Consider the following 70,687-nt stretch of genomic DNA (forward strand, 5'->3'; position numbering starts at 1 on the left):
GAAGGTATAACAGGCAAAAAGGATAACATTCGCAGTGTCAACAAAAATGATAAAGCCTCTAGGAAAAAGTTTTGTAATAATGTACTAGAGCTTTGTAGAGGATGATATGCAATATTTTTAAAGATATAAAGAGTATGAAAGAATAAATGGATCACAGGTAAAGTTTAAATTTAAGTGACTGCCAAACTCTTCAAAGTGTTTATACCATTTTACATTCCCATCAGCAAGCTGAGGCCTGCACAACTTCATCAACATTTGATATCTTTTTTTAGTTGACATTCCAGTGAATGTATAGTGATATCTTATTTTGATTTTAATTTGCATGTCCTTTGTATCTTCTTTGGTGATATATATTCAAACTTTTGCCCATTGCTAAATTAAATCTTTTTTATTATTGAGTTCTAGGAGTATTTTATATATTTTGGATAAACATCCTATATCAGTTATTGAGAATGAGCTATTAAAATACCCAATTATAATTCTTTAGTTATTTCTCCTTTCACATCTGTCAGTTTTTGTTTTGTATATTTCAGGATGTTGTTGTTAGGTGCATCTGTATTTATAGTTGCTACATCTTCCTGATGTCTTAACATTTTATCATTCTGAAATGTTCCTCTTATCTCAAGTAATATTTCTATTCTGAAAACCTATTTTGTCTGATAATACAGCTAGTTCAATTCTCTTAGAGTTACTGTTTTCATCGTTTATTTTTTTCCATCCTTTCCAACCTACTTGTGTCTTTGAAGCTGATGTGTTTCTCTGATTGACAGCATATTAAATGAATCTTGCTTTTTAAAAATCCAGCCTGACATTCCCTGCTTTTTAAATGTAATTATTCTTATAGCTGGATTTACGTCTGCCATTTTACTATTTGTTTTCTATATTTCTCATGTCTTCTTTTTGTTTCTCTGTCCCTCCTTTTTATATTTTGCTTTTACTTTGAGACAGGGTCTCACTAAGTTGCTTAGGGCCTCACTAAATTGCTGAGGTTAGCTTTGAACTTGCAATCCTTCTTCCTTAGGCTCCCCAGCCACTGGGATTATAGGCATGCACCACCACACCTGGCACAATCTTATATCTTTTAAAGAAATTAACAGATACAAAGAGAAAATGCATATTTGCGTGTTTATTTTTTTAAATTGTACCCATATATAACTTTCATTGTCTTTATTTTCCCCTGTGAGTCAAATTACCAGATTTTATTTCCTTTCAGCCTGCAGGACTTCCATTTATATTTCATACAGATCAGGTCTGTTAGTGATGAAATTTCTCAGGTGTTATTTATCTAGAAATGTTTTTATTTCACCTTTATTTTTTTTTTTAATTTATTTATTTATTTTTTTTTTGCGGTGCTAGGGATTGAACTCAGGGCCTTCGTGCTTGCGAGGGGAAAGCACTCTACCAACTGAGCTATCTCCCCAGCCTCACCTTTATTTTTGACAAATACTTTTTCTGGATGTTAAAACCTTGGTTGCAGCATCGCTTGTTTTCCTTCAGCATCTTTAATGTTACCTGTGGCCTTTTTTTAAAAAATTTATTTAATTTTTTGGCAGTGGGAACTGGACACAGAAGTGCTTTGCCACTGAACTACATCTCTGGTCCTTTTTATTTTGTATTTTGAGACAGGGCCTTGCTAAGTTGCCAAGGCTGGCCTTGAACTGGTCACCCTCTTGCCTCAGCCTCCCAAGTCTCTGGGATTACAGGTGTTTGCCACTGCACCTGGCAGCGGCCATTATTTCTGATGAGAACTGTCCTTTGTGATTTGCCGAAAGTTATTCTTCTTTTTGCCACTTTCAAGATTTTCTGTGTGTCTTTGGCTTTCAGCAGTTTGATGATAATGTAATGATAATGTGGGTTCCTTTACATTGATCTTACTTGAAATACTTTGAGTTTGTTGGATTGGTAGATAAATGTGCTTTTGCAAATTTGGGAAGATGTGGCCCGTTGTTTCTTCCAATACTGTTTCTTTTTTTCTTTTTTCTTTTTTTTTCTTTTGTTATTTCTTTATTTATTTGGGTTTTTTTTACAGACTGCATTTTGATTCATTGTACACAAATGGGGTAAAAATTTTTCATTTCTATAGTTCTGCATTCATACCATTTGTGTAATCATCCATGTACATAGGGTAATGATGTCTGTCTCATTTCACCATTTTTAAAACCCCTGTCCCCTTCTCCCTCTCATTTTCCTCTGTGTAATCTAAAGTTCCTAAAATTTGAGACAGGGTCTTGCTAAGTTTCACAGGCTGACCTTGAACTTATGATCTTTCTGCCTCATTTTCCTGAGATAAGATCCTTTTTAAAACACTGTGATCCATTTCTTAGTATCACTTCTCCTCACTCCTGATATCTTGTTCCTGCAAAAATGATGTTAAGCAGACCCTGGAGAAGGCTGATCCATGCGAAACTATCCTCTGCACCAGCTCTCAACAAGTTTTTTAATCTCAGACTTGGCCACATTGCCACAGCCTCTATTTGCAATCAGGATAGGTAACAAAGTCCCTGCTTCTTGTGGATGTTCACACTGTAGAGGGTGAGCTGCACCTACAGAATCAGCCTGAATGCTGCCAGCATCCCAGGTGTCTGTGCTTCAGGGATGATGTTCTCACCTCAACCCAAATGGTCTGCTCAAACACTCCTGCCAATCCAATTACCTTTATATGACTAGGCATTCCTGGAGATGGGACAACTCTCAGGAACTGACATCTAATTGAATTCTCATAAAAGTGCTGCTGTGGGATGTTAATCAGTCAACTCTTGAAGAAAAAGCATGCTCAGAAGAAATTAAGAGCTCCAGGAGAAGATCAGCACAGGATTAGTAGTTTTAGAAGAATAGTGAGAATAATAACACCCAGTTTTTCCCAATGGGAATTGGCAATGCCAAAGAGAACCATACATACTCTCTTCAGTGAAGAAATTTTCCATGGATCTCAGATGAATTCATTTCATTAAGTTCATCTTTGCTATGTTCTTCTCGATCCTGTCCAGGAAGAGCTCGTTGGTGCAAGTTCAGCTGCCCTACAGCAGACCTCTCACCCTGAAGCTGAACAAAATCGCTCTCCCAATACTGTTTCTTTACTTTCTTATCTTTCCGAGGCTCCTGGTACATGTATGTTGGCATGCTTGATGTTATGCCACAGATCTCTGAGGCTTTACATCTTTCACTTTTTTTCTTTCTGTTCTTCAAATTAGATATTTCTCTTCACCTATCCTCAAGTTCACTGACTTTTTTCTTTTGCTTTCTCAGATCTGTTGTTGAGTCCACTTAGTGAATTTTTCATTTGTTATTGTACTTTTTTACTCTAAAATTTGAATTTTATTATTTTTATAGTTTCTTGTACTTTCTTGAGATTTCCTATTTGTTGAGCCATTGTTATTTTCTTTTGATTCACTAAACAGTTATTTTTAATTGTTTGAACTTATTTATAATAGCTGATTTGATGTTTTTGTTTGCTAACTGCATCTGGACCTATTCAATGATAATTCCATTGACAGCTTCCTTTTTTTGTTATTTTCCTTATTCTGAGTCATATCTGTGACATATATACATGTGTCATATATTTTCCTTGAACATTGGACATTTAAAAGAATACATTGTAGCAACTCTGGAATCTGATCCCCCCACCACGCCAGGGTTACTTCTGTTGCTTCTTGGTTTTTGTTCTTTTTTTTTTTTTTTTTTTTTTTTAGTAATTGCCTGGATTAAATCTATAGACTCTTGTCTCTGTAGCAGTTATTCTAGTATGCTTCTCAGTTTTCTCAGTTTGTTGTTATTGCTATTGAGTATTGGGGATTGAACCCAGGGGCTCTCTACTATTGAGTTAAATCTCCAGTCCATTTTAATTCATTTTGAGACAGTTTCAATAAATTGCCCAGTTTGGCCTTGAACTTGCTATCATCCCAGTCTGCCTCCCAAATCCCTGCGATTTCAGACAGCGCCACAGCACCAAGCTCAATTGTTATTTTCTAAATTCTTATTTTTATTATTTACCTTGGCTTCCTGGGGGCTATCCTTGTGTCTGAATATTTTGGTGGTAAACCAATGATTAGTGAGAAGGTTTTGTCCACGTTCTTAGTGCCAGTAAAGTTCCCACTCTTTGCCTGTGAATCTGTGTGGGGGTTGAGGAGTGCATTCAAAGTTCAGGCACTTTTCGTCTTCCCCAGCTTCTCCCTTTCCAGTGGTCCTTCCTGGTACTCCTCCAGCATGTGCACAGTCCTTGTCTGCCAGGAATGTGTTCAGAGCTTGAGCCCTCTTTAGTCTTGCCTGCACATGTGTGAGGCAGACTTCCAGCCAGACCTGGGGAGAGCCCATCCACTCCCCCACGCCTTTCCTATTTCCAGGATCTCTCTGTTAATTTTCTGGCTTGACTGCCAAGTTGGACTGCAACCTCAGGTTAACAGAGCTATGGGCTTTCCCAGTTCAATTCCCACTGAGCTTGATGCTTTTACTGACAATACCTTTAGCATATATTTTTTTGTTCTCCTCTCTAAATCAAGTCAACCTTTTCCAGCAGCAGCAGCAAAAATGCTGGTTTTCACACACACACTACCCTGCTGTGCCATTGATGCTGGAGGAGGAGAGGAGAGATGAGAGCAGCCCCAGGCAAGAATGCCACAGATTCCCACTCCATTAACCTGAGTTCAGCAGTTTTTCATGAACAAATTCTTCTCAATTTGTCATGTGCATTTAATCACTTTCCAGAACCCTGAAATTGTTTTTTTGACAATTCTTCCCAGTTTTATAGTTTATTTTGTGAGAGAGTTTGTAAACTCTTCATTCCATCACTGCCAGAGGTCCTGATGCTCAATAGACAGGTTGTGTGTGTGTGTGTGTATGTAGTGTTGAGAATGGAACCCAGGAAAAACCCACAGTGGTCTAAGTTTTACCTTAAGTTTGGTGTTTTTTTTTTTTTTTTTTTTTTTCTTCTTCTTCATGAGGAATATTATGTAGCTAATGTTATTTGGAGTTGCCTAAGCATAATGATAATAGCAAATGACTGACTTTTTCAAATTTTTTTTACAGACACCCCCTTACTGTTCGCATCCAGAATGGAAGGTCCTGCTCTGCATCCATTCTGCATCCAGCAGAATGTCCTGCTCTTCATATGGTTCTCAAGATGTGGTCCCCAGGCCAGCAGCTTCCACATCACCTGGGAACTTGTTAGATATGAACATTTGGCTCTGCCTAAGACTTACTAAATCAGTCACTCTGGGAATGTAGCCAGCAATCTTTGAATAAGTCCTCTGGATGATTCTGCTGCAGGCTCAGGTTTTAGGACTGCTGTCTTAAGATATGGATCCTGACATACCCTAAGGGAGTAGAGCCTAGGACAGCAGTGAATCCAGTGTTTTGAGATGACAGCAGGAAAAGTAGCCACCAACTCTAGGTTCTGGCAGGTTTGGACATCTCTCCCTCCTGCTGCCAGGGGAAAAAAAACTGTCTCTAGCTGGCTGGTAGAATGTTTTAGCTTCTAGTCCCTCAAACAATCTCTGGTACAAACACTGTCTCAGTTAAGAATCAAAGAAAGATTCCTGGAGACTATGGCTGCCAAGAATAATGGACTTTAATTTGGTTTGTTCTTTCCTTGTGGATCCTGCTGATATGGCTCTTGGCACCTGGGCCACCACACTTATGCTTGCTGCTCCTCCTTGAGCTGTTGCTCCATGTAAATACACCTCCAATCTTGGCAGCCCACAGCCTGTGATTCAGCCTCTGCAGTGGAGGCCCAGACACCCAATGTGCTAAGAATAGAATTTTCCATTTCAACTTTATTTGAAAGAAGTACTGCTTAATTCACCAGTTATTAAAACTCTACTACATGACAAGGAATTGTGCAGTAGAATTGGATTACAATGATAAACAAACTGACATGGTCCCTGCTCTCAAAATGTTCTTTCTCTGGTAGGAGACAAAGGGATGTAGAAAATAAATACATATGCAAATTGTACTGTGTGATTGTGATGTCTAATCTTCCCTTTAGAAATACAGAAGAGAAAATGATGCTTCCCATTCTCCCACTCATTTCACCTACCTGAAGCTCTCTGAAGATGGAAATTTGCAAAATTCAACACCATGTGAAAAGATGAATCCTTTCTATTGTCTTCTGGGACCTGCTTCTAGGCTTGAGCTCATGACTGACATGTACTAATGTCTTCAGAGTAGTTAATGAGAGGGGTAGTATGTATGGTGTATAATAATTTTTACTCTTCTGATTTATATCCTCTGGCCCTGTCACTTCTGGAAATCCTTCTAAATGGGGATAATATGGTCTTTTGCAAAAACAAAACAAAACAAAAAACCTGTCTTGTTAAAGAAAGTTATTGTAGTTTTCCTCCTTCCATAAACAGACTGAATTGTTATTTTGTTCATGTAAGTAAATTGCTTGACCTTGCTAGGTGTTGTAAATTAAAAGTGGTGATAATCTCCACCTCAAAAAGCTTGTGAGGTGCTGGGCATGGTGGTGTGTGCCTATAGTTCCAACTGCTTTGGAGGTTGAGGCAGAAGGATCACCTGAGCCTAGGAGTCTAGGGCCAGCTGGGGGCGGGGGGGGGGGGGGGAGGGATGTGTGTGTGTGTGTGTGTGTACATATACATTTTTTAACATCACTACCACTTTCCCACATGGATTGAATTTAGTTAATAACTATTGTCTTTTCTCCCCTCCTGCTGCATTCTGAATGGTACCATTCACCTGTCAAATGATTGGACAACCCTAACCTTGACCACTGTTGAGCATCCTTTCCTTTGTGCTAATCTGCTATCTCCCCCTGGTTCCCAGGCACCCTATCCTGGAGTCTACATGCAACAGAAGTCCCTGACCACTTCCCCGTTGACTTCAGGATAATCCCCCTCAAGAAACAGAAGCAGATGCTGGGTGAGTTTCTCATATGCTTGCAGAAGAGGGGCCAGATTTTGGTGAATGCCAGTGTCCCCTCTTCACTGGAATTTGATTTGTTTTTTTTAATAACTGTACTTCTCACAGGGGAATATGTGTTTCCACTTGTCCAAATAAAGTATTCAAACCTGACCGAAAAGATCAGGGAAATGCTGCTGGAGACTAGACGACTTTCAAGCTGCTGCACACATACTGGAGTCCCCTGCGTCCCTCCACTACAAGGTGAGCTGCGTCTCAGACATTGTTGCTTCAGGTCTTAGTTCAGAAGGTGGGGAAGGAGACCTTGGACATTTAGGTGCAGCAGAGGAAAAGGTTACTTTTGTGCCTTACCTGTCATATGGAGTTAGTGAGAAGAAAGAAAGGGATATATTATTAATTATAATGGACAAACAATAGTTTCCCATTGTGTAGTATTTTCTGATGCCAACCATTTCTACAATTCTCTGACACTGGGTGTCCAACAATTCAGTTCAACTCAATTCTGAGCTAAAGCAGACCCCAGAGATTTAGGGCTCAGTCTCACAAGAGTGCTCTCACATCAGACACCAGCCACCAATGGGGACCCCATGCTACCTACCCTTCTGCCCAATTACAAATTTGGGGGTTCCCATATCCCCACCCTCCTCAGGTTTGATAATTCTCTGGAACAACTCACAGAACTCAGTAATGAGCTATATTATGATAACAGTTTATTACAAAGAATATGAGGAATAGGCAAATGGGAAAGATGCATAGGTCAAGATAGGGGTGGATCAGGGATGTAGAGCTCCAGTGACCTCCAAGCATGGCCAGCATGCCATCCTCTAAGTACACTGATGTATTCACCAATCTGGAAACTCCCCAGACCCCACTGGGTTTTTATATGGGGTTTCATGATTAATTAAGTCACTGGCCATTGGTGATAGAACTTAATTTCCAAACCATCTCCCCTCCCTGGGTGTCAGGGGATAGAACTGAAGCTTCCAACCCTCTAATCATGACACTGATTCCTCTGGTGACCGGCCTCCATCTTGAAGCTATCTAGAGACCCCACCATGTGTTATCTTAGCATAAACTCAGGTATGGTCAAAATGGGCTCACTGGGCTGGGGATATAGCTTGGTTGGTAGAGTGCTTGCCTTGCAAGCACAAGGCCCTGGGTTCAATCCCCAGTACCGAAAAAAAGGGGGGGGGGGGCTCACTATGAACAAAAAATCCACTCATATCACTCAGGAAATTCCAAGGGTTTTAGGAACTCTGTGCCAGAAACAGGACAAAACCAAATATATACATATTTTAAAATTATACCACACCCACATAAAGAATACATGATCAGATTCTCCTTGAGAGAGTAACTTGTTGGGTCTGGAATAGTGTTAGGCACACAAAGAGTTATCCTGATCAGATCCCCAAACCTCATTCCCTGATTTGAGGTTGGGTTAGAAGACTCTGCGCAGTTACTGCTTAACTCTGGGAATACAATAGGTACAGACCTTGGTATCAAAGTCTTGCATCTAGTGGGAGAGAGACACAAACTTGACTATAGTTACAGGGGGTGTTCCAATTGACTTCTGGGGATCATGAAGCCAGTCTATAGGGCTAAACAGAACTTCTGACAAAGACAGATGGATACATTCAGATAGAAAAAGGAGGGAGAACTGAATGATCAAAGGAGGGTGAGCACATGGTAAGTAGGTGAAGAGGTAGTGTGGAGGTTGGGGTTGACTTGGTGTGGGCACAGTTCCCTTGTTAAGGGCCTAGTTATCAGCAGCAATGATTTAATTAGGGAGTTCTAGAGAGCTCAACTTTATTTTTAAGCAAGATCACCCTGTAAATAAGCAAGAGGGCTATTGGAGAAAGAGAGCCACAACCAGCTCTTTCCGACTCCACTCCTGGTCTTCAGGATTCAACTTTATCCATTCTAGACATCTGGTCAGAGCGCTAGCTATTCTAAAACATAAATGTGACCATGTAATTTCCAGTTATAACTTCAGTAGCTTCTCAGCCCAAAACCTTCCATAAAGCTTGCAGAGCCCTACATAGTGTGGCCCCTGCTCACCTTTGCAGCCTGATTTATCGTGCTCCACTCGACCTTCACCCCTGTCCCCCCCACCCCAACTCGGCCATGCTCTGGCCTTTCCGTTCCTTGAGAATATAAAAGTTGTCCACTCTCCTGTATATCTTTCACCTGATTCTTTCTCTTTGACTCCTTTTCCTTCAGGTTTCAGCTTAAATGTCATTTCAGGGAGGTCTTGAGTCCCATCTAAACCATCTAAAATAAAGGGTCCCACTTTTTTAAAAAAATAATTATGTAAATCTGATTTATGTATTAGGTTTAGTTGAAGAGTCAACAAAGTTTTTTTCCTAACGGGTCAGATAATAAACATTGTATGCTTTACTAACCATATCTCTACTACCTTGTAGCATGAAAGCAGTCACAGACAATAATATTTAAAGGAATGAGGGCGACTGTGTTCCAAAAAAAAAAAACTTTATTTATGGACACTTAGATTTTAATTGAAATTAAAATATATATGTGAATAAAGTATATGAATTTAATTTTCACGTGTCACAAAACATTCTTGTTTTGACTTTCCCCTCAACTATTTAAAAATGTAGAAAACATTATTAGCTTCTGAGTTTTCAAAATGGGCGGCCAGATGGCCCGCGGACCGCAGCTTATTTGCAGTGCTTTGTGGCTAATACCCCGACCGATTATGACAAGATTTGTTTCCCATAACACCGCCGGCACTTGGAGCACTAGTTCCCGGTCAGCTTATCCATCACTGTGCGCCTAACACAATGCCGGAGGGAACTAGAAGCTGGAAGCCCCAACACCAGAGCGCGTGTGGGTACAAGGTCTGGCTAGCCGTGAAGCGCAGCGGGGCGGGGCAGAGCGGGGCGGGGCGGGGCAGAGCGGGGCGGGGCGGGGCGGAGCGGAGCGGGGTGGGGCGGGGCTAGAGGGCGGGCCGAGCGCCGACTTCCGGCGGAAAAGAGCAGGAGCAAGATGGCCACTACCAAACGCGTGCTGTACGTGGGTGAGCAGGCGCGGGTGCTAGGCAGAGCTTGGGCTAACCAGCCTGGAGTGGGTGCCGGAGTCGGGGTGGGCACGTTTCCATTTGGGGGAAGCGGGGAGTAGCTGTCAAGCCAGAACTGTGGCCGTATTGCTTTGCCTCAGGCTGTGAGCTCAAGACGTAATGATCATTCCAGCTTCCTTACCTAGTCCGCTAAGCTCCTCTAGGGTCCGGAATAGCAGTAGAGAAATAAGGTCCTTTCAAATCCTCGCGCCCATTAATTTTACATTCACTGCAGAAATGGCTCAACCCCAAACCCAAAGAAAGAAGTTCCCGCTAGCCAGAAAAAAAAAAAATAAGTGGGAATAAACCTCAATACCATAGATAAGCGCTGTGGGGGGATAATCAGTGATGACAGGGGCTCGGCTGTGTGAAGCAGTGACCCATTCTTCTGGGGGAAGGGAAGCCAAACTTTCCGGATGCGGTGACTCCGGAGCTGATGAGCAGTCAGTCGTTAGCCGAGTAGCCAAAGTAGAGGCAAAGTTGTTTATTACAAGAGAGCTGCAAAAAATTGAAGCCAAAAGAAGTTAGATAGCCTGACGCTTGGTGGCAAGAGGGTCATTTTTCGGGATCCAGGGAATTGGGGAAGCAGTTACCCGGCAAACTTCTGCTTATCATTTCCGGACTTACCGCATCCGCAAAGTTTGCCCTCACTTCTCCAGAAACAAGCTGGAGAAGTGGGCAAAGCTCAGGTTGTGAAGAACCTTGTGTAAACCGCTAAGGAGTTTGCACTTTAACTCGAGGACGGTGGGGAAACTTTGAAGGATTTTAAGCAGAGAAATGATGAGTTCAGATGTACACTTTCCCAAGATCTTTCAAGTTGGCATTGTGGAGTTGACGGGGAATAGAGGCAGGGAAGTCAGTTTATGAGGCTATTACAGGAATCCTGGAGTTAGATGAGGGTCTGAAAGGAGAATAGAAGAGAAGAATGTACTTCGTTAGTGTGAGTGGGCAGTAGATGAGAGAGGGCTGTTTGTCTAACCAGAGGTCTGGATGGAAAGACCCCTGCCTTTGACTTCTGCAAGAGTATTGAGAACAGCAGCTCACAAAGCTCTTGGTTTATTTGCAGGTGGGCTGGCAGAGGAGGTGGACGACAAAGTTCTTCACGCTGCTTTTATTCCTTTTGGAGACATCACAGATATTCAAATTCCTCTGGATTATGAAACAGGTGATTTCTTTTGATTTCACATGTTCAGAATCCTGTTGAAAAAAGAACTTTAAAAACATGAAAAGTCATGTCATGGGCTGGGGCTGTAACTCAGTGGTAGAGCACTTGCCTTGCACATGCAAGGGTTCGATCCTCAGTACCACATAGAACTAAATACATTAAAAAAGATGTTGGGCTAACTCAGTGGTAGAGCACTTGGCCTCACATGTTTGAGGTATTGGATTCAATCCTCAGCACCACATAAAAAAATAAAGGTAGTGTGTCCATCTACAACTAAAAGAATAAAAGGATGTGTCTATTTACAACTGAAAAAATATGTTAAAAAAAAAAAAAGTCACGTCACAATTCTAAATATGCATTTTCGGGCCAGAAGTGTAGCTCAGTGGTAGAGTACTTGTAGGCTGTCAATATGTTGCAGTCTTCATCTGTTGGGTTTGAGATACAACAAATTTTTCAGTAGACCAATAGGAGTAAGCTAAATTGAGGTCTGACTGTTGTTTCAAACTACCCGCCAAGTATGTCATCACACCTGCTCCTTTCTTGGCAGCAGCGCTATTAAATGAAGCAGCAGAAAACCCAGGCCCAACAATGGGAACCTTGACTTCTGCACACCTGGGTGGGTTTTCCTTTAATTGGTATACAGTTATAGTTCAGTTTTCTATTGTATCCTTTGTTGTAATTGTTTTTTTTTCCTCTTTGTGTTATTGAGAATCAAGCCCTGGGCCTCATTCAAGTTAGGAAAGCACCCTACCACAGAGCTATATCCCTACCCCGCTCCTTTGTTTCCGACCCTGTGGGGATCAAATGTAGGGTCTTGTGCATGTTCAGCAAGGGTTCTACTGCTAAGTTACTATCTCAGCCCTGCTGTAATTTTCAGGCCAGAGTTTTAGGCCTACCTCTATCATTAGCCTTGCATATGATTGTTAGCAAGGACTTTACACTCTCTGAGCCTTCATTTGCAAAAACTATAAGGTTATACTGATTTTCTAAAGTCCCTCTGATCTCTGAATTCTATAATTAACACTGTTATGGTTGGCCTCTCTAGTTAGATCAGCATTCACCTGAGGATACAGACTCAACATCTTTATCAGATTTTAAGATTCATGCTTTAGGAACAGTTGATTCTCAAATTGTATCTTGGGATGAACAGTTAATAGGTTAAATGACCATGTTTTTTAGTTGCCTTGCACACAAAGGTTAAAAGTTAAGTTTGGCTTTGGTAGAAGAATTGAATGCTCATTTGAAAGAGTAAAAATAAAGTTAATTTTTTAGCTTGTCCACTAAAAAGTTTATTATTGTTTAAAATGTTGTTTTAGAGGAATTTAAGAATGAGATTTCTTTTTTCTAAATAATCATTGGGTAGAATTTCCAGTGTCTGGATGTGGCATATAACTGACTTCATTTTCATTATGACCATTCTGTTTCTTCCCTTTGCACATGGTACTTGCTTTTTCCCCACCTTTTACAGAAAAGCATAGAGGATTTGCTTTTGTTGAATTTGAATTGGCAGAGGTGAGAACATTCTTTGTTATCTGTGTTTTGTCTTTGATTTGTTTTTGTAATAATAACAAAGAAAGCTGTTCCCTGTACGATTAGGTTTCTGGGCTTTACACTGATGCTTCCAGAGGACCACAGTACTGTTTAAAGGGAAACTTCTCTCACTTAACCCATTTTGTCACATTGTCCCAGATGTGGAACTCCTATGAAAGCTTCAATATATAATGTAATTATATAATTATAATGTAATTATATTATGCTGATTATAAAAGAACATAATAATTTATAAGCCCTAGAGTATAATTTCCAGAGTATTTTAATGCATATGTTGATTTCATTGAAATATTCACATAATTAAAAATGTGGAACTTGGCGGGTTAATCAGACTGTGAACTATGAATAACATCTCAGAGCTTCTGCCAGGCCCAGCCCCTCTTGCTCTGCAGATATCTCCTGCAGCCCTGTTCACTGAGCATTCTTACCTGGGAGTGCTAGTGATTATTTCTTATGCTTTCAGCTAGATTTCGTATTGTGGCTCCACTAGCTCAAAAGTCAGCCAAGAAATGCTCTCTATTAGACACACGCACAGTTTAGATAGGAAGTGTAGAGATGGCTTTTTCTTGTTTTGTTTTTGTTTTTTTGCTACTGAGCATGTGTTTATACTCAAAAGAAGCATTCAGGTGTGAGCTTAAACTTACACTCTGTCTCTCCTTGGCAGGATGCTGCAGCAGCTATCGACAACATGGTAAGACTGGGAATCCCTGTTCTAATTGACATTGTTCTTTGGTGGTACAAAGGGTCCTTGTTCATATAGTGGTTTTCTAAATCTCAGGGTTGTGTGGGGAGGTAAAAATGATCATCATGAAAATATTCACTGAGAATTGATCACTTGTAAAAACTATTCCTTACTCAGACATCTTTAACTATTTAACAGTAATATAAGTCCTAATCATCCTTGTGGATCTATCTCTCACCAACTACCCCATGTCTGGGATAATAAATCGCAAATAAATACAAATTGATTGCACAGTAAAACTGAATATTTTGCAAAAGAAGATTTCTTTAAGTGTTAGGCCAGTTAACAATTGAGAAGAGAAATTCAGTTAGGATAATGACAGGATATGCTATTGTTTTAAATTATTTGAGTATCCTGGAAAAGTCCTTGGAAATGATGATGCTTTTCAGTTTTTGTGCCCTTCTTGAGATTTTTATATATAATTTTCATGTCAACTATGAAGTAAAAAGGTATCATATACTGTTGTAGAATTTTGTTGGAAAAAAATACTTCATACTAATCAGTTCCTCTTAACATGTTTGGATGACAAGTCAATGCCTGCATATTAACTGTTAGAAACTTATTTTCATTTTTTCTACTTTCATCACAAAAGAATTTTTTTTCACTTTTTACCATAAAATTTTCATCACTGCCTTAAGTAAATTCACAGAAAATGATCTTCCCAGTGCCAGATATTTTTGAATAATGAAGTTCTTTATTTCCTGTTCTCACTTACCCATTAACTAAACATGTTTCTTAGCTGCAGAGAGAGATCATTCTTCACCATTTCAAAGCTGATGTTGGCTTTTGAAGGTGAACTCAGGTTCCAGGAAACTACATTTATTCTTGTAATTTCAGAGTCCCTTGAACTCAGAGTTACTTTTGGCAATATAGGTCTTTCTTTGCTGGTGTTCAAAGAAGTGTGTGACAGCTCAGGACAAAATTCCCTGCAGTTTCCTTCCTTGATGACTGCTTTGTGATGAGGACACAGCTTACTACTAGAATCATGAGCATGTATCAGAAACAAAATGGATATCTGGATCTTCTTTAATCTGACGAGTTTAAATAGTCAGATTTTCAATCTTTTCAGAATGAATCTGAGCTCTTTGGACGGACAATTCGTGTCAATTTGGCAAAACCAATGAGAATTAAGGAGGGCTCTTCCAGACCAGGTGAGTGAGATTAACTCACAGGTTCCTTGTGATCTCCAGTTTGGCCTTTCCATTTTTATCCTATTTACTTGGAAATAGTGCTAAATACTGCTTCTTGACAGACAGGAGTAAAGAATGGTTCATGTTGGCAGGGAACAGGCACCACCCTTGTGGGGAAACAGTTCAAGCTTCACAGCAAAGCCAAAGTAATTGCTTCTTTTATGAGAGAAACCCTGCCTGGTCTCTTATCTTCTCAGTTTTCTCTGCACGTCATTCCTAGGATGCTCCATCAAGGACTGGAACCAACAAAAGCATATCTTTACCTGCAGCATAGCTTTTTTTACTTAGTCTCACTGAGTCCTAGACCTCAGAGCATTCCTAGTGGTTATTTTCCTTACCCTTAGGAGTTTTCAAAGGAGACTCCTCTGATTAAGAGAGCCACTTAGAATATTCCACCTTATGACCAAAATAGCTGCTTAGCAGTTGACTGATAGTTTGAATTTCTTAACATTGGTTTGCTTCTTTCCTTTCAGTTTGGTCAGATGATGACTGGTTGAAGAAGTTTTCTGGGAAGACTCTTGAAGAGAATAAAGAGGAAGAAGGGTCAGAGCCTCCCAAAGCAGAAGTCCAGGAGGTAAGAACAAAGGCTCATCCCTCTGAAAACAGGGTTGGTGCTTTCCACAGGAGTCTCTTGTATTTTTTAAGGTTTTATGGAAATTTTCAGATATATATGTACAAAAAGCAGAGAGGATGGATATTGAACTTAGAACTTTGGCAAAGACAGTGTTTATTTTGCTGTTGAATTTTGTGGTCTCTTTCTAGTGCTGAGCTTCAGCTGTTTCTTCCTGCAAGTCTGCTTCCATGTAGCCAGCCTTAAAGTTGCCTTTATTTCCCCTTCTCTAACCCTATCTTCCTATGTTCAGTCTTGGTTAATTTGCCACCATCCATCTACACATTGACCCAAACCAGAAATTTGGATGCAAAGCAGAAGCCTAAAGTGGCCCTCACAGTCAGTGGAGTCCTGCTAGGTCATCTAACCCTTTTTTAAGATACAGCTTATACATCATCTTAATTGGCTAATTCTGTGAAGTCTTGAAGTCCTATCTGAGTTTAGCTTCTTGTCTCATTTGGATAATTACAGTAACTTCTTACCTTGTCTTCTGGCTGTAGGCTTGCCCTCCTCCAGTCTTCATAAGGAAAGCTGGAATGATCTTTCTGAAACACTGGTCCAATCATTAACTCTGTTGCTCAGAACTTTTCTTTTCTCCCATCACCTGTTTCATGGGACAAGGTGCAAGAGGGGCCTTCCAGGTTCTTGATCCTGCCTATCTTGCCAGTCTCATTTCCCACCTCTCCCCAGTGCGGTTCCCTCAAGATGGTCTTAATAAAGTTATTCTCTATGTGTCCACATATACCTTTGCTTTTGCACAGGCTACTTTAGTACCAATTGCCCTTCCTTTTCTAGGCATTGATTTCTGTGAGACTAGGGGCTTGTATTATGCATCTTATTAATAAAAATATGAGGTGGAGTAATATAATTAATAGTGTGGGGCTGGGGAGATAGCTCAGCTGGTAGAGTGCTTGCCTCGCAAGCACAAGGCCCTGAGTTCGATCCCCAGGACCGCAAAAAAAAAAAAAAAAAAAAAAAATAGTGTGGATTTGAGGGGAAGGGAAAGCTAGTTTAGTTTTGCCTTTTAGCTCCCCACTAACCACTTTTGTGAACTGGGGCAAGTTTCTCAGTAAGTGCTGTGGGTACTTGGCTGCTGCTGCTGGGCCACTGCTATTATAGTGGCAGATAACAGTGGTGGTATTCTCAGTGCCCACATGATGCCATAATATGTGTTTGTTCAACTGAATCAAAGCAAGGTAATAACATTTGATCTTTCCCTTTGGAACAAATGTGATTGTATTAAATGCCTGCTGATCTTCTGCTTACTCTTTACTACTTGGAGCACAAAACAAGGCCCCAGCCGAGCACTTAGGCTGAGACCTGAGTGAGAGGGCTCCCTGCTCGCTTCCATGTGGCTAACTGTGACAGTGTGGGCAAGGCATAGAGGGGATCTGGTGGTTCATGAGTGGGTCTACTAACTGGATTAAGCTGTATGTGCTTGAGCTGGAGATAGAAGATGATGAGAGCTGTGTGTTGTAAGACCAGCTACAGGGAAGGGGGAAGCGAACTGGTGTGTCTAAGGTAGAGCAGGAGTGTGGATGGGGCCCCAATTAGATGGAAGGAAGTCTCCTGTCACTGAATGTCCAGCTGAGTGCTGCAGGCATGGCTACTGCCTCCTGCAGCCCTATCCCCCAATGGCCTTACCTGTCAGCACCTGCTCACAGAGTGGCTTGCAGAGTATATGTGCAGAAAAATACTTGTGCTCCTGTTTGGGGAGTCGGGGAATTCTCTCTAACTAGCAGTTTCTCCTGCCCGTAGGGGGAGCCCACTGCAAAAAAGGCCCGGTCAAATCCTCAAGTGTACATGGACATCAAGATTGGAAACAAACCAGCTGGCCGCATCCAGATGCTCCTACGTTCTGATGTTGTGCCCATGACAGCAGGTGAGCAGGATCCTGCTGTGGTCAGGATGACAGATAGTTGGTGGCTGAGCACAGAATTTTCCCAGGGTCTCATTGCCTCAGTTCTTATGCTTTGATGTTGTTTCTGACCTAAGTTGATTTGAGACATGTCAGATTCTGGGAAATGAGTTGGAGCAGGCATTTTTGAAGCTTTGTAAGTGCTGGTTTACTGTTTTTTAATAATTGTTTTTTTAAAAAACAAGTCTTGTGTTCATGGTAAAAAACAAAACAAAACAAAAAAAGAAAAACAAATGCACACACATATATTTCAACAATAATACATCCAGTCCTGTGTTTTAGTAATAACTAGTGCTGTTTTTGAATAACCTTCATTTATTAATACTGACTTTTATGTATTCTTTTAAATGTAAATGTTATTTAAACAGGTAGTTTAAAAATCAGTTTCAGAAACTTGCGGCAGTGCCCTGGTGCTGTCTCCGTGCTCTGCCCTGACAACATTTTTTGCTACTCCAAAGCAGCCAATTTCAACTCTCATCCAACTTTTTTAGTTTTTACTTCTATCTTGGTAGATAACAGTTTTCTCTTTCTACTTTCTGATTTTTTTTTCATTTTAGACATTATCTTTTGATTTTCTACTTCAGAAATTAAGGAATTAGCTTTTAAAATCTCCTTCTGGTCATGCATGGTGGCACATGCCCATAATCCCAGCTATTTGGGAGACTGAGGCAGGAGTATTACAAATTTAAGTTTAGCATTGGCAACTTAAATCTTTCTTAAACTAAAATTTATAAAAAGGCTGAAGATGTAATTCAGTGAGAGAGCTCTTGCCTAGCATGCAGAAAGCCCTGGGTTCCATCCCCAGTATTGCAAAATAAGAAAAAATAAATAATTTAAAGTCCCTTTCCATTTTCCCTCATCTACCCTGTAACTTTACCATAATTTGGGTTATATCATAGATTATTTAACAATGTAAGCATCATATGATAACTTCCTTTCATACATATTGGACTTGTTTTACCTGGAATTGATAATTGCCTGTGTATTTATACCTGATTCTCCCAGCCCATAGGCTCTGTATCCAGCTGTTTACCATCTTGGTGAGAGGAGAGAGAGACAGGGCTGAATGCCTAAGCCTTCACTATATAAGCCTTCACTGAATCTTCATTTGTCATTGTGACCTCAGCAGCCCTCGTAGGATGTCCTAGTCCAGAGACCCTTTGCTTTAATTCACTAGATCGTGGAACTTAAACTGACTGCAGAGTAGTGGAAGGACAGCCCCCAGGCACAGAGTTAAGGAGAGGGTCTTGGGGGATAACTACTTTCTTAATCAGTATTCAGCCAGACTTGCTGTTTTTAGAATTATCATCACACTTTCATCTGGGCTTTTGGAGTGTTAATTGAGTTGGTTTTTGGCTTTTACCAGCTTGAGAGTCAGCTTCAGCTACAGACTGCTGTGTCAGTTATGACTCATTTGTTTCCTAGCCTTCAAAATTTTCTGTTCTTATTATCTTTCCCTTTTAAAACTTACTTTTTGGCCTTTTTAACTAATTTTAAATGTGCCATTATCTTCATTCCCACCAGCAATGTGGGAGGCTTCCAATTTCTCCACTTCTCTAACAATTGTGAAGTGGTATCTTGTTGTGGTTTTGATTTCTATTTCCCTAATGACTAATAATATTGAGCATCTTTTCTTAAGTTTATTGGCCATTCATGTATCTTCTTTAGAGAAATGTCTATTCAACCCTTTGGTCCATTTATTAACTGGATTTTTTTGTTGTCGCATTATAGAAGATATATATCTGGATATTAAACTATTTTTATCAAACAATTTACACGTATTTTCTTCTATGGGTTGCCTTTCACGCTGTTGGTAGTATTCTTTGATACACAAACATTTTTTTATAAAATGGGATTACAGAGGTATACTACCTCACCCAGAGAGCTTCTCTTACTTTAAAGGAAAAGTACAGGCAGCCCTTCTGATCCACGGGTTCCATATCTATAGATTCAAACAACTACAGATCAGAATTATTTAGGGGGAAAGATTACATCTTTACTGAACATATTTGGATTTTATCTTGTCATTAGTCTCTAGACAATAGAATATAACAACTATTTACACAGCATTTACATTGTATTAAATGTTGTAAGTAATATAGAAATGATTTAAAGTATAAAGGAGGATATGCATAGTTATGAGGGACTTGAGCATCCCCAGGTTTTGGTATCTGCTAAGAGCCTGGAAGCAGTCCCATGTGTACCGAGAGACAACTGTGTAAACATTAAACAAATTAAACACTATTTTTCAGAGGCCTTATTTGTTTTGTTCTGTTTCAATCTCAGCACTTACTCTTTTCTCTCAGAGAATTTCCGTTGCCTGTGCACCCATGAAAAGGGCTTTGGCTTCAAGGGAAGCAGCTTCCACCGCATCATCCCCCAGTTTATGTGCCAGGGTGGTGATTTCACAAACCACAATGGCACTGGGGGGAAGTCCATCTACGGGAAGAAGTTTGATGATGAAAACTTTATCCTCAAACACACAGGACCAGGTAGGAGCTGATTGGGGTGTGGTGATGTCTGAGGCTGGGCCAGTGGAGAATGGCTTTGCGGGCTGGAAGGACAGGCCGTGGTTCTGGCCAAGGGGCATGGGTTCTGAGAGACCCTGCTGCTGGGCAGAAAGGAAACTTGCAGCCCTGCTGGGGTGACTTTGTTAGCTTACATTCATGTGGTGTCCATCCTACTGTGCCATACTCCTATTAGCCTACCTTAGATTCTATGATCTGCCATTGTAAGCTCTTTTTTGTTGTTGTTTTAATTAGTTATACATGACAGTAGAATGCACTTTGGCACATCACACATAAATGGAGTATAATTTCTCATTCTTCTGATGTATATGATGTAGAATCACACTGGTCACATAGTCATATGTGTACATAGGGTAATGTCTGGTTTACTCTACTATCATTCCTACCCTCATGCCCCCTTCCCTCCCTTCACTCCCCTCTGCCTAATCCAAACCATCATAAGCTCTTTATGCCCCCAATCTCTACCTACTTCTCCAACCCCTTGCAGACTTACCTAGTAAAATCTCAGTGGTTGGTCCCCTGCAACTAGAGGAAACAGAATTATACTGAATGATCCCACTTGAAAGTTATGACTATAGTTCTGACTAGTTCTCCCTAACTGGTGTTTGGTTCTAGTCAGAGATGACAGTTCCACTTCACTCCTGTCTTCACTCCTAAGGCCTCCATATCACCCTCCCACCTCATCTGCTGTGGTGCATGTCCTGACTGCCCTCCTATTACAGGGGCCAGCCCCACCACTTCATGGGTTGGAGCCTATCTCTCTTCCGTACTTAGGAAGTGAGCTTCTTCCAGTGTCCACCTCTGCCTTGTGTAATACATTTCCTCCGCTTTGCCAGATCAGTCCATTAGCCGAAGCATGTGGTATCGACTTAAAAAAAAAAAAAAAATGATCCTTGGGCTCTTTTTCCCTGCTAGCCATCGTCCATGTCTCTAGTATAGGTTAGTATAATTTCTTGAAAAAATGGCGTAGACTTGCAGGCTTCATTCTTGCCCTTCTAGCCAGAATTCTAGCCCCACCTTGCCATTGAAACCACTCTTACCAAAGATGCTAACCACTTCCATCTTGCCACTAACCAGTTTTCAGCTCTCAACTGATTCCACCTCCCAGCAGCATATCACACCATTAACTCTGTGCTCCTTGAATCTTCCTTCCTTCACTTGGCTGACAGAATTCCTCTCCTGGTTTCCTCTTATCTAATTGATTTTTTTCTGCCTTTGCCATCTCCTTTCCTGACCCCTAAATATTGAAGTGGCTCAGAGCTTGGTCTTTGCTTCTCCATGGGAGCCTATTCTCCCAGTCCTCCTTTTTCTAACTGATAGTTTATAGTATCCCTCTTCACTTCTAGAATGAATTGCATAGATGATATATGCCACCTTCCTACAGAGTTATTTTAAAAATCAATACTATTTTTTAACAGGAAAGAATATGAAAAGAAAGTGAGTTGTAAAAAAGAATACATGTTTCTTGATGGAAATGTGCAAATACCACTATGCCAGAAGACAGTGTGAGTTATTTAGATGTGTGCACCTGTACTCAAGTGCAGCAATTAGAAATGCAGACAAGTGTGTCTACTGGCAACTTGGGTACCACAAACAGTATTACTGTTGGTAACCTGATTTTGTGAACTGATAGAGAAAGTTGGCTAGATACCAAATTGAAGAGCAATATTTTTACACAGTAGTTGTGTTCCTGAAAGATTCCATGAAAAAAACAAAATGCCTCCAAAACTTTGGGCTTATATGTATAATTGAATTAGATTTTAGGTTCAGGTTTTTTCACCTATACTGATATCTGTCAGGACATTTGAAAGACCAAGAGGATATGGGACAATTCTTCATTTTGGGACTGTTGAAGAATTCCAGGCCTCCACCTACTAAATGTTGGTAGTACCTCATGATATTTCTGACATTCAAAAATATACTCAAGTGTTCAAATAGCCCCTGGGAATAGGGCCAACCCCCTCGAGAGCCACTGCCCCAGGCAATCTCATTCAGTGCCAGGGCTTGCACAGAATCTGAGTTGAGTTTGTCCACATTTGCATCTTGGGACTGATTGCTCCCTGCCATCCAGTCTCCTGTCCCACTGCCTGCCTGTCTCCACTGGATATCCCACAGGCCCTCAACTTCACAGGTCCAAAACGACCTCTGCTCTTCTCCCTCCACTTTTCTTCTTCATTGTCCTTGTTTCAGTATATGATTCCACTGTCCATTTGGCTACCTGATCAGAAACTTAGGACTCATCCTGACTCCTTTCCTGTGTCACCCATACACCACAACCATCTGTCTTCAAGTCATCTGTGTGTGCATGCACACCTTCTCCTGTGTAGCTGCGTTAAGCTGCCATTTTCTGCACAAATGTCCATTACTGGTCTTCACGGTATCATAGTTGTCATAAGACATTGTCTTTTAAATGACCCTTTTCCATTGGCTATGAGCCTCTACCAGGGCTATAAGTTTTGCACATTAGTGTTCCCATGACTTAATAGAGATTGCTTATAAAGTAAACCTTAATAAGTAATTGTTAAAAACAAAACAAAGAATGACAGACCATATGAAATACTTAAAACAACTCCCCCATCCTGTTTCACTAGTTAAGTGAAAGATAAGAGGACCACATGTGTAGGGTCTGTGTTCCAGAGCCTGCAGAGGGCTGTCCACAGTGTGCACAGACAGCTTTAGGGATTGGGGCAGGGAAGAGGCAGTTGACATCCTTCTCTACCCCAGGCCTGCTCTCCATGGCCAACTCTGGCCCAAACACCAATGGCTCCCAGTTCTTTCTGACCTGTGACAAGACAGATTGGCTGGATGGCAAGCATGTAGTATTTGGGGAGATTACTGAAGGTCTAGATGTCTTGCGGCAAATTGAGGTAGGTGTCCGGGAAGGGCCTCTACCACCCCCTGGCCCTTGGGGCACAGCCTGTGGAGGCCCAGGAAGAGGTGGGCCAGGGGCTGCTTCCACTCAGGTTTCATCTGGAGTGGCATCCTAAGTCCCTCTTCAGTCTCCTCCCTCCTCCCTGACCAGACCTCTCCTGTTCTGTCCACAAAGGCCCAGGGCAGCAAGGACGGGAAGCCAAAGCAGAAGGTGATCATTGCCGACTGTGGGGAGTACATGTGAGGTGGCGCTCTCTCCCCCCAGCTCGGCTCTTGCCTGTGTCCAGGAAGGAGCTGCTGGCCTCAGGGACGCCAGCACTAAAGGTGTGCTGCGTGAAGCAAGAGGTGTTTGTGGCCCCAGCCCTTCCTCAGCTTGGAGCAGTGGCCCCAGCCCTTCCTCAGCTTGGTGGCCTGGCTGGGTGTCCTCTGGACTGGTTCCCGGCATGGCTGTGGTCCTGGGATCGGGTGCAGGTGCAGCCCTCCCTACCACCCACAGCTGCGTGGCCACTGGCTCCAGGCTTGTGCTCCAGGCTCCAGGGCCTGCCCTGGGCCCACCTGTGGCTGCTGGATGGTTCCTTTGCTAAAATAAACTGGTTCTTGTACTGCTGCCTCCAGTGAGTTCCTGGGAGTTATCAGAGATTGTGTCTGTGGCTAAGCTGTCTCCCTGAGGCAGGCAAGTGGATAGGGCATAGCGCCTTCCCCATAGCTTTTGTTTTTGGCCTTGAGCCAATTCCCTTAGATGCTGGTTTGATGTATCTTCATATCAGATTCCCTGTCAGACCATGTCAGGACAATGGAAGTCAAAGGTAACACAGAAGTTCCTGTCTTCTGCCGTTTGTGCTTCTAAACTCATGCTGCCAGCCTGATAACCTATAAGGGTACTTCTCAGCTTCTGTGGCTTGTTTATTTATCACTTATCATTTTCATTCTATACATTTTTTAAATGGTGTTTTTTAACTCAAAGTGCCTTCTCTGTGCTGGGTATTATGCTTCTTTGTTAGAAGATAGGAAATCAGCAAACAACATGGGCCTAATCCAGCCCACTGCTTGTTTTTGTGAATAAAGTTTTATTGAAACAGCCACATCCATTTGTATATTGTCTGTGACTGCTTTCTCACTATAGCAACAGAGTTGAATACTCAGTGACAGTATATGGTCCCTGTATTTGTCAGAGTTCCAGTTGTGTTTATCTCTGTGTGTGTGTGTGTGTGTGTGTGTATAGAGCGAGAGAGAGAGCAAGATTTATCTTAAGGAATTAGCTTAGGGAATTGTGTGGATTGGCAAAACTGCACTCTGGAGACAGAATTCTGGTGATCAACCTCAGTCTTTTTCTTCTTAAGGCTTTCAGCTGTCTGGATGAGGCATACCTTCCTTAAAATGGTAATCAGTGTTGCTCACTCCACTGACTTAAATATTAATCTATCCCCAAAATACCTTCACACCACCATCTAGACTGATATTGACCAAAAACTGGGTGCCGTGGCCTAGCCAAGTTGACCCTGCTAAGTTCTTTCTACACAGAAGGCAACAGCATTAGGGCAGGCATTTGAAGCTAGGGACGATAGCATGGCTTCAGTGCTTGCACTGAATGAAGAGAGGCTGTGGTGTGTAAAGACCTTAGCAGAGCCAGCACAAAGGAGGACAGAGGTCAGGACTGCGATCCCAGGATCAGGGCCGTGGCTGCTGGAGTTTCCTCGCAGTTGGTGAGAGCCACCCAGGCTCTGCTGCATCTGTCAGTCATGGGAGCCTCATAGTAAACCCCCATGGAAGGAACTGGGGTAGTGAAAATGGAGTTCAATTCAGGTGACAGGAAACTGGAGAGCCATGTTTTCAAGAAATATTACAAGAAAATTTTCACTTCATAATAAAGTGTGAAAAGCACACCACAAAGCAATTTATATATATCACAGTAGGATCTCAGTTTGGCAAAATTATCAGTAATATGTAAACCTAGATAATTACATATATGCTTTAAGAAAAAGGTCTAAAAATACAGTGACCAAAATACTAATGGCATATTTATCTGAGTCATAAAACTATGATCATTCGAATCACATTTTGTTTTTTGGTTTGTTCACATTCTTCCAAAACTACATTATGGATTTTTTTAACAATGAAAATTTTGTATGTGGGTCAAGTGCTCACATAAACTCCCAGATGGGTAATTCCCTGATTCAAACTGCCATGCAAGGGACCAGCTAGGTGCAGATGTCCCTCAGCCCTCTGGGTTCCTGGTGTCTCTGGGAACAAAAGAGCGAAGTTTCAAAGCCAGGCCAGGCCCTGCCTCGCCAAATACTTACCAGACCTTTAAAGGTGGAGAGTACAAGTCCTGGCCTCCAAGGAATGTGTCATGTGTAGATTTATTTCAAGTCTGAAATGAATCAATCACCACTTGAAGAACACATTTTGGCATAGAAGTAGCTCCCGATGAGCAAATTTATTTGTAATAATAACAGGTACCAATTATGAAGCATTTATATGCCACATGTCCCAAATGTTTGCACATATCTAATCTTTATCATAGCTCTGGGAGGAAAGAACCAACATCTTGTTCTACAGAGGAGGAAGTAGAAACCAGATTCAAACCCATTTGGCTCCAAAAATCTGTACTTTCACTTCTTTGCCTCTTTTCCTATTTCTTGGGAAGTTTTCAAAAACATGTTACTTTCTCACCTTAGAAGACAGTGGACACTTAATCTGCTGATGATGTAGCCATTGGGCCGGCATTGCAGGGCAAGTGTGAAGGCTTCCAGGCATTATTTTTGTGCCTTCCTTTCATGTCAACTGTCATTGATATTACCAGCTATCACCAGCTCTGAGCTGAACATTCTATTGAATGTCCCAGTCTGGTGAAACAAAATAAATAGGCCCTATCCTGAGCAAAGAGAGGGGAAATGATGGTATCTGTGCTGCTAGCCAGGCCACTCATTTTAGCCACCATGCTTATTCAGCAGATGGATATCTCATAGAATAAAATGCATGGGCTTTGTGTCCATTCACAGTTGTTTTGCTGCTCAAGAGCTTGTCCATTTAATTTCACTCAGTGACCATTTGGATAGCAAAATTTTCTGGAAGTCTGATGGCCAGGTCGGTAGGCAATTCAGTTGCTCTGTCTGAAAAAGGAGGATGGCAACTGCTATCCCTGTTCTACATATCTTGATTGATAGCTAAAGTGTGCTCCATTCCTACACACCTTTGGGTAAATTTGACAGAGCTTCCTGGTGTCTAACTATGCTAGATCATTGGTTGGGCACTAAAGATACCAGGATAAATTTTTTAAAAAAATTGATTGTCGAAACAATGAACCAATTTAAAGTTTTTAATTACCTAAAAGACAATACTTGATGTTGAGAAGAAAGAACTGTTAGAGATACTAGAATGGCAAATAGGTCCTATGTTATATGCCAGCTCTCGATTCATGAGCCCTCTGAACTTCCATCAGGATCAAGAGCCTACACCTGGGCTTAATGTGAGAAAGGATTGGTACATAGATTTCCTGGATGAAGGCCCTTTGAAGATCAAAAAGTCCAATTCCTTCACGCTACAGAGAGAAACAGGCACAGATAAAGCAGTTGTTTACAAGTCCAGTCTCCTTATAACCAGGCTGGAGCTGAGACCTCAACACTGATGGAGAACTTCCAGACGGTCTGTACCTGCCATAACATGGGAGGCTCTCTTCTCTACACCTACCCAAGGGAGCCTTCCCCTGTCCAGGTGGAGAGGCTGCTGTTCAGCACAGCCCCAGCTTCACCACTGTGCCAGACCTGCCCTCTCCAAGGACTGTCCTCAGGGGTATAGAGTGTGAACTCCAGAAATGTGCATCCCTGGGTCCACCTCAGCTGGGTGTGTCTGTGGATGGGAGTGGGACCAGGGTATGCTTTTAATGACAGTCAGGCAGCTGGACTCTGTCTGTTCCAGCAGGTAAATTACAGGCTTGGCAAGTTCAAAATCAAATAAACACTCCAACTCCCAGTGGCAGCTCCAAGGAGAACAGTGACTTCCAGGAATGGTGGAGGCTGAGACAAACCTCCTCACCCAACACAGCCTAATTACCACCTGTCACTTGCCTGGGACAGGGGCCTTTTCTTTGACTCACAGGCCCCAGAAACAGGACAGGGCTGCTGCACACACAGGTGATGCAGACTTTGGTGACCAGCCTGTTTTTGGTAACTGTTGGACACAAGCAGGTGCTGGTGAACCCTTGCCCTTCCCCAGGCCTGGTCACAGGCAGCCTGGTGCTGCACATACATAGTATGGCACAAGTGGCAAACAGTTCTCACTTCACCTGCCAACTTTGATCTGTTGCCAGTGGTTTGCAGGAGACCTGTGCTAATCCTTTGGAAATTGTATCCAGAGTGAGAAAAAGAAATATCAAGATTGACTACTGACATGTTGCCATGCAGAGGGGAAAGGGAGATGATGATGTCTATGCTGTGCATTATCTTCATGGCCACCCAGGCAATCACCATACTTGCTCAGCATAAAGAATTTTTCCACAGACCTGAGCTCCCAGTGGGTTAACATGGTGGCAGAGAGATGGATCAACTGGAAGCTCTCTTAGATTTTCTTATTTCTCCAAAGCAAAACATTCTTGCACTGCACATTTTCCCTCAGGAGAGGCGGACCCAAGGCAGGAAGATGGAGGAAGATACATGCCATTGTCTTTAACCTGAATTGTGTTGTTCATTCAGCTTTATCTTGTGTTGACCCTGCATGTCCATCTGTGACCAGTGGTTTCGGTAATTCAGATCCATAAATGTACAATGCTGAGGGCAGGTACCTGCTTTTAACTGTTCTCCAGAAATACCCAGTTTTATATCTGGGAGGAGCAGGCAAAAGACAGGACCAGACTCTGTCTACACATTCCAAACCCTATACTTGATAGTAAGAACAAGGCCGCGTCTTCTAGGGCACCAGGTGCCTCTCAGGTCATCCCAGTCTGCCCATGGTATGGGCCAGTAATGGACATGGGTAGGTCTGCAGACAAGACCTCAAAGTGCCAATCATTTCATGCCTCTAGGGGAGGGGCTAATGGAGGACTGATGCTTAAGGACTCAGAGCACGAGGGCTGGAGGTAGGACCATCACACCAACCTCAGGCAGGGGAAGGGAGGCAGAGGGGCCAGCAGAGGACCAAGAACTGGCATGAAGGAGGAATGTGAGGTTTGAAAGCCTCCCTGCCAATCTTCCTTAGGTCTGGCTGGGTTTGAGGGTCGCCTGCATTCGGAGAGGGGTCTGATCCTGATGGGGAGGGACAGCAGCAGCAGAGCAAGTTGGCAGGGCCTCAGTGGCAGCCGCAGGCCTTAACCACCATGTTGCGGTGCTTGCGCAGGATGACATTGTTGCTGCTGTCATAGTAGAGCACAGAGGTGGCGCTCAGCTTGGTGGGCGCACAGCACGCCTTGGGGACTGCGTCTGGCTTCATCAAATGCACCTGGCCAGAGAGGAGACACGGGTGGGGGGTGAGCTCAGCAGCCTCCTCCCAGGACCACCCCGTCCGTCCCTGCCGCCTGCGCGGGCCTGTCTTGCGGCTCTCACCCGCTTGCCCATCGGAGCTCACTCTCCACTGCAGGCGGGCAGGTTCCCCCAGGCCCCCTGCCCTGCCCGCCACCCCAGGACACGCAACTGGGCACCTGGCACTGCAGTCCAGCCCCACACACCTGCTCCTCAGCTCTCCGGGTTCCCTGCCACCCCTACTGCATCTACCGCCCCACACAGGGACAGCATGTGCCGGGCGCCCCTGCAGCACCACTTCCTCATTCCTCCGCTTCCCCTGCTTTACACTTCTGCTCTGTCCCCACCGAGTCTGTCCTTGGCTGTGCACAGGTCTGTGCCCACTCCAGCCGGTGGGGACCGGGAGTGACCGTGGAACCAGTGGATGAGGCCCAGAGCCCGGGTTTGTGGACTTCGTGATGGCCGACGATGCAGCAGCACTGGAACCAGGGGCCAGATCCCTCCTCCCTCTGAAACAGCTCGCACCCTCCCAAAGCGCTGGGAGACCAGCTGTTTGCAGCCTCCACCAGCATACTTATCCTGGGCTGGCCAGGAAGAGCTGCCATTTATGCTGGACCCCTCACAGGACCTGCCCAAGGGGCCCCAAGGACAGCACCGCCACCCTCGAGGGGAGCCAGAGAGCAAAGGAACCTGCTTCCCTCCTCTGTGTTTGGCCGCTCAGCTGGCCTGGGCCCTCCAAGGTCCCACAGTGCTGCTGACGGGGACCTGGATGAAGCTGTGTGATGGCACCTGTCTCCCTTCTCCTGGCCTTTGTGCCAAAGCCCTAAGTCTGAGCCAATCCGCTAGCGAGGACTGTCACAGACACTGCACTAGTGTGGGGACCAGAAGCCTCTGGAGGGATATGCAGCTGGACTGGAACCCGGAGGCTGCTGACCCCCACTTTCCATCTACAGGCCACTTGACAGGACCCAGGAGACATCAGCCTCCTGTGCAGTCCAAGGTCCCTAAGTGGCTGGAACCTGAGAAGGCCCGTGGGCTGGGACACGGGAGAGAAGTCAGCAACACAGGATGCTGGTGCTCTTTGCTCCTCCCTTGAGCCCTGAGCTTCACCAGGTGAGGGATACAAAGGGAACTGACCTTTAGTCCATCAGCACCCACAGACCGACTTGTGGAATGTAAGGTGTCATCCATTCAACTCATTGTTTTTATTTTTTGTAAAGGGAATTGAACCCTGGGGTGCTCTACCACTGAGCATCCCAAGCTCTTTTTACTTTTTATTTTGGGGCAGGATTTTGGTTAACTTGTCCAAGCTGGCCTTGACCTTGAGATCCATCCTCCTGCCTCAGCCTCCCGTCACGGGGATTAAAGTGTGTGCCATTGCACCTGGCTCAATTCACTTTTGAGCCACACACTACACGGAAGAAGCTCTGGAGCTCAGAGACTACATATCCTTGAGGACAATCTTCATATCTAGGGACCACAGTGCTCTCTAAAGATCACAGAAAACATACTTTTCTCATTCTCAATGTGTTGTGTCTGGACAGCAGCCAGGAGGGGAGCCAGGACTCTCTCAGACAGAGGTCCTGCTCAGAGGGCCTTGTGGGAAATGGATGGGGAGGGGGGAGCATTTCAGTGGACATGGGAGGGTGGCCTGGTGACAAAAGCAGGCCCTCAGAGTCCTGGAGCACGAGCCCTGGTGGCCAGGTGAGAATGGGAAGGACACGTGGACACATGGACAGCATGACTGATGAGGGGCCCGTGTCCCAGGCCAAGGGCTCAGACTTCCTCTGGGAATAATGGGAAGAGTCTGAAGTCTCCTGGCTGAGAAGGATTTGGGCCGGTTTGTTGCAGGAAGATCCTGCTGGCTGCTGTGTGGACAGTGGTCCTGTGGGGTGGTCCTGGAGGGACCCACTTCTCTTGGCCTTCAAGACAGGAGCTTTGCTCACCTGCTGTATCCTGGCCTCCCACAGACCCCTGCGTACTCGTCCTGCCCAGGCCCTGGGAGCCCCACCTTGCCCTGGCCATCTCTCCAGCTCTGCTGCAGGGTCTCACCTGTTCCCTCCATGTGTGGTATCTCTATTCTGATGTCACCTTGGACCTCGTGCTCAACTGCAGACATGTGATCCCTCGGCCCACTCGACCACTCCTCGAGGGGTGGACAGGGCCTCAGCAGGGCCGCTCATTTCCTCCAAGCCTGACAACTGGTCCTGGCCCTCTCGCCTCCCTGTGCTGCAGCCGCTGCTCCCCCTGACCCTGAACCACCCAGCTCTACCTCGGGGCCTGTGCACCTGCCCCGGCTCCCGGACCCTCTTCCCCAGCTCCTGATGGCGCTGCTCCCGAGTGCAGAGCAGCCCAGCCCAGGCTCCTCCACCCAAGGCCCAGGACCTCCCTCTCCTCCTCACATCGCCTTTGTCGCTAGTCTGCCTCTGTGCTCACCAAGCCGTCCCAGAGCACTCACGTTTGCCGGGCCACCAAGGGCCTGGTGGAGGCAGTGGCCGGGACATGGGGCAGGGGACAAGTCCTGGGAGGGGCAGCTGCAGCATTGCACCCCCTCACCTGGGGCCTGGAGACCCACGGGGCTTAAAGGCTGGGCCAGGCTGGGCCGCCCACACCTCCCAGCATCGCCCTGACTTCTCCCAGAACCGGAGGCCACAGACACCACCACCCCATGCAAAAGGAAGCGTCACCACCAGCTCAAGGCGGCACTGCCAGTCCCTTACTCTCACTCCAGGGCGTCACCTCTAAACAACCTCCCACACACGACTGTGGCCACTTGAGGAGCTTGTTTGTGCAGACAGTGGGGAAGCCGACTGGTGACGGAGTCCCTGCAGGCAGAGCTCCTCTCGGCAGCTGCTTGCACCACTCCTGGCTGACTAGCCCCCTGGCCGGGCCCCCACCCCGACCAGGACGGCAGCACTGACCAGGGACTGCAGGATGGCATGGTTGGTGGCGTTCATGCAGGAGTCCAGCGGGAAGGAGCACTCTCCCTCACAGTAATAGGCCGAGTAGCCTTGGGGGGCGATGACCCAGTCCTGGGGGAATGGGAGAAGGTGAGCCCATTCACGTGCCCCTGCCCAGCCCCTCGGCCCAGCACCTGTCCCAGGACCACCCAGGGCTGCCCCTTCCAGTCCCCAACTCTCAAACCCACCCCCCACCCTCGGGCCCTCCTGGCAATCTCCACCCCAGAGGCTTGACGCCACCTGGCGACCCTCAGTACAAAGGGCTGGGCCTGAGCTCTGTCCTCGTCACAGCCCACCCTCGCTCTGCTTTGTCCTCCCCAGCCTGCCCGCCCCCACCCATCCCCACTGGAGCTGCAGGCCCAGGAAATGCTCTGCCCACTCCAGCCTCAAAAAACGGAAAGCAGAAACCAAAAACGTTCTCACTGTAAAAGTGAAAACTTTCTCAGGTTAGAAAACTTGCCAGTCCAGAGGAAAGACTGCTGTGAGGGGGAAACGATGTCACCCACAAGGCCTCCTCCAGCCTGAAGGGACACCCTGCGTCTGCAAGTGGGCTGCCAGTGAGGAGAGCAAGTCGGAAATTACCAGCCAGCCGAGGTCCTGGAAGCTGACGTAGAGCTCGTGCCGCCGGCACACCTGCCGGCCGTGGGAGCCGTGGGCGTCATCTGCAGGGCAGACAGCGCAAGGTCTTTTCCAGGCTTCCTGCTCTGTGCAGGTCCCCCGGGGTGCTCCCAAGGTGGGGGACACCCTGGTGGGCACATTTAGCAAATAAAGGAGCAACAGGAAACTAAACCACTGGGTCTCACAGGGCTCATCCCTGGATCCCTGCTGGTGCCATGACCCAGCTCAACAGCCTTCAAGGGCTCCCGATCGCCACAGAGTACCCGGTGTCCAGCTGGACCTCCCCGTCCTTCAGCCTGGGCTCTCCTCCAGGGAACCTCCCGGCAGCACCCTCGCCACAGGCGCTTCTCCTGCTTTCCTCTGTCGCCACCTCTCCACTCCAGCCCACCCTCCCCACCAGCTCATTCCACAATCCAGCCCGGGCTCAGTCCACACCAGCCAAGGGGCCTCCCGTGAAGGAGGCCTCAGACCCAGGCCCCGCCCGGCCCTCACCAAAGATCCCTGGGAGTTTGTTGGCGTGCGGCAGTTCGTTGGTTTTCTTTGGCTGCCTCCTCTTCAGTGGCCTCACTGCCCGAGGGGCGCGGACGGGACTCGGGCTGGCCCTGAAGAAGGTGACCATGAAAGGCTGTCTGGAGCGCGGTGCCCGTTGCCCCAGCAGACCGGCCAGGCCAGGATCCACGCTGTGGCCTGAGAGAGAGGAGAGAGGGTCACTCACGGACCCAGGAGGGACTCTGCTCCTCAGCAGCAGCCAGAGACTGAGGACCCAAGGGGACCCACTAAGCCTCAGTTTCCTCACCTGAAACCAGGAGTCCTAAGTCCACCCAGGTCCCTGGAGGGCGTGTCTGAGGAGGCGGGGTTGGGGGGCCTCAGAGACCCCAGCCTCCAACTGACAGTGACATGGCCATGTGAAGCATTTGACAAGCTTGAGAGTTTTCCCACTCATTGCCTCACCCGATCTGTACAGTAGCTTGTGTTTCAGACTTTACAGAAGAGACATCACGGTCACTCGGTGATGACCAGAGTCCACTGTTGATGCCTCTCAGAACCGGAGCACCCTCCTTGGTGGCAGGACCAGAGGCCGTGTGCTGTCTTCCACCCACACTCTCTGGGATGTGAAGTGTGAATTATGACACCACCTGCTCATGGCAGCCCCCACCCCACACCGCAGGGCTCACTCTGCCCAGTGCAGCCCAGGAGCAGGACAGTCACTGCTCCTTGGTGTCCATGTGCCCATCACTGGGCTCAGGAGGACAGAGACAAGTCTCAGAGAAAAAAAAAAACCCAGATCCAGGGCTCAGCCTGAGTTCAGGTTCACTGGGCCAGGCTGGTGGTTAAAGAAAGAAAAGGCTGCAGGAGTCAAGACCTGTGCCTCAGCCCTAGGCCCTCGGACGAGTGGCACCTCAAAGGTGGGATTTCACCCCCCACTGCTAAGAGCTGAGGACGCCATGAAAAGCCAGCTCACCCTGGAGGTGCCCCAGAACCGCCCTGCGCCGGACCCCTGCACATGGCCTCTTGTTTTTCACCGTGACCGGGGGCGATGACCACAGTAGAGGAAATCTTGAGAGAAAGGCCCTCCCCAACTCCTGCAGGCTAACGCTCCTTCTCCTGGGCGCTTTCCTGTGCCGATTTACGCTCACACAGCTGTCAACGCGGCAGAAGTCGGGCCTTTTTCCAGCTTTCTAAGGTACCCCTTTTCCCGGGGGTTGACCTACGGCTCCACTGCACAGCTTTCAGATGATGACACCTCTCGGAGCGGACACGCCCTGAGCTCCGTGGGCATCAGCTCATCCTGAGGTTCTTGTCTGGCTTTCGGTATAAAGAGCGTGTCGTGGACCCCTTCGCTCTGCACTTCTCACACTGAGCCACAGAAACGTGAGAGCTGCTCAGTGTTCATCTTTTGAAACACAGCTGCTCAGTTGATGTGAGTCCATTTCACCTGTGTCACAAGCACTGACACACACACCATCCACACACGCCCATTATGTGTGCACAGAATCACGCACGCGATACCTTTATAGGCACATTGTACACACAGGCTTATTGATTCCACTCGGAGCCCACCGGGTTCTCCAGTCCACACCACAGGTCAAGGATGCTGCCTGCTCCACCCACGATCCACCCAGAAGTCAGTCCTTCAGCAGCTGGGCCTCGGACCAGGTGTCCACTGGCCACTTGATGGAACCCAGAAACCAACCCTTGACCTATGACATCACCTGCCACAAACAAACGAACTGGGCCTGCGAGGCTCCTTCTCAGGAATGTGACTGGGAGCTGCAGAGACAGGGCTGTGACCTGCAGGCATTGGCTCTGGCACTTGGCCCACAGAGAAGCCATGAGGGGCATGTGGGTCACAGTGGGGGAAGCAGCTATGGCCAGGCAGAGGCACAGGTACAGGGGAAAAGGCAAGGGAGGTCACCATGGGGACAGATGGAGTGACAACGAGCAGGGAGGGTGGTGACAGATCCTCCAGTGGGCTCTGGAGTAGACCCCACAGACTGGCTGACAGTGGCCTCGGACCCAGGGCAGCCTCCAGCCTCGGGATGCCGTCCTCAGGAGCCCTGGGCCCTGGCTACCACATGACCAGGAAGGCCGTCCGTGCTCCAGGCTGTGTTCAGGGTCTCCTGTGGTCTGTAGGTACAGATCAGAGGGCACATGAAACCAGTTACACCGCAGACCTGCACAGGCTCCTTGAGGGTGGCCCGGGTGGGTGCTGGGGACCACTGGGGGCTCCCACAGTCAGTGAGCTGGATTGAGGGCCCTTGGATGAGGCCAACCCAAGGATTGGACTTTACAGAAGCAGAAACTAAGGCCCAGAGGGGCAGTAGCTGATCAAGGGCCAAAGCAAGCAGCTGCTCCCTCCTCAGCAGTGGCCTGGCTGGGTAGGAACAGCAGGGCAAGGGGACTGACGCTGGTCATCTCTCAGAGCTCTGCATCTGGCAGGCCTGAAGAGGTCACGTCTTCCCCAGGCCAAAGTCTCCCTTCTCCACCAGTTCCACTCTTTGCCTGCCCCATCCTTGGGCAGGGCCCTGGGTCCTGCTGGCTGCAGGGAAGGCCCAGACCTGGCAGTGACCCCAGCTTGCCCAGCTCTGGGCAGACCCCATCCCAGAAAGGCAAAGGTAGGAGCTTCCGGAGACCCTGGGGCCCAGGTCTCTGCTGCCCACCTGATCCTGTGAGGGTGCTGGTGGTATGCCACCTTTACACTAGCTGAGGTACATGTTGGCCTGTGTTGAGATGTGAGGTGTGCTGTGGCCTTCCTCCCTGGACCTGTGTGGAACCCCATGAGCCTCCAACCTTGCCTCATCTGTGAGCCTGCACATTAGGGCAGATGGGCTGGCAGCTCACCTGGCCTCTCCTGTCCCCTGGCAGTGCTTAAGCCCTCAGGAACACCAACTCTGTGCCAGGCCACATTTTGCCCCATATCTCCCTAAGACTTCTCTCTGTTCTGGTGCCAGCTCATCCTTCCTGCAGCCCCTGCCCCACCTCAGCCTGAGTGCAAGTGACCCCACAGCCACATGAGGGACAATTCAGGGGCTTGGTTGAAACCCCAAGAGAATCCCGGCTGTGGGCCAGGCCTGCTCCATCCCTCAGGTTGGCTCCCTCCTCACTCTCCTGGCAGCGCTCCCACGGTCTGGCCCGCAGCTGGGGACTTCTGACACCCAGGGCAGATCAGGTCCCCCAGAAGCACCAGGAGGGGCCACGCAGTGCACTCAGTGATGTTCCATCCACTCCCACCTGGCTCCCTGCCACTTCCCTCATGTCCCAGGCTATTCCCACCCCAATCACATCGCAGGATCTGTCACTTCCTTGTGTGTGTGTGTGGGGGGGGCTCTAATGAGGTCCTCAGAAATGCCAGCTGAAGCTGGAACTGCTGCTAGAAGCAGGGTCTCTGGGGCTGTGAGGCAACAGAAGGGAGGTCCTTTATGGAGGTGTGGATCGCATGGGACACTGCAATTTCACTGGCAAGAACCTGCCCAAGCCATGGTGAGGTTCCTAGAACTCCTATGATAAACCGCAGCCTTTGGCGACGCACAGAGGGACTGTTTATTTGTACAAGCTCCTTCCAGGTGGAATGCCAGCATCAACTGCCCCCACCCCAGTCTCTCCCACTCACAGGTCCTGTACCCTGGAGACAGCCCTGCCTTCCTCCTATAGACATCCATTTCCCTACCAGGACTGTGCAAGGATGAGGGAGGACACAAGAAACAAAGCTGGGAACCAAACGCGGAGGACCTTGGAGGAAAAGTCGGGGGGTGGGGTGGCTAAAGGAAAAGCTCTCACCAGGGCAGCGTCACTTCCACTCACAAGTCACACTTAGGTTTGTGTCTTTTTCAAGGCAATAAAATGACACCTTACAGCCAGGTGTGGTGCACGTGCCTGTTATCCACACTACCGGGAAGCGGAGGGAGGAGGCCTGCATGTTCCAGGCCAGCCTGGGCAACTTAGAAAAGTCGTGTCTCAAAAATGAAAAAAAATGGAAAGGGAGGCACCGGCGTGAAGTCCTGTGAGAGATGGTACAATGTGGCAGAGAGCTCTGCAGTCCTCACAGGAGGCACGGTGCGCTTCGCTTTCCTTTTGTTTTTAATTAAAGTCACATCCCTCTTGAGAGAATAGTCTACCTGGTGGCAGAAGGCCTGAGCTGTGCAGCGCTCTCAGGTGGCTACCAACTCCCTCCTCAGTAAACCCCTGGAGGGGAGTCCCCACCAGCACACACTGGCGCAGTCTGCAAAGGCGCAGTCCATGCTGATCTTGACCTTGTCCACTGGCGAGCCTTCCCAGAGCCCCACCAGCATCAGCCCTGTTTCCACACCCGTCAAACACTGTCTTCTCAATGATATGTGGTCCACACAGCACTTCCCCTCAGCTGCAAGGTGCATTTTCCCACGATTTTGGAAGCCTTTCCGTTGGTGCAGTGCTTCATGGTGACCACTACTTAAGTCTTGTCACTGGACACCAAATCCATTCACCTTCTTTGTGGGTATCTAACAGTTGGCCAGGTCGCCAAATTTGGGAACAATGCCTGGCGCCCAGTATGGTCAGCTCAATGTGTTCCCCACAAATCATGGCAAAGGAGTCATCGCTGAGGAAGAAACAGCCCCCTGGGGAACACGGTGACTGTCTGCTTGCCTGCCTGCCTTGATGACATCTGGATCCATCTCATCTTTGGATGGAAACGGACCCAAGCCCAGGATTCCGTTTTCACTGCGCAGATGAGCTGTCATATCAGGGCTGATGAAGTTGCTGGTCAGCAGAGAGATTCCGATGTCCACATTGGCACACATGCGGTCCTCAAATTTGCGTTGCAAGATGCAAGTCCTTGTGTCGGCTCCCAGCAGGGCTTTCCCATCTTCCTCACTCCGCAGGCCTAAACGCTCAGATTCTTTTCTGTATTTCGGTCCCTTTATCACGCGATCTACATAAATGTTGGGAACGTGGATGTCTCCAGGGAGCAAAGTCCTAACGTCCACGATTTTTTCCAACTGCACCACCGTGACATCCGCAGCCTTGCACGTGGGCACCTTGAAGTTCCTTGAGGATCACGTTGCCCGCGCGGTCGGCCTTCCAGCCCTTCACCAAGGGGAAGTCCGCCCCGATGGCGTGCTCCAGGAGGGACAGCTGGCCCTGGAACTCTCTCACCTTTCGCGGTAGCTCAGGATGGCCAGGCCGCCGTCGGGGTGTTACCTGATGAGTGTGCCGCCTTCCTGCACCAGCGAGCCGTAGCGGGTGGGCGCCTAGAAGGCGCGCACCCGGCGCCGCCCGCTGGATGCGCTCGGCCACGGTGCCCCGCGGCGTCGGCTCCAGGTCCAGCTCGCCCTCCAAGTACTGCTGCTCACACAGCGTGTTTTCGCCCAGGTCGGAGCGGTCCACGCGGCGGACCTGCTGGGTGGCCAATAAGAGGCCCAGGCCAAGTCGTCCACGCCCACGTTGCTGCTCACCACCTTCAGGTCTTCACGACGGTCCTCAGCGCGCGGCGATCAGGTTCTCGGAGATCCCGCAGAGCCCGAAGCCCCCGAGCTGACGGTCGCCCAGTTGCGGAGGTCCTTTACAGTCGCCGCCGGGTGCGTGTAGAACTGGGCGCGGGACCGAGGGCTGGTAATGAAGCGGCGGGCGCAACCCTAGGACAGCGCTGGTCCCGAGCGACCGGCAGGGACGCGGAGCCGCAGCGCCGCGGTGATCGGTGGGGCCCGAGTCCGGGACAGGCCGGCTGCACCGGAGAGCGCTCCTCCGGCCGCCGCCGCAGCGCATCACAGAGCAGGGAGGGCGCCCTCCGCGTGGGGGCGCCACCACTATCCCTGCCGCCGCGTCTGCTCCCACCGAAACCCCAAACGCTGCCGAGCTTCCAGAGACTCAGGAGCTAGGGCACTGCAGGGTGACCTGACTGGGACGGTGTTTAATGGTGACAGCGCCCCTCACTGAGCACTCAGTGGTGCCAGGAGCGCACACTGGTTTATTTCTGCTGACGACCTGCAGTGAGTGCACGTCCCACCCACCTGCGGCGAGTTAAGCTCTGCCTCCTTGAGAGGGGAATGTCCCAGAGGGTTCTTTTTAGAAAACCTTTGTCACATCCTGCCATCCCTCATTGCTGCTCTACTACTCTACAAACCTCAAACGCCTTGCCCAGGTGTTTACCCTGACTCACAGCGACCCTTGCCCACCCTCTCAGTCTCCTTCCAAGGTCTCCCTCCTGCCCTCTGCTCCTCCACGTGGCCCTCTCACTGGACCTCAGACAGGCCGGTCTTGTGCTTGCCTTGGCCTCTCCATCCACTGCCTGGCATGGAGGCATGCTGCCCCAAATCCCTGTGTGTGAATGAGGGAGGGAGCCTCATTCTGTGGATGAGGAACAGGCTTGGAAAGGTCAGTAACCTGCTGATGTCGCCAACTTAGGACCTCACAGACTTGGGATCCCAACCATGGCCCCTCACTCGGCTTGAGGGTGGCTTCACCCTCTGCTCCCCCTACTGCTCTGGGAGCGCAGGAACTGCCAGTGTGGAGAGCTTCTTGCAGGGGGAGCTGCCCCTTCCTGGGGAAAGGGAAAGACTCATGGACTCCAGCTCAGATGTCCCTCAGAAGGAGGGGAGGGAAAGCGGCCCTGGCTGAGGGCATCCTTGTGCCCAGGACCCCACTCCCTCTACCCACTGAGTCCTCACAGTGGGCACAGCAGAGAAAGGCCGGGTGCCCAGGACCCAGCAAGGCCACTTTGGACAATGCTGGAGGCCTCAGCTGGCATAGCTTCCTGGGAGCCCCAGGGGAGCTCGCCCAGCCCAGCCCCCGAGCCTCACCATCCTCAGTTTCCACATAGAGGCGGAGTCCCAGGTCCTTGTTACGGTTCAGCAACCAGCGGTCACTGGCTGCTGTGACATCCAGCACCAGCCAGCCCTCGTCCCCAGCTCGGAGCGTCTGAAGATCCAAAAAGAACAAGTCAGACTCCCTGTGGACACGAAAGAACAATTAACCAATGGCTGAGGGCAGCCCAGATGCCTCTGTGTCTCATGCCACCTAGGGGACCACTCCTGGGACGTCTGTCCTGCCCTGACTCTGAGCTCTTTCTGTGCCTTATTTCACTGATAACCATGTCAAACATGGTACTGTGCATGTGGGAAACAGACTCAGTGGCTCGGTGACCCACCAGGGGCCCACAGCAGGACGGCAGGGCAGGGACTTTCCGGCCCAGCATCTTTCCCATCTCTGAGGCTCTTCTCCCAGGAAGCTTCCCTTTCCTCCTCTGGAAAATGCCCCTTCCCGCTAGGAGGGGCAGGCCACACTGCCAGATGCTGGTGACAAGCCCACGAGCGGGGAGGGTGCCTGGGCCAAGGGAAGGCACCTGTTGGAGTGCTCCTGGACCACCTGGAACATGCTGATGCGGAGCGTGCTGTTGAGCGGGCGGGTGCTGGGCAGCTTGTAGACCCGGAACTCTGCAGCTGTGACAGCCTCCCCTGCTGGGATCTGGGTCAGATCAAAGTGGAACTCCTTCCAGTGGGGCTCCTGGTGGCCCAGGGCTCGGTCACGCTCCACTGGAAAAGACAGTGGGAGCCAGATGGTCACTAATAGCTGGAATGGCTTGAACTCTGAAGTAGACTATAAACAGACTTGTGCCAGGCTTCTTTGGGGCAGGTGTAGACAGGGCTCCATGATGTCATGTAGAAAGAACCTCCACAAGTGCTCTAAACCAGAAGCCATAAACCCAATTTGCACCTGTCCCCCACAAGACCTCTTCCTGACCCCAGAACCCACAGACGAGAGAACAGAAGGCTGTGTTCTGGGAGCTCCTAGGCTAAGGGGAGGATGGACATGGAACCCAAGGCAGAAAAAGGTCACAGGGGAAGGGGAGAGCTCAGATATGACAGCAGAGCCGGACCATGAGACCTGAGCGCAAATTTGCCTCAGTGCCCAAGGAGAGGGCGCTGTAGAGGACTGGCCAGGAGAGCAAGGCCCAGGGTAAGATGACCTGAGGGCAGGGAGGAACAACCACTGCCAGAAACTACTTAGGACAAGGGACCCAAGTTCCTTTTGTGGGACTTAGAAGGAGGAAGAGGGACAGAGACAGGAACAAGGAACACCAAGGTAGGAGACAGGCTCCTGAAGAGGCCTATTCAAGTGCTGGGAAGTCAGAGTCCCACAGGGTGTGGGATCTAAGCAGTCTCCATGAGAGGTGACATCTGAGCTACCCTTGATGAATGGGAAGGTATCTCGGTGGGTGGTGAGGTGGCAGGGTGTGCACTAGGCAGAGGGGAGTGGTGTGTACTGGTGAGGGGCGCTGGGGGCCACCCACAGATTCACTCTCTGGGTGCATCAGTGTGTCTAACTGGGCCTGCTTGTGGGGGGTTGGAGCCTGGGGCTGGGCCAGTAGGCAGCAGCATGGTCTGACAGGCAGACTGGAGGACCCTGTGCAGGCAAGGGTGAAGGGTGAAAGGCAGGCAGGGGGTGAGACCCAAGGTGGGACTGGTCTGGACAAAGGCCATGGTTGTGGAATAAATCTGCATTTGCCCAGTGGCACAGAACAGCCCAGGATGGTATATTTAGGGCAATCTCACTTTAGCTCCCTGTCACTTTCAAACACCAAAAATCTGTGTTTCCGGAAAGCAGGGTAGAAGTTGCCCAGTGCCTTCCCTAAAACCCAACACTGAGATTTTAATTATATGTATGTGAGTCTTTTTAAAAATTCTCTCTGGCTACTGGGCTCAGTGACCACAGGTCAGGTTTTAAAAAGCACCACGTTATGCTGCCAGGCGGATGTGGGGAGTACTTCCTGTCCTTGTGGTCCCCACATATGGCCCCTGGTACAGAGATAGGCCCACAGCTGTGCTGGACAGGGCCAGGTGACAGGCATGTTTGGGTAGAATCAAGTGGGAGGCTTCATGCCCAGCCCAGGGAGAAGAAGAAATAGATCATGCTGTGTCCCATAGCATATAAGAATGTCTTTTGGAGCTTTACTTCTCTGTCAGAACAGGACTTGGAAATTTTTTCTAAATAGATGTTTTATTTGCTTATTTATTCACATATAATATTGCACTGGGCACTGGGACTACTTCAGTGAACAAGACAGATAAGTTCTCTACCTCATATAGTTTACATTCTAATGGGAGAGATGGAATATAATCAAAAACAAGTCAAACAATTCAAATACCATTTCTTTGGTACGTGGTATGAAGCAAACAGAGGGTCAGTCGGGCATGGTGGCTCATGCCTGTAATCCCAGTGACTCAGGAGGCTGAGGCAGGAGGATCACAAGTTCACAGCCAGCTTCAGCAATTTAGCAAGGCCCTAGCAAGTTAGCTAAAAAGGGCAAGGCTGGGTTTGTGGCTCAGTGGTAGAGCACTTGCCTAGCATGTGTGAGGCACTGGGTTTGATTCTCAGTGCCACATATAAATAAAATAAAGATCCATTGGCAATCAGAAAAGTATTTTTAAAAAGGAAAAGTAAAAGTAAACTCTGGTTAACAGCCCCTGGGTTCAATCCCTGGTACCAAAAAAGGGGGGCGGGGACTGGGTGCTTTTCATTGTGTTTTCAGTATGGCCTTTGGGAAAGAAGTAAGATCAGACGTGAGCATTCTCACATGATACTGAAAGCTATGCAATACCTAGCAAAATTCATATGAATTTACCTTTTGATGAAAGAGTCTCAAAGACAGATTAGCTAAACTATGAAAAGTCATATGCAGAAACCAATTCACTGGGTACCAGGAATGTCAAAGCTATGTCTGGTTCTATAGGCACCTCTCAATGTTTATTTTCCACAGAATTATAAAAGTGGCCTAAAATTTTCAAACAGTGAACCGGCTTCTGTCTGGGGAAGCAGCAAAATGGATTTAGTTTCTGAACCGCCTTAACGTGGCTACCAGAATAATAAACAATCATGAATCATCAACATGTGCCAACGGAGCCCTCAGCCTCTCCTCCAGCCTCTGATCAAACCACCTCCAGATCCCACGCTTCCGGGAAAGGCCCACTGAGGGCAGCAGGCAACCTCCCTGGCCACAGCACTGTCCACATTCTGCCTGTCCACTCTGGGGCCCTGTGCCCACCACTCACAGGATGGACTTCCAGATGCCAAACCCTGTGTCCCTCAGCCTGACACCAAAAAGAATGGACTATTTTTGTTTCCTGGACAAAATTAGACTCACCCAGGTCTTGTTTCTCACCATAAGTCAGATTCAAAAGACAGCCTCCTCCTCCAGCTCAGCGAAGCTGTCAGGAGGACAATTTTCTGACCAGCCCGTCAGCCTCCCCTCCAATCCTTCCAGCCTTGGAGGCCCACGGAGAAGCCTAGGCTCAGCTGTGTGCTCCAGGTCCTCCCGGAGCTGGCCCCACTGTCTGTCTGCCTGGCTGTTTGTCTGTCGTGACCTCTGGTGCCCCCTACCTGCAAGACCTTCCCCCCAGAGGCCCCAAGGAGGCCTCCCTCTCCTGAGTTGCTCCCTTCCACCAAGTCTAAAGGCTACTTTCCCCTCAGTCCCACTGAGGAGCCTCTTTGCCCTCCTCTGACCCCTCACAGATCCTGTTATTGGTCTGCCCACATTCCCCTGTGCCAGGATTCATGTCCCTGGCTTAGCTGCCCTGCAGGATGGGTGAACTCTTTGAGGGCAAAGGCTGAATATGGGGGATGGACATGGGAGGCTCCCCGGAGCCTGCTATCAAGCCCCTGAGTTCCAGGGACCCCGGTGCATGATGGTGGTAGGGGGATGCCTTCCTATTCTTCCCTAGGACTTCTTCTTCCAAGAACAGTGGTTTAGTGTCCAGCATCCACAGCCCCTTGGGCTGGAGCATAGATGCTGGTCTGGGGGTGGCTACCAGGTTTCAGCATGTCCCCATCAGATGGCCCCAGAGACAGACAGGCTAGGCCTGTCTAGCTAGTCCTGCTGGTAACAAAGGCTGCAGGAGCCCCACTTCAGATCTAAGAAAAGACCCTGGTCTCCACAGCCCCTGCAGGCTTGAAGAGCCATGGAATTGATGACCTATTGATTTTGCATCCTGAGGGGGTTTCTCCCACCAGAAACCTCGGCACTGTGGAGAAGAGGTTCTTTCTGAGGTATTTTCAGCCGGGTCTCACTACTGACTTTCTTCAAGAGCTGTTTCCATAAATGACTCTGTACACATAATTACTGATCCAGTCCTCAGATGGCTTCAGACCCCAAATTAAAAGGGAACACCCGCACAGGACACCACATCAAGCCTGCCAAGGTCAAAAATAGTTCTGAAGAGTTCAGAGCAAGAGTCAGGACGCACGATTCCACCAGTTGAAACCCAGGAAAGAACTGAACTGTGGGAATTTTCCAGAAAGACATGGTCCAGTGGCACATCCCCTCTTGCCTGTGGAGAAGAGGCTTCTGTGAGGAGGTGGGCCGGGTGTTCCTCCCCACCCTGTGACTCACCCCTGGAGGAACCCTCAGTGGGCAGTGGGTAGGCACATTCTTTGATCAGAGCTGGGAAGGCCTGCAGGGCAACCCTGGAGAGGTGGGGAAACTGAGGCCCAGGAGGGGCAGAGATTTTGTGGAGGTCACATGAGAGGCTAGGGACACATAATGTGGACTTTCAGACTTGGAGTCAATGTGAAGTGAGTGGCCCTGGAGTTAAGGTGGCGATATTGAGATGTGGGAGGTTTTACCTGTCAACTAGGTCCTTCTGTCAACATGTGTCCCTAGAATGCCTGCTGAAAACACCTTCCTGCAGGCAGGGCCCAGTGGAACTCGGGGTCCCAGGAGAGGGAGATGCTGCACCCATTTGAACACCACCGTGACAGGGAGGGCTGGCTTCACTCTGTCCCCACTTGGCCCAGACTCCTTCACTGGCTCTGGATGCTCCCACTCCCTGCTGCACTCCTGTTTCCTTCGAGTCTGCCAGTCTGCCCGAGGACCTGCCACGCAGGAGTTGGGGTACATGGGGGAGGGAGTAATGTGAAGAGGCTGCTGTTTTCAGGTTGTTCCAAGTTTCCCAAGGATGAGGAGAAAAGGGTAAATGTGCAAATGGGCAGAAAGAGAATAGGATCCTAAGTGATATACACATAATGAAGGATTAGTTCTCCATTCACCTAAGACACCTTGGGGAGAAGGGGTCAGAGAATGCTTTTCTAGAAATATATTTAAGAGTGGTAGAAGACAGGGCTGGGGATATAGCTCAGTTGGCAGAGTGCTTGCCTCGCAAGCACAAGGCCCTGGGTTCAATCCCCAGCACTGCAAAAGAGTGGTAGAAGAATTTTAACAGGCAGAATTGGAGAAGAATCATCCAGACAAAGGCATATACATGGGAAATAATGTGTTGATTCCCGTTTTTTTTTTTTTTTTTTTGCAGGTGTGGGTAGCAAGGATTGAACTTGGGCACTCAACCACTGAGCCATATCCCTAGCCCTATTTTGTATTTTATTTAGAGACAGGGTGTCACTGAGTTGCTTAGCGCCTCACTGAGGCTGGCTTTGAACTCATGACCCTCCTGCCTCAGCCTCCCAAGAACTGAATTTTAAGTACTGAATTATGTGTCAGGCACCATGCTGGGCATGTTAAGATGCCATTTCTGTCCATGCTTTACCTAAGTGTATAATCTGTGGCTGTGTAACAAATTCCTCCAAATGTAGCAGTTCAAAACAACGATTTCACCTCATTTCTTGGGGTCAGGAATCTAGGCATTTAGCTGGGTAGGTCTAGGTTAGGGTCTCTTATGAGGTCACAGTCAAGCTGTCAGCTGGGGTTGTAGTCTCTGAAGACTTGATTGCACTGACAGAGCCACTTCTGAATTCACTCATGTGGCTCTTGGTAGTAGGTTTGAGGTCCTTATCATGTGCGTGTCTCCACAGGGCTACTCACCAGATGACCTTCCCTACAACCTAAGAGAGGTGGAAGTCACAGTCTTTTTATAACCTAATCTTGGCAGTAACATATCATCACTGTTGGTCACATAGAGCAATGGTGGCACAATGTTGGAGGAGACTAAATAACAGTATACATACCAGGAGGCAGGACTCATTAAAAGTCATGGTGGAGGCAGGCTATCACAACAATTCCCTGAGAGGAATTGTTTACCCCATTTTATAGGTAAGAACACTGAAGATCAAGAAAGTTAATTATTTTGGACAAAGCCACAACTAGAAGCATCCAAGATGGAATTGAACCTAGGTGTCTGGACTCCAAATTCTATGTATTTTTCTTTTCATTAAGGCTTTGCCACATTGGTCAATGGAACACCAAGTGGTTCTGTTAGGCTAAAATGTTGAATATGGAATTGCCAAATGGGGGAACTTGAATTCTATTCAAGAAAGGCACACACTATCAAGGATTCTGAGTAGGAAAAGCCATGATTGGATTTCCACTGGAGGAAGTGGAGTTCCAAGAGAATGCCAAGACCTTCTTCTTCTCTATGCCTCCCCTCTTCCTGAACACCTCCTCCTCTCACCTCCTTTTGGTTAAATTCTGCATTTCTTTCAAGATCCACCACAAATGTTACCTGCTCCCAAGCTTCCCCTGTCTCCCCACTGGGAGTCTATGCTTCCTCTCCTCCTTTGGCCTCTTTTGCATTGTTGAACCCTCAGATCCACATTTGTCCATGGGTGAATGACCATTTCTTCCATTCTGTGATAATTTATATTGAATTGTCTCTGGGCCTGTCTTTCCCAGTCAAATGAGCAGAATATAGACCTGGGCTGTGCTTTGTATTAGCTCCCAAGATAACCAGGAAGGGGAATGGCACACAGTATGTTCCTAGCAGTACTTGCTAAGGAATGGCCAGACTGCTCTTAAAACCAAGTCTTGCAGTCTGCAGTTTCTCCAGCACCCTTTCTGCATACAGAGGCCTGATCTACTCAGGGGACAGAGCCAGAAGTTAAAGGAAATGACTGCATTTTACACTGGGTCTCATTACTGACCAGATGGCCTCGGACTAGATACATACCACCAGAGTTGATATTTATTGAGCATTTACCAGGCACTTTTTTCAGCACTTTATAGATGAACTCATTTAATACTCCTGAGCATTCTGTGATGTTAATCTCCTATTTCACAGATGGCAAACCTGAGGCACAGAGCATGGAAAAAAAAAAAAAAAAAAAAAAAAAAAAGGTACCAGGAATTGAACCCAGGTTCACTTAACCATGAACTACATCTCCAGTCCATTTTTATTTTTTATTTTGAGATACGGCCTCACTAAGTTGCTGAGTCTGACCTCAAACTTGTGATCCTCCTGCTTCGGCCTCAAAAGGTGCTGGTATTATAGGCATATGCTGCCATGCCTAGCTAGACAAAAATCTTATTGGCAGGATGTTAGGTTGGGTTTCCTGGGATACAGATTGAGTTGGGAAGTTACTGGGAGTGCTCTCTGCAGGGAACAGAGGAGCAGGTTTGGACAGAGTCAAATAGTGATGCAATCACAACAAAGGCCTCAGCCAGTTTTGACTACACAGGGAGTTCTGGGGCCAGAGACCCTTCAAAGTTGCCCCTCCTTGATGCAAGCACCAGATCTATATATCCCCTAGACCAGTCATTGGATGTGACCCAGGGAAAGTGCCTAATTTGGGACCAGTCAATCCATGCCTAGAGTGCTCAGCTGTGAGTTGTCAGCAGCCCACACTACAGGCAGTTGGGGCAACGAATAACACAATGCTGAGGAGCAGATCAGGGCAGCTCGAACCACAGCGTCCACTACAAATAGCAAACGGTGCCATGGAGATCTGAGCCAGCCACCTGATCCTGGAACGACACTCTTTACCTCTCTGCTCTAGGCTCCTAAGGAACTGATTGGAAGTGGGAGGCTAAAGAAACAGCAGGCTCCTCCCTCTTAATACTGGCTGCCAGTTATTAGCAGTGCCAGGCACCTGCTAAGTTTTCGTGTACCTTAGCCTCGTCACTGTACTACAATAGAGGTATTATTATCCTGACTTTCAAGGTGAGGAAACTGAGATGCAGAGACTTTAACCTGTTCAGCATCTTGCAGCTCTCAAGTGGAAGACCCAGAATGAAAACCTGGTGTGTGCCACTCCGGAGTAATTTGCTACTCTGTTGTTCTGCTTCTGAAGAACTGGGTACCCAGGCCCAATGCTAGTCAGGGCTTTTTGAGACTCAGCTTCCTCCTCTGTCAACTGGGGGCAATAGCAGTCACTTATTTTCAGAGGTGAGAAATACTGAGGAGATGGCATGATAGGTCACTAAAATCTACAAGGCTATACCATCCTGAAGACCAAACAAGGCTTAGGGGAACAGGGACTCCCCTTCACCTCATGGAAAGAAATACTTTTGGGCATATGGCCACTCTAATGGTCAACTTTTATAAGGATAAGAGTTTATTACTAAGAGAAAGGCAAAGTAGCAAAACAGCTGGTAATTGTGTCCCACATAATAAAAAATATGAATGCAAATGTTAGTATCTGTGTTGATAAGATATCACAGCTATGTGGGATAGGAGGTGTTACAACAAAGGATTAAAACACTGGTTTTCTGAGGAACAGGGAAGATTACTGAGGGCTTCCACATCATATGCTTCTGAATAAGTAGTCTGAACTTTCTAGGAGGAAATTCTGTAGTTAATTTATATGATCTAAATTATCTACAAGAAATATGCATTAATAAATCCAAAAACAGCCAGGCACTGTGGCATAGAGCTACAATTCGTTGCCCTAAATGACTCCCTCCCAGTCATTTAGGCAAGGATCAGCAACTTAGCAAGACCATGTCTTAAAATAAAAAATTTAAAAACAAATAAATAAATAAAAACTGCAGAACTTAACTCAGTGATAAAGTGACCCTGGGTTTAATCCCCAGTACCAAAACAAAAAGAAAAAAGAAAGAAAAGGAAAGAAAAAAAACCCCAAACAAAGAGATTTTTAAATAAGAATCTCAGTTTACATGACATGTTCACATTCAACACAGTCCATTTTTAGCAGCACCCACTGCATCTAATGATGGATCAGGACCAGGGCTGGGTGGAAAGACAGCTTCTGTGTAGGGCCCAACATAGGATGTGGAAGCAGGGAGGTGACCTGTTATGTGGCCTTGGGAAAATCACCTGATCTCCTCTTTTTAAAACCAAGATGTGACAGCGATTGTAAGGTGCAAATGATGGAACAGATGTGGAGGCTCTGGGCACATGTACATCACTGGGCAGCATCTCACACAAGCCCTGATAACCCCTTTAATCAGTAGCTCCATTTTACAGAGGAAGAAATGAAGGCTCAGACAGGTGGACAGGAAAGCCCAGATCACACTGAGAGTAGGTTTCAGAGGCAGGATGCAAATTCTGTCTGTGTGACTCCCAGGTCAGAATCTCTCCATCCAGTCCTGTCTGGTCTGTCACTGCTCAGCCCGTCCTATTTCTACATGGGGAGTAGGAAGTGTCAGTCTGGCACACCTGACAATTATCTACTTGGTGCATGCATTTATTGTCTCTCCTACTAGAAGGTCAGCATCATATGGGCGTTGTCTGTATTCTGTTCACTGATATCCCTAGCAACTAGAACAGGGCCTGACACTTCATAGTTACTAATAACTCTTTGTTGAATAAATGAATGAATGAGCAGGGAAATGAAAGAATTCCCTAGTAAAGACCTAAAGGAAGAGACCTGAATCCCACGGGGGAAGCATCATCCTTCAAGGTCACAGGGCAGGTCTTACCCAAGGCCCAAATTTTCACTCAGCCCTGATTCTCCCAGATCCAACCTCAGTTCATCACCACCCCTGTCCCTGGCAGCTGGGACCACAGGAATAAGTTAGTCTGGTTCAGGGAAGGGTCAGAACAGAAGTGCAGATGGCGCCATCAGTCTCACCTAGACTACTGCCTGCTAGTGCTCTTTGTCCCTCAGTGTCTCTGTCTGGAACACAGGCACCTGCCTCTCCACTCACGCAGGGTGGGGAAGGATTCTGGAAGAAGGAGCAGAGTTGGTCCTTCCTCTCTCCCTCCCTCCATCCCTCCTCCCTCCGGAGAGGCCAGGCAGGCCTGAAGGGCTCAAGCCTGGCGGTGGGGCAGAGCTGTGAGAAGGTTCCTCTAACACAGAGCCCCAGGATCAGGGCTGGGAGGCGCCTCATTTTTCCAGCATCACCACTGCAAGACTGGAGGAGAAAGCAGAGGTACAGATAACGGAAGGGACGCCGGGACGCGGATGCAGACACGCAGGAACTAGGGCAGGCCAGGTGGTGGTACAAGAGCCTCGGCGCTCCCCTGCCTGAGCACAGGGAGACCAGGGACAGGATCCCTCTGCTCCACACAGTAACAGTCCCATTCCTTCATCCTGACCCAGGGGAGTTAAGGGTCTACGGGCAGAGCTGGAAAGACAAGTGGGGCAGGGTCACCAGCTCTGACCACAGTCCTGACGCCCAACACAGGGCCTGCAAATCATGTGGGGCTTCCCAAGGCACTTGCTCTTCAGGGGGCCTGAGCTTTGGCGGAGACCCTCATAAGACCTCAGCTCTAGGTCTCACAGGCTGCCATCAACAGCCGGGGACCTGGAAGGACTGGCCTCACTTCCTGGGGCCAGATGAGGCTGTCAGGAGAGGTGGAGCTGGAGGAAGCAGGTGGGAGCTGGGTGTGCCTGTCAGCACCACAGCAACTCTGCTATTAGACCCCACTGCGGTTCTGGGGCCCAGCCTTTGGGTTGGGTCTGGGCCTCCAACACAGAAGGAATCCTGGTTCGTGTCTAATCCCCACATACAGCCTTGGTAATTACCAGTTAAAACTACTCTAGCTGAGAGAGTTCTAGAGTGCGGCGAGTGCATCAGAATAAAGAAGGCCCTTCTGAGGGTGCCACCCACAGCCAAGGCTGCACAAAGACCTGCTTGTTAATCTCACAGCTTCAGAGGCCCAGATCCCAAAGGAGGACATGTAGAGAATATGTAAAAAGAAGATGGGATTTGGAATTCACAGCCATGGACAGCATTCTGGACACTCTGTGTGGCCCTGGGCTGGCTATTTAACCTCTCTGAGTCCAGAAAATAGGGTTGGCAGAAGAGTTTTACATACTGTCTGGACTAAACGAGGAATTCAAGGCTGTAAAAGTTCAAATGGTCATTTTTCTTCTATTCACAGAAACAAACATCTTTGGTTGGCTTTCAGAATCCATTTCTGAGTTCTATGTGTTCAAGATACGTAGGGATGTTCCTGTCATATCCATGCCAAGGCTGGGTCACAGCTGGGAGGGACCAGGATCAGCCATGGCCAGGCCCAGGTTTGCCCTCTAAGAGGAGCTGGGCCAGGTTTCTGATTCTGCCTCTCTATCAACCAATCATATAACTACCCTGAGGATAGACTGCTAGAATCCGAGACTCAGTGCAGGCAAGAGACTTTCCCAAGGTCAGTCACACAGGGGTGGGCCCCACTCCACTTACAGTTTCAGGGCTGTGCATGTCTTGACCCAGGGGATTCTGGGGAAAGCAGGACATGGGCTGGACAGTGACTCATTCTGATGGGCGGCTCCCCTAGGGATGTTCTTAGGCAATTCTATCCACAGCCCTTGGTTCTGAGCCCCGGGTCAGCCTGTCCTGAGGATGGAACTACAGTCCCAGTCCATATGGCCTCCTCTGTCCCAATTCCCCACCCTACCCTCTAAGCAGGAAAGTGGCATCTGTTCCACAGGCCAGAATCCTATGCCTGGCCCTGGGCTCCCAAGGCTAGTTAACAACAGTCTCCTGCTGTTTGCTCCCCTACTTCAGCCTACCACCAGCTCTGGGTTGGGGGAGCAGAAGTTTGGCTATTTCCTCTTCCTACCCTTATGTAGGAAACAAATGGCTCAGGACCCCACAAAACCTGCTGCTGCCAGGTTCCCTGTGTTCCTCTCCCCAAACCCCTCAGAAAGCTCTCTCCACCCTAAAAGCCTAATGTGACAACAGAAGTCACCTCTTGAGCACTGGTTAGAGAACCTGGCAATCTAGGCTTGTCCCGGCTGGGCCATAGAAGTTGCCTATCCTAGGGGTACCCTTGTCTCTTTGGGCCCCTCTGTCCTCCCTGGGTGGTGGGGATGGAGGCCATGGTGGTTCACAGGTTGCTGGAAGCACTGGCAGTGATGCTGTGTGTGGAGGGGGCTGGCAGCCATGGCAAGGGTCCTGTCCCTGCTCTCACCCCATCAGCTGGTCCCCAGACCTCGTCTGCTGCCTGTCCCAGCTCAGACCCCTGCCTGTCACTAGACACAGACAGGAGGCAAAGTGGCTGGAGGACATGACCAACAGTAAATACTCATGACTCTACATTCAAGAGTAGTGGGGGGAAATGTCTTTGAGAGCTTTAGAACTCAGACTCAGTTTAGAGAGATTTCTGCAGACAGGAAGAGCCACGCTTTTTCTGGGGGAAAGAAGAGGGTCTAAGCTGCCCCTTGGGTCATTCACAGGCCTGGACACTCACTCCCTGTCAGGCCACAGCCCAGGTCCCAGAGCTGTCTGTCCACTCCTTCCCGAGCCCCTCCCTGACAGCACACTCCACCCACAGGCTCAGTGCTGCACAGGGAAGAATCTACTCTGGTGTGTGGACTCAGGCTTGTGGGTCAGCTCTGGTCACTTTGATGATGACCACGGGTTTTCACGTTGAACTTTGTCCCTCTTCTCAGTACTGCCTTTATCACAGTGACAGTATCACTGCCTCTGTTTACTCACCAGTCTTCTCAGGACCCAACTGTCTTCCTGGTGCCACCCAACATCACCTGGTGGGTCCCAACATCACCAGATTCCTAAGCCTCAGTGTGGATAGAGACAGGGTGAATGCATCCCTGCCTTCTCCTGTCCACCTCATAGCTAAGGGAACCCGAGTCACCCCTTAGACCCTCTCCTCTACTCCCTGACCACTGTATTCCCTACTCCCCTGCAGGTCCTGTCTACTGCTCCCTGACTTCCTGTCCCAGTCATGTTTGGCACTGCTCAGGGATGTGCACAAACCCCTGCAACCCAATTCACTCCCCAAGGGGCCAGCCTGGGGGTGCAGTCACCTCCCACACAGCCCGATATCCACTCCCTGCCCGGAGGGCATATGGTTACCCAGGTCCCCAACACTATACTCGGCTGCCTGCACTCACCCATATTGACGAAGCTCATGACCAGGTCGGCGCGGCCCAGGTGCCGCTCCGAGGGTCCACCGTCCTCGTCGTCGTCTCCTGCCATGGAGTGGTAGAGGTCCAGCATGAAGAGCGGCGCTGACGCGGGCTGCCGGGCGGCGGCGGGTGGTACGCGGGGCCGGGGCCGCCCAGGCAGCCCCAGCACCGCCAGAATCTCTCGCTGCATGTCGCGGCGCTCGCGAGCGCCCAGCCGACGCTGAGGACAGCCGTGTGGGGGTCGCGGGCCGGGGCTGCCTCCCAGCGCGCACAGCGCCAGGCCCAGGAGCCAGAGCGGCCCGGGACGCGTGGCCATTGCGGGCCGGTCGGGGGCGCTCAGCCGGCGCGCATCCGCTCCGCAATAGGACTGGCTAACGCCCCGACGGCTAGCAGGGGGCGGCAGGAGTCTCCTGAGGCCACAACGAAATCCCCGAAATCCCCTCCGCGTGGCACCTGTCCGGGCTCTGGGATGTGGGGACGCGGCCGCCGAAGACACAGGGCAGAGGCTGCAGCACAGGCTGGAGACTGCCAACTACTCCGTCGGTCCGTCACCGCTGGGCTAGCCAGTCCCGCTGATGCCGAGGTCCGCGCCGCAGGCAGGGGCGGCGGACAAGCTCGGTGGCTATCCCGGAGGCGTAGACCTGGGAGTCGTCTCAGCGAGTCTTGGCGGTCTGCACCGCTGATTGGGCGGCCCCCGCCCTTCAGCCCCGCCCCATTCCCAGTCCTGACCAATGGAAGGGTGGGGGCGGGACCAAGACGTCGAACAGACGCCAGAACTGAGGCCTGGGCTGCAGCTGGAGTAGCCCACGGTGGCATCCTCGAGGTGCAGCCCTGGAATTGGGGTAGGGGGTGAGTGGGCCGGGAGAAGGATCCATAGGCCGAGATTTAGCGTCGTCGGGGTTGTCCTGGGCATCCTACCCAGTCGATGGCGCCCAGCTCGGAAAACCCAGGCTCTCAGAGCATTGCCGGGGAAGCAGGAACCTGTACGCCCACGGGGCGTATCCTTTAGTGCTCAGCCAGGACTGAGTCCTGGTCTGGTCAGCAGGGTGACCCACAGCCCCGCCTTAGTGCGCTGAGAGACGCCACCAGGACCGACTCGTGCCCTCAGGTGCTTCTGGAGGGGCCGGGTAGGTGCCAGCCATTCCCCAGAGTGGGGCACGTTCCTCTGCCAACGGCCGCCCGGCGCAAGGTCCCGGTCACCGCAGCTCTTCGCCGCCTCCAACACCTTTCCCGCGGTCCACTTGGCTTGCACTGCTGTGGACGTCTCCTGCTCCTACGCTTGCTCAGTCACTTCTCCAGTCCCGCCCCCTGGCTAGCAATAGAGCTGCGCTGGACTGCTGCCCCCACCAGTTCCCGCTGTGCGCACTGCGAATCTCTCTGCGGATCCAGCTGCGAGCTGCAATTGCACAACCCCTTCGGGTATCCAGCCCCGCCAAAGGGCTCTGAGACACTCCCAAGCCACCTTCGAGTCACCTTTGTGCATCTTTTCAATTGTTATGGCCCCCCAGCGGTTTCAGGTCCTTCCCAAAACGCCCGGATTGACCCAATACCTTTCTGCACACCGGTCCTTCCCTAGAGGCTCTCTCACCGCATTGATTCGTCGTTGATTAAGAGGAGGAAGCGGCACCCAAACTGAGATAGGAGAGCTGGACGGAACTGGTCCCCGATGAACAGGAAAGTTCAGGGAGTAAAGTGCTCCAACAGAGGAACAGCTAGTGTCAGGGCCTGGAGCTGGAGTGAGCATCATAATGGCAGCTAACAGCCTGGAGCGGTGGTGCGTGCCTGTAATCCCAGCGATTTTGAAGCTGAGGCTGGAGGATCAAGTTCGAGGTCAACCTCAGCAATTTAGCGAGACCCTGTCTCAAAATAAAAATAAAAAGGACCAAGGATGTAGTTCAGTAAAAAGCGCCCCCTGGGTTCAATCCCCAGTGTGTCCCGGGCCATTTATACAATGTTCACACGTTATGGGGAACATTCTCTTTATAACAGACAAGGAAACTGAGGCAAATAGAGGTTAAGGAACTTCTCCCAAGCCACACAACAGTGGAGCTGGGTTGGAGCAGGTGGGCATCTGCAAGATAGCTGCTCAGAGGAGCCCTGAGAGTTGAAGAGTTGAGAGCAAACTGCTGAGCCAGAAGGGCTGCCAAGGAATGAACCACAGAGGGCCTCACAGGGTACATGAGAACCCTGGGCACCTAGCAATTATAGTGTCTTCCATGTAGATTCTGGATTAAATGTCCACCCAGGCATGTGGTGTTCACCTGTAATCCCAGCCACTTGGAAGACTGAGACAGGAGGATTGAAAGTTTGAGACCAGCCTCAGCAACTTCTAAAGACCCTGTCTCAAAATAAAAAATAAAAAAGGTTTGGTGGTATAGCTCAGTGGTAGAGCACCTCTGGGTACAATCCCCAGTAATACACACAGATAAACATAAAGACACAGATTAAACCTCCAAATAAGGGTGTGTGGTCCACCCAAACCGCATTTTGATGTGATCACTTCAAAATTCCAAACATGAGTAGATTCTTAATTTAATCACTTGCTGGTACCTTAAACATATGCCTAGCCTTTTACCCAACCCACAGCTGCTTGCAAGCCCCATAAAGAAACTGAACTTTAAACTATGGATAATGTAGATTAGCTGTGGAAAATGCCTGATGTGAGGCCAGAGTCAGGAGGCAGAGAGGAATATGGATCGCTGGGAGGGAGACTGGAGTCAGAGTCTGAAGTTGGAGGCAGGTGCAGTAATGGGAGAGAAGGGATTGCCAATGAGCCCCTAATGATGATGGGATGGAGGAGCAGAGGAGGGAGTTATTTAGGAGGCTGAATCCACAGGGTTTGTGGACATAGGGAGAGAGCAGAGTCAAGGGGTTGTCCACGTCAGCTTGGTCAGGGACTCTGAGTCTCATGCCCACACCCCCTTCACCCTCCTCTCTGCACCCTGTGCATCCCCCTGCACTCCCCCGAAACCACAGCATATGGAGCCTTCAGTCTAACTGGTAATTCCCAGATTATGTTTTGTGCAATGCTGGACTCCCGGCTAGAATGCAAGCAGCCCAATGTTGAGCTGATTCTTAGGACAGAAATCTGTGCCTTGATTTAGGAACTAGTGAATTTGGTCATTTTCAAAGGCAGAATGAAATCTGTTCTCCCAGAGGAGCAAGGTAACAAGAAGGACAAAGGAGGAGAAGCTGGGATCTGGGGGCTTCTCAGTGTGAGTAGAACCCCAGAACAGCAGACCTGGGAGGCAGCTGAGGTGGGGAGGGTTTCTTGGAGAAAGTAGTGTCAAAACAAGGACTTTCCCATCCATAAAAGTGAACTTGAGATCATCAGATTGGGATGAGTGTGAAATGAGAATATATGTAGTGCTTGGCACACTCAATGTTTTGTAGAGGAGCAAGGTAACAAGAAGGACAAAGGAGGAGAAGCTGGGATCTGGGGGCTTCTCAGTGTGAGTAGAACCCCAGAACAGCAGACCTGGGAGGTAGCTGAGGTGGGGAGGGTTTCTTGGAGAAAGTAGTGTCAAAACAAGGACTTTCCCATCCATAAAAGTGAACTTGAGATCATCAGATTGGGATGAGTGTGAAATGAGAATATATGTAGTGCTTGGCACACTCAATGTTTTATAGCATGTACTTCATAAACATTAGCTATTTTTGTTATTATTTATTGTTATTATGATCACAACATTCAAAGCACTAAAAAATCTTTTCCTGATTACAAAAGTAATTTATAGTAGAAACATTGGGGTGGGGATTGAACCCAGGCCCTCACTTATGCATAGCATACACTATTATAGAAACTTTTAAAAATATATTTTTTAAAAAAGATCGTCTCAAAAAGGTTTTAAAAAATCACCCAAACCCATGTCCCAGAGATAACCACTTAATACTATTTTTTTCTTACACACTTCTGATTATGTGTGTGTGATACTTTCAAAATTTCAAATACACAGTACTAGGGATCCAACCCAGGACTTTGTACATGCTAGGGAAATGCTCTATCACTGAGCTACACCCCTATCATTGCTTCCTTTTTTCTTTTTGGTGCTAGGAATTGAATCTTTGGTGTAGCTCTATCACTGAGCTACACCCCTATCATTGCTTTCTTTTTTCTTTTTGGTGCTGAGCTACATCCCCAGCTCTTTTTTTTTTTTTTCTCTTCTTTCTTTCTTTCTTTCTTTTTTTTTTTTTTTTTTTTTTTTTTTTTTTTTTGAGAGCTTCACTAAGTTGCTGAGGCTGGCCTTGAATTTGCAATCCTCCTGCTTCAGTCTCTCAAAGTTGCTGGGATTACAGTTGTGCACCATGTGTCCAGCTCTAATACAAACAAGTTAAAAAATAGAATCAGACTTGCTTTTTTCAATTTGTGCTACACTGTAACATTTCACCATGGCATTAATTATTTCACACATATTTTTTACTGGCTTTGTGGTATTTGTTCACCATATAGCTAACTCAGTTCTTTAAACCAACCTTGTGTTATTGGATAATACATTCATATTTTTATATTATGTGTAATGCTGTTATGAGCAATCTTATAGAATACATCCATCCATGGTGATTTTTTTTTTTTTCAGGACAAATTTCTAGAGATGGACTATTTGAATCAACAAGCATATGAGCTTTTTAAAGTTTTTTTCATATATTTTGTCTGTTGCCCAAATAGTATGAGGGTGTTCATTAATTTCACCCTTGCCAACACTAGGTATTATTGTTAATTATGTAAATAAATAAATCTCTGACAACTTGATAGGTAAACGCTTCTCCCTGCTGTCGTAATTTGCATATGAGAACTTACCAATGGCTCTTTTCCTTTTGAAACACTCCCCTCTCTTAGCTTCAAGGGCACCTGATCTCCTGCTTCTTCTTCTGCCCCCTCAGGTCTGTCCACAGTCCTGTTCTCCCTCTTGGATTTTCGACCTGGTGACAAGCTTGTCCCTCTGAGACCTCAGTGCCACCACCCAGTCAGGCCCAACTCCAGTACATTCTCAGCTGTCCCTCCTGTTGTCAGAAGTTATATCCAAAACCTGAGCACACACAGCCAAAGACAGAAACCTGGGAGCCCAGGGAGGCACCGACCTCCCAATGGCAGTTCAGTCACTAGTCTACCTTCAGCACCTGGAGTCCCTGGAGCCTTCCATGCCCCTCGCACCGGTGTGCTTCAGGAAGCATCGCCTCCACCCTGGTGACTGCAGCAGCTTCCAACCAGTCTCCTTGCTGCCACGCTCATGACCCACCTGCCCTCACTCATCCCCCAGCACACATTTCTAGATAAAAATCTGCTTGTGTAGAGATTTCACTGCTTAGAGTTTCCCACACTGAAGCTTCTGAGAGGTTCCTCTGGGAGGGGTTTGGTAAACACTGTCCTCTTCATCTCCCCCTTGGGAGAGCCCTGAGGCGGCTAGCACTTTGTCAGCTCGAGAGAGTCTCGCAGTAAAAGCCGCATCTTTAGCTTTAACTCAGCATCTTTCAAAAGCATCTGACCATGATTTTTTGTTTTTCTGAGGACTGTGTGACCGAGTGCCCAATGGACAGTGGCCTGGCCCCCACCACCTGGTCCCAGCTGCCAACCCCTCTCCACAGTCTTATCTGGTCACCAACCTTGCACACTTTTCCACTGTCACGTGGGACTAATGGTGGTTTCCTTCCTATCCCGCTGTTGACACTCCTGTACACCTGAACCTGTGGCTTCCTGAACGGAGAATGGCCAGGGGCCCTCTCTGTCCAGTGTCGCCTCTCTCTGATGCAGCTGAAGCAACACCTGCTTGTCCTGACGCCCTCTCCACCTGTGTGAGCAGACCCATCTCCCCGCCTCGCTCTCCCAACTCCCTCACTGTACCAACTGAAGGGCATCTCTTTTCTCCCATGCGCTCCCTGCACTGGGCTGTGAGCTTCTCGAGGCAGGGACTAGCTTTACCTTTGGATCCCAGCGTCGACCTCATGTTTAGGGTTTCCACAAGTCCAGTAGCCTCTGAAAATGGGGCAGCCTGTCAGCCTTTTCAAGGGATGGATCTTACAACCTTCATGAGGCCTTCCATTAAGAAGCGCTCCTTCCTTCTTCAGGGATGAAGAACAGAAGCACAAAGCCTTGCTGCAGTGCAGGGCCTGGTGAGCAGTGAGGTTCATTCTCTAGCTCTGTGACTGGCTCTCTGGCCACAATGCAAACCCATGAGGTTTCATTACTGAAACCATGAAGTTAAATTCAAGCCTGCCAGACCTACTATAGTTAGAATAGGAAAAGAAATAGCAAAAGAACAGAGAGAATCGTCCTCCATAAGAAAGATCTATAGGAATGGAGATTATCTAGTGTTATCACCAGCAGAGTTAAGGTTGCATTCTGTGATGCCTTTGACCTTAGCACAGAATCCTAGGCTGAATTCCTATGCCATGACTCTGCCAGACCCAGAAGCTGCCAAAGGGCAGGTACCCGATAATGCCCCATTAGATGACCACTGAGTGCCTTCACTCGTCTTACCAGCTGGGTGCATGCAGGATGCTGGGAAAATCCAGTTCATCATGTTCCCAGGCTGTGCTTACACGTCATAAAGGAACAAATAAACATAATGACATATTATGGCCCTGGGTTCAATCTCCAGCAGCAAAAAAAAAAAAAAAAAAAAAAACACAACATAATCCTGTCTTCAATGGGTCAGGTCAACTCTGATTAATAGACTAAATACTCCAATTAAAACTCAGAGATTGTCAGATGCATGGATGAAAAAAAAAACAGCAAAAAGAAAAAAATGATACGATGTCTTTAAGAAATATACTATGAAGACAGGTTGAAAGTAAGTGAGTGGAAAAATATTTGTCATGCAAATAAAAGAGCAAGAAGACTAGCATGGCTTTCTCTCCATATCAGGTAAAATAGACTCCAGCATACGAACATTAGCAGAGGACATGATAAGAATGTCATCGCATCAGAGGGCTAAGGTTGTGGCTCAGTGGTAGAGCGCTTACCTAGCATATGTGTGGCACTGGATTCAATTCTCAGCACCACATATAAATATATGAATAAAATAAAGGTCCATCAATATCTAAATTTTTTTTTTTTTTTTAAGAAAAGAATGTCACCTTATCAGAATGGCTGGGCACAGTGGCTCATGCTTGTAATCCCAGCAGCTTGGGAGGTGGAGGCAGGAGAATTGCAAGTTTTGGGCCAGCCTCAGCAGCTTAGCAAGGGCCTATACAACGTAGTGAGACTGCCTCAAAATAAAAATAGGGCTGAGTTTGAAGCTGAGTGGTAGGGTGCTTGCTTAGCATGTGTGAGGCACTGGGTTCCATCCTCAGGACCACATAAAAATAAGTAAATAATAAAATAAAGGTATTGTGTCCATCTACAACTAAAACAATATTTTAAACAATATATTAAAAAAATAAAAAAAGACTGGAGATGTGGTTCAGTGGTAAAAGCAACCCCGAGTTCAATTCCTGGTACCAAAAACAAATTAATTAATTAATATCAGCTCATCAGAATCCATTCCATAACACTGAAATAGGAGGATGTTATATACCTCAACAGGACAAGCTCAAGTTCCAACTACATTAAATATTGGAGTAGTCTGATTCAAACATAGTTAGAAAGTTCTCATTTATTTTGGTCATCAGTGGAGATGGGCATCTTTGAAAGTTCCCACCAGAAATTAAATTCATTCTGTGACCCCAATGAGAGATACTAATGGATGGATGAACAGAGAAGCGGGAGGAGGTGAAGGAAAATTCTCAGAATGAAGTTCACATGTTGCCAAATCTGAACCAAACAAATGTTGGTGAATCCTCTGTGACTAGTGCAGATCCCAGCAATAGTTTGCATAACACACAGAGCAAGGAACCGCCTCTCTGTCAAGCAGACACAGAGGCAGTCAGGGTTTCTCTCCTAGATGGTGAACACAAAGCAGAAGGCACACTTAACTATGGAACCATAGTGTCACCTCATCAGAATCCATTCCATAGCACTGAAACAGAAGGACACCATATACCTCAGCAGGACAAGCTCAAGATGTTGCCCCACACCTTCTGGCATCCATGAACTTCATGCCTAAGTCAAAGTCCCATGCACTGGTAGTCCTTGGCCAGCTGCAGCTCCATCTCATACAATCAACCAAGGCCTGCAAAGCATCAGTGAACTGGTCCCAAAACAGCAGGGCTTCCTTCAACTTGTGCTGCCCAAGGAAACCACACAAACTCCACTGTTTCTAGGGATCCATTTAATGAATGACCTAGACGAAAGGGAATATTGTTTGGTGTTTATATAGAGAGGGACCTCCATGTTGGAATAGTTAGAAAAGTGACCGGGATGACACCACAAGCACAGAACACAAGAGGAAAAAGTAGCTCAATTGAACTTTTAGACTTCGTCAAAAGGAAGGACTTTCAGGTATCACAGGATGCCATCAACAGAGTAAAAGATGACCCACAGAAGGGGAGAAAACATTCACAAATCATATATCTGAGAAGTGATTAACATCCAGGATGTATTTTAAAAATATAACTCAGTAACAACAACACAAATAACCCAATTAAAAATGGACAGGGCTAGGGTTATAACTCAGTGGCTGAGTGCCTTCCTAGCATGTGTGAGGCACTGGGTGTGATTCTTAGCACCACATACAAATAAACATATAAAGTGAAGGCATACTGTCCATCTACAACTACAAAATTTAAAAAACAAAATAAAAATGGGCAAAAGATGTGAAAAAACATTTCCACCAAAGAACAAATGGACAACAAGCACAAGGAAAAATACTCAATAGCACTGATTAAGGGGACACAAATCAAAACACCGTCATTAGCCATTCAGATGACCATTAGGTAAAAAGAAAAAAAAAAAAAAACAGAAAATAACATGTATTGGTAAGATGTGGAGAAACTGGAACCCTTGTGCATTGCTAGCACAACTGTCAGAAGGTAGAGCCGAAAGGTGGGAACAACCCAAACATCCACTGACAAATGAAAGGATAAACAAGATGTGGAATATACACACAATGGAATATTATTCAGCCTTGCAAAGTAATGAGATCCAACACATGCTAAAATGTGCATAAACCCTGAAGACATTATACCAAGTGAAAGGAGGCAGACACAAAAGACAAATATATCATTCCACTCATATGAGGTCCCTAGAAGAGTCTAATACATGGAGGCAGGATGTAGAATAATGATTGCCAGAGGCTGAGAAGAGAGAGGTGGGGAGTTACTGTTTAGTGAGTATGGAGTTTCAATTTGGGGAGATGAGAGAGTTCTAGAAATGGTGATGGTTGCACAACATGAATACACTTAATGCCACTGAGCTATAACCTGGAAATGACTACACTGGTAATTTTACCTTATACTACAGTAAAAAACCCGGACCAAGAGTAATGCTTAAACATTTGTACTCAAGTCTTGCTCTAGAATGGACTAAGCAAAGTGCAGGACAGGTATAGAGGCTTCTGGCGTCCGTCTTGTAGTCAGTCCAATGGCTATGCACATGGACTCACCCTCATGACCTAACTTCTGCATTAATCCTCTAGACCAATTGTGCAGTAGAGGGCCATGGTTGAGAGCAAGTAATCCTTAAGTTAAGAGCACCAGCTGTAGTCTCCACCAGACTGAAGTTCATGTCAAAGCTGCACATCACCCACGTGGCAGGCTGCCTCTCTCAACCTCTGTCTCCTCATGTGTAAGGGGATCATAATTCTATCTTTTCAGAGAGCCGCAATATTGAGATTACAGCTGTCACTCATTCACCTCCGGGCCCAGGGTGTGGCACCCTGCGCCCACCACAGGACGAGGCTCAGAGTGCATCCTGCACAAATACTCATGTAATGAATGAGTAAGAGAATGATCCAAAGCAACAGGGAGGCCCTCCTGAGACAGGAGTGGGCCTGCACCATGGCCCAGGGTCCTGTGAATCTCCAAATACTCTAGTCCTTGGCTGTGGGACTCAGAGCCTCACCTCCTCCCTGGGAAACAGTGTGGAAGACACCTGCCTCACAGGGTTGCTGGGCAGCTGGCTGTTAATAATAACAGCAGCACCTACATTAGAGCTTCCCCTTCTCCAGAACTTCTGTTTGGTGCTTTGTGTCACTCCCCGGGAGTCCATGAGAGAGGCACTCTCCCCATCTTGCAGGTGACTTAGTCATAATGAGCCTCACCCAGGAGATGGCAGCTGATGCTTTGTGTAGGACAATGTGGGTCGTGGGGAGCCTTGGTGTCTGTGGGGTTCACAGGCTGAGCTTGGAATCCACACCCACTGCACCCCCGCCACCCTGCCTAAATTCCCAGCCTCTCCCCCCACCCCCTCTCTGTCCCCTGGTGGACACCATCAGCCTAGCACCCAGAGGGAGATGACAACTGAACATTGACTGCCAGGGCCTTGGGGACTCCCTGTGACTTCCACCATAGTTCCAAACCCTCTGAGCCCCAGTCTCCACTTGTTCAATGGCAATGGAAATAACATCTACCTCTTTGGGCTGTTGTGAGGGTGCAGAAAGATAATATGTGCCATGTGCTTGAACAAGAGTGGGTACAGCCCCGTCAGTGTATGGAAGGCAGAGCCTACAATTGAGATGACGAGTCCTGTCATCAGAGAAGAATGTATTGACTACAAGCTTAGAAGACATGTTTGTTATTGGAAACCATAGTTGTTTACTTAAGCTGTAAATGGGCTCATGGTCCCTGGGATAATCAACCCATTTCTGGATAAATAAACTCCCTAGCCTTATGTATTTTCTTTTCAAATAACCAAGATTAAAATATTTTTCCTTCTTAAGTTGTTCCCTTTCTTGGTTTCTGAGTTTATTATTTCCTTCCTTCCTATTTTAGGAGGTTTTCTTAATGGCCCCCCATCTTAAATTGAATGGTTGCCTTATTAACTTTTTGTGGTACTGGGGGTGAAGCCCCCAGCTTCACCTATGCTAGGCAAGCACTCTACTACTCAGCTTACATCCCCAGCCCTTGCCTTATTTATTTTTTAACAACTTGAATGAGTTGTTAAAAAATTTATAATAATTTATAATAATAATAATAATTTATGTGCCCTATAATTCATGTTTCACTATAAAATGCAATGATAACATTAATATCATCATGATATTTTAGAATAATTCAATCGCCCCCCCAAAGAACATCATGCCCCTCTGCAGTTTATCGCCATTCCCACTTCCAGCCCTAGGCAACTACTAGTCTACTTTTTCTGTATGTAAATATGCCTTTTCTGGACATTTCACAAAAATGAAATCAGAGAATACATGGTATTTTGAGACTAGCTTCTTTTACTTAACCTATGTTTTTGAGGTTCCTCTATGTTGTAGCATGTAGCAATATTTTGTTTCCTTTTGAGATAGAATACAAAAGGCTTGATTTCCCAGCCATATTTTCCATCTCTAATGAGAAGCAGATTTTTGCAGGATATGCATCTTAAGATGCATACTTACACCACCTGCACCCTTCGAAGCTTGCAAAGGGACTTTACCACAGCCTCTGTATATGCGGAATGCCTGGCTCTAACCACTATATGACTTTCCTGGGGTTCCAATAGTGAATCCCTCCACAAGCCAAGTGCAAACAGGCCCAGTATGCAAGAGTAGACCACTATTTCATGCACCGTCTCAGGGCTGAGAGCAAATGATACCCATGCGGAAGTCCCGAGTACTGTGCAATAGCCACCAGAATGCCTGCACAGTGCCTCTCAGATGGTATAAGCTTTAATCCTGAGAGCAGTCCTAGGGCCCTGGATTGTGTGTTGTCTCCTTTATGCTCAAGCATAAGCCCCAATAAAGCCTTGTTTGGATGGTATTCCTTGCCTCTTCATGATTTCTGTCCTGAAATGAGCAAAAGAACCCAAGGCTGAGTTGGCAAGATCAGTTACGCTTCTATTGCCAAATTCCACGGTGTGACTGAATATGCCACATTTTGCTTATTGATTTTCCAATTGATTTGTGAATATTTGTATTTTGTTTCCACTTTTAGACTACTTTGAACAGTTCTTCCTATGAACATTGACTTGTGAGTCTTTGTGCATATGCATGTTTTCATTTTCTTGGGGGTTTAATTTTTATTGTTTCCTGATAAAAATATTTAAAGATAAAAATTTGTCTCTAAGTACTGCTTTAGCTGTACTTAGCCCCACAAACTTTGATATATGGTTTACCAGTATTTTTCAGAGCTAAATATTTCTCAAATTTATGACTTCTTTTCCACCAAACATTATCTATCAATGTGATAGTTTTCAAATATTTAAGCCACTGCTTTACTATTATAATTTGTAACTTTTCTAAATCATGTTTGGGAAACAGAGTGCAGCACTAATTCTTTAGAATTCACTGAGGCTTCTTTTATGACCTTAAACTATACGTTCTATTTTTGTAAATACTCCTTTCGTGTTCCTTGGGAACTCTTTGAAATAAATGGTTTCTCAAGAATATTCTAATGTAAACACAACATGAAACCTTGTTTTTCCACACATTCCTCACACAAATGCTGCCAAGGATCTTCTGACAAGTTTCAACCTGAACAGAAAGGGATGTGAACATTGCCCATAGTTCTGACCTCCCTGACTTCCTTCATCTCCCCTTCACCAATGACCTCCTTCTCCTCTTCAGTGCACTTCATTTGGTCCTTAACATCATTCTGTGTCTTGTCAAAGCCTAGGACCACTGTAGACCACAAACTCATGTCTTCCCAGCTTACTTGCTCCACCAGTGAAGGCACTTCTCTTCTTGGACCTCCTCAAAACCACTAATCCACTAAAACATCCAATTTCTCTATATTTCTGCCTTAATTTTTCTGTTTTTTAAAAATATACCTGTATTTTAATTGACACATAGGAATTGTACATAGGTATAGGATACACTGTGACATTTCAATACATGTACACAATTGTAATGATTAGATGAGGATAACTAGCAAATCTATCACCTCAGACATTTATCATTTTTTTTGTGCTGAGAACATTAAAAGCCCTCTCTACTAGTCACTTTTCAATTATTGTTGTTTAATCATAATTATCTTACTGAGCTAGAGAACAGCAAAAGTTATTCTTCCTATCCAACTATCCCTGGGTACCCATTGACCATCTTCTATCCATCCCTCTCTCCCCAACACCCTTCTCAGGATCTAATAACCCATATTCTATTCTTTGCCTCTATAAGGAAAACTTTTTAGCTTCCATGTATAAGTAAGAAATTGTAGTATCTGTCTCTCTGTGCCTGACTTATTTCACTTAATGTCCTTCTATTTCTGTGAAGAATGTCATTAGTATTTTGATAGGCATTGCCTTAAATTTGTAGATTGCTGTGGGTAGTATGAACATTTTAACAATATTATTCCAATCCATGAGCATGGTATGTCTTTTTCTTTTCTTTTTTTTTAATATTTCTTTTTCTTTTCTTTTCTCCCTTTTTTCTTTCTTTTTTTTCTTTCTTTCTTTCTTTCTTTCTTTCTTTCTTTCTTTCTTTCTTTCTTTCTTTCTCTTCAATTCCTTTCATCAGTGCTTGGTAAATTTCATTGTAGAGATCATTCATGTTAAATTTAGACCTGGATATTTTATTTATTTATTTTTGTGATTATCACAAATTGGATTCTTTCTTTGATTTCTTTCTTGGTAATTTAATATTGGTGTATAAAAAAAGTACTGATTTCTGCATGTTGATTTTGTACTCTACAACATTACCAAATTCATTTATCAATTCTAACAGTTTTTTGTTTGCTTGTTCATTTGTTTGGTGGAGTCTTTAAGTTCTTCTCATTATAAAATCAGGGCTGGCCTTGGACTTGCAAACCTCCTGTCTTAGCTTCCCAAGTAGCTGGGGTTATGGGCATGCACCCCCACACCCTGCTTATAATTTTTATATATATTTAAGCATATGAAGACGTTATTTTATAGTCAACATTAATTCTATGTTACCCACACATTTGCCATTTCATTGGTTTTCTGTCCCGTCTGCAACCTTAGACTTCCATCTGGGGTTATTTTCCTCTGTCAGAAAAAAACCCTGTAGTATTACCTGCAATACAGTGCTACTGGAAATGAATATTTTTTTTCTGCTGAAAAAGCCCTATGCCACCTTCATTTTTGAAGGGTATTTTTGCTGAGCATAGAATTTTAGACAGGCAGCGACTTTGAGCATTTACTGTCTCCTGACTTACATTGTTTCTGTTGAGAAGTTGGCTGTCAGTCTAATTAATCTTCCTTTGAAAGTAAGCTGTCTGTTTCTCTGATTGCTTTTAAGATTTTGTTTCTGGTTTTCAGCTATTCTGCCTCATTGTGCATAGGTGTACTTGTGAGTTAGACCTCCTTGCAAAATTTCTGCCTTTGCAGGGAAAAGGAAGTCTGCATGAGCTTCCCTGAATATCCTTGCTGAGTGTGCTAAACTTCAGTCCCTGATACTAAGTACATCAGGGCCTCAAGAGCATGACTGCTGTGCAGGTGCTCATCCCGGGGGGGGAGAGAGGACTGCCTTGTTCACTCCATGCTAAAAAGATGCTGGCTCTGAGCTTCTCAGATGGTATGCAAATCTTTACCTGCATAGGGGAGCATGGGCCATGAAATGTCTTTCCATTGGGGATAAGGGTTGCTTTCTGGCCCACCTATAGTCCTCTGCAAATATTGACAATTCCATTGCCCCTTGGATCGTGTTTCCCCTGTTAGGTCCCTGGGTAAAGATGGCAGTCCTATCTGGAACAGACAGTGACCCCTGGTTCCATACATCAGTAAAGTCCTCTTCTTATCAACAGAGATCTTTTTCTAGAGACAATGATCAGAAAGCTATTCTTTACTTGCCAGCTCAGTGAGTGAGATGGCACTAGTTTCAGATCAGCAGGCCAGTCCACACTCCTGCCTGGTTGTGGTGGACAAGAGTCTGACTTTATTCTACATTCTGGATAAACAGTGAGGAACACATATGATTATCACCACCTGTTATATTTATATTGATAGCATAGTTTAGGCATAGCAGTTCATCTGTGTCATAAGAAAAGAAGCTAATAAGTGATCTGAAACAATACCTACAAGTCCCCTCTGGAACAGAATTCAAGTTGACTGAGTCAAGTTTCCTGGAGTGCATACACAAGATAAATTCTGTAGGTTGACCTCATACTGCTGCTTGGGATTCTGTTCATAATCCAGCCCTAATCAAGTACTGCATGAGAAAAAATGAGTGGTAAGTTCCCAGTCCCATTAGTGTGTCTACTCTGAGTGTCTGATAAGGGTAGCAAATTCATGTGAAATTTTGAATTCATTTAATAATCTGAAGGGTACATCGTGGGGAAAGTTGGTCCACCAAGGTGCACTGAGAGTTGCATATGCACCACATGACATTTGGCAAATTCTGCAGCTTATCAGTGAGTGACTGAGTAGGTCATGGAGACTACAGGTGACTGCATGCATCTAGTCACTCTCTAGAGCAGAGGACTGGTTTGTTGGATGCTACAAAAAGTTCTGGGCCCTTGGCTCGGTTTTTGCTGTAGCACAACTCCTGTGCACAGGCTTCATCTGGGCCTATTGCAATACCCCTGTGAGGCTGGAGGCTATGCTGATGCTCCTGCTGTTTGCTGCACTGTGGGTAACAATTTGTCTTGCTCTGAGCCATTGAGCTTCTTGTCCACTTTATGGATCTTGACAGGGTTATTATTTGCCTTTTTCTTTTTCTTTTTCTTTTTCATACTGGGGATTGAATCCAAGAGTTCTTATCCACGGAGCCACATTTCCAGTCCTTTTTCTATTTTCAATTTTTACTTCAAGACAGCATTTTGCTAATTTGCTTAAAGCCTTGCTATGTTGCTGAAACTGGCCTCAAACTTGTGATCCTCCTGTCTCAGTCTTCCAAGTTGCTGGGATTACAGGTGTGTGCTACAGCACCCAGATTATTTACCATTTTTTATAAGGATAGAGTTCTCCCCTGACAGTCCCTCACTCTCTGTTTTGTACTTACCATCCCTTTGTCTGTCTGGAATTACAGGTACATACCACTCTGACCAGCTTATTTTTCTTTTAGTGGTTAACCTAGAAATTATGTAAGGTTAATTCTGATTGGTACGCTTTTTCTGACACAAAAGCATTAGAAGTCCATTATTCCCCTTCTTTTATGCCGCTTTTAATGTGCCATTATAACATTTTTGTGTGTGTGCTACTGAGAATTGAGCTGAATACCTGGGTATTTTCTTCCAACCTATCTTCTAATCTACTAATTCTGAGTTGTTGAACCCTATCATTTGAGTCTTTACTTTTACTTTATCTTTTAATTCTATACTTTGTGTGTTAGTTTTCTAGGGCTTCCATAACAGAGTATCACAAACTGGGTGGCTTAAAACAATACAAATGTGCTCTTTCACAATTCTGGAGGTTGGAAGTTCAAAATCAAGGTGACAGGAGAGTTAGCTCTGAAGAGACTCTATTCCATGCTGCTCCTGGGCTTCTGGTTGCCACTGGCAGTCCTTGGCTTGTAGATGCTTCACTCTAATCTCTGCCTCCATTGTCCCATGAGGTCCTCTTCCTGTGTGTCTTCAGATCATCTTCTTATGAAAACATCAGTCATATCAGATTAAGGGCACACCCTACTCTGCTATGACCTCATTTTAACTTTAAAATCTCATCTACAGTACACATTCTGAAGTACTGGGGGTTAGGACTTCGACAACTCTTTTTGAAAGACACAATTCAACTTACAACACCTTCCTTGTGATTCTTTTTGTAGTTTCCAGTTTTCTGCTGAAATTCAAGCTTTCCCTTATCTTTTTGAATGTAGAAAGTTATTTAAAGGTCTGTTTCTATAATTTCAATATCTGAAGCCTCTGAGGGTCGGTTTTTCTTGCTATTTTTTGATTCTACTGGTTTGTTCATGTTAACTTGCCTCTTCATGTGGTGTGCATGTACATGTGTGTGCGGACACACACGGGCAGCGCTGAATTTGCAACCGCTCTTGTAGAAACTATTTTATTTATACCTAGGGTGATGTGATCGTCCTTCAGCAATAAGTACAGAGAGGACTTTTGCTTCTGTCTGGCACCTGGAGAGACTTGCAGTCTGGGACCACCTTAATACAATATCAGGAATTGTGATAGTGTGAAGCTGAGGTGCATTCTTTGTGAGGATCTATCTCCTTCCCATTCATTCTAGGGTTTAGTCTCTTGGGGTCCTAACTCAAAGTGAGGAGGGTTTACCAGGGAACTCCAACCCTGTTCATTTACCCCACAGATTTATGATGGTACTGTTCAGCTTCTCAGCTGCCCTTTCAGGAATTGCCCTCAGGGGAAAGTAGCCCCAAACATGAGGTTCACCTCCCTGAGCCTGTCCTCATAGTGGTCTTCATTCACTTGGTAATTCTTCACTGACTCCTGAGCACTCGGCCACCTTTATGTTAGTTGTCTATCACTGATAACAAATCACTACCAGATTTATCAGCTTAAATAATGAACATTTATTATCTTGCTCGGAGTCTGAGAGAGTCTGTGAGTGGCTTAGCTAGATGGTTCTGGAAGCCATTCCTTCAGCTCCAGGTGAGCCTTCAGATGACTGCAGCCCTGTCTGACCTCCTGGTTGATCCTCGCAAGAGACCCTGAGCTAGAACCATCTAGCTAAGCCACTCACTCCTGAGAAGTTCGTTTCTCCACCTTGTAGATCTCTCTTCTCCTCTAGGGCTGCTTGAGTGTCCTCATGACAGGGCAGCTGGCTTCTCACTCTAGGAGAAGGAGCTAGGAGGAAACCACATATCTCTAATGATCCAGTGGCTCACTATCATTTTCACTTTATTATGTCTGTAAAAAGAAAGTCACAAAGTCCAGTTCACATACAAAGGAAAGGGAGTCTTTGCTTCTGCCTTCAAAACAGCAGGTTGTGACTCCACACAGCCCTGATGACAGAACTGGACCCTGCGTCCCACCTGTAGGCTCCTTCTATCTAGTGGCTACTCTGGGTCAAGCACTTCAGGGTAGTACTGCTTCATTCTTACAGAAGTCCAACCGGGCAGAGAAGACGACTGAGGCCTAGGCAGGGCTCTGCATTCAAGCAGAGCTGGGAAGACCAGGGAAGTTGCCTTTTGGTGAGCTTGCCTGTGAGGCCAGGCCCCAGGGCTACGTGGAGGGAGGCTGGGATCTGGTTATAGTCAGAATTCAGGGAACGGAAAGGCACAAGGTAACTGAGACTGCAGAGGTGGGCAGGCCCTCCAGGATTAGGCTGAGGACTTAGACAACAGTCGGAGATGGGGCATTTGCAGGACTGGTCTAGTGAAGTGGGCAAAGTGGGTGACCGATGGACTTACAGGAGGACCAGAGGGGTTGGGGAGAAGGTGGTGAAACTTGGAGGAGAGAAATGGTGAAGCCTGACCCGGGCAGGGGAGATGTGAGTGGAGCGAGGACCAGCAGGGCTGAATGACTGCCTGGATTGGGGCTTAAGGAAAAGGGGTCAAGATAAGTAATGCTTACCAGGCAAGCTCTTCTCACTTGTTATTGTACCTAATCCTCACAGCATTGAGGATTATTATCATCTTCATTCAGAGAGGGATGGGACCTTTGGTAGAGGTCTCAGGGAATCCCCAAGTCCCTGGGAGTCATCACCTAGTGTTCAGTTTTTATATCTCCTTTGGGTGCTAGGCTGCTGTTGTCCTCCAGGGGGCAGAAAGAGGCCAGGAATTCAGGCAGGCCCCATGTTTTCCTGAACTCTTAGCCTTTCTTTGTGGT

The 70,687-nt window shown here is 47.0% G+C and overlaps 3 protein-coding genes across 4 annotated transcripts; 1 reads left to right on the top strand and 2 right to left on the bottom strand.

Moving 5' to 3' along the window:
* Positions 1-9,853: 9,853 nt before the first annotated feature.
* PPIE (peptidylprolyl isomerase E) lies at positions 9,854-23,604 on the top strand. Its single transcript, XM_079113809.1, has 10 exons — positions 9,854-9,910; positions 11,016-11,114; positions 12,583-12,626; positions 13,330-13,356; positions 14,477-14,558; positions 15,071-15,171; positions 16,966-17,089; positions 19,432-19,617; positions 22,378-22,520; positions 22,700-23,604. The coding sequence occupies exons 1-10, from the start codon at positions 9,880-9,882 to the stop codon at positions 22,766-22,768; spliced, it is 906 nt and encodes a 301-aa protein (XP_078969935.1). The 5' UTR covers positions 9,854-9,879; the 3' UTR covers positions 22,769-23,604.
* A 2,223-nt stretch (positions 23,605-25,827) lies between these two features.
* Positions 25,828-53,853, bottom strand: BMP8B (bone morphogenetic protein 8b). 2 transcript variants are annotated; one of them, XM_079113593.1, is made up of 7 exons: positions 52,016-53,853; positions 39,398-39,564; positions 38,833-38,950; positions 32,048-32,242; positions 31,520-31,599; positions 30,899-31,009; positions 25,828-27,957 (listed from the first exon to the last, which is right to left on the bottom strand). In XM_079113593.1, exons 1-7 carry the CDS (start codon positions 52,344-52,346, stop codon positions 27,808-27,810), a joined length of 1,152 nt encoding a protein of 383 aa, XP_078969719.1. In that variant the 5' UTR covers positions 52,347-53,853; the 3' UTR covers positions 25,828-27,807. The 2 variants fall into 2 exon arrangements, with proteins under 2 accessions (XP_078969719.1, XP_078969718.1); XM_079113592.1 differs by having other exon boundaries at positions 38,833-38,981; positions 39,375-39,564; positions 52,016-53,851.
* Positions 36,341-38,809, bottom strand: OXCT2 (3-oxoacid CoA-transferase 2). Its single transcript, XM_079113584.1, is given in 10 exon segments — positions 36,341-36,567; positions 36,569-36,655; positions 36,657-36,686; positions 36,688-37,090; positions 37,092-37,200; positions 37,203-37,230; positions 37,234-37,285; positions 37,287-37,461; positions 37,464-37,519; positions 37,521-38,809. Coding segments are annotated over 10 exon segments (1,251 nt in total). The 5' UTR covers positions 37,799-38,809; the 3' UTR covers positions 36,341-36,534.
* Positions 53,854-70,687: the final 16,834 nt, after the last annotated feature.

Source organism: Sciurus vulgaris (genome assembly GCF_902686455.1).
Source record: "Sciurus vulgaris genome assembly, chromosome: 1".
In the NCBI taxonomy this organism is placed as follows: domain Eukaryota; kingdom Metazoa; phylum Chordata; class Mammalia; order Rodentia; family Sciuridae; genus Sciurus; species Sciurus vulgaris.

Bases quoted from the DNA above. Each gene is read 5' to 3' on its own strand.
- PPIE (XM_079113809.1), top strand. From the start codon at position 9,880: ATGGCCACTACCAAACGCGTGCTGTACGTGG. The intron at 13,357-14,476 runs GTAAGACTGGGA...CAATCTTTTCAG, and splicing joins CAGCAGCTATCGACAACATG to AATGAATCTGAGCTCTTTGG. The intron at 15,172-16,965 runs GTAAGAACAAAG...TCCTGCCCGTAG, and splicing joins CCAAAGCAGAAGTCCAGGAG to GGGGAGCCCACTGCAAAAAA.
- BMP8B (XM_079113592.1), bottom strand. From the start codon at position 52,346: ATGGCCACGCGTCCCGGGCCGCTCTGGCTCCTGGGCCTGGCGCTGTGC. The intron at 38,982-39,374 runs GTGCCTTCCCTT...TCGTGTCCACAG, and splicing joins GTCCAGGAGCACTCCAACAG to GGAGTCTGACTTGTTCTTTT. The intron at 27,958-30,898 runs GTCAGTGCTGCC...CTCTCTGGCCAG, and splicing joins ATGCCATCCTGCAGTCCCTG to GTGCATTTGATGAAGCCAGA.